At 38.9% G+C, this 61,339-nt stretch overlaps 6 protein-coding genes across 6 annotated transcripts; 1 reads left to right on the top strand and 5 right to left on the bottom strand.

Moving 5' to 3' along the window:
* Window positions 1-30,822: 30,822 nt before the first annotated feature.
* Window positions 30,823-32,038, bottom strand: Aspvir_005832 (uncharacterized protein; the record flags this gene model as incomplete). The annotated part of the gene is made up of 2 exons (XM_043269042.1): window positions 30,823-31,748; window positions 31,801-32,038. The coding sequence occupies 2 exons, from the start codon at window positions 32,036-32,038 to the stop codon at window positions 30,823-30,825; spliced, it is 1,164 nt and encodes a 387-aa protein (XP_043124977.1).
* A 416-nt stretch (window positions 32,039-32,454) lies between these two features.
* Window positions 32,455-38,527, bottom strand: Aspvir_005833 (ion-transporting P-type ATPase SPF1; the record flags this gene model as incomplete). The annotated part of the gene is made up of 9 exons (XM_043269043.1): window positions 32,455-32,914; window positions 32,967-33,103; window positions 33,157-36,469; window positions 36,529-36,605; window positions 37,188-37,573; window positions 37,631-37,695; window positions 37,758-38,149; window positions 38,226-38,324; window positions 38,375-38,527. 9 exons carry the CDS (start codon window positions 38,525-38,527, stop codon window positions 32,455-32,457), a joined length of 5,082 nt encoding a protein of 1,693 aa, XP_043124978.1.
* A 3,529-nt stretch (window positions 38,528-42,056) lies between these two features.
* Window positions 42,057-42,872, bottom strand: Aspvir_005834 (GLTP domain-containing protein; the record flags this gene model as incomplete). The annotated part of the gene is made up of 4 exons (XM_043269044.1): window positions 42,057-42,348; window positions 42,445-42,563; window positions 42,613-42,671; window positions 42,737-42,872. 4 exons carry the CDS (start codon window positions 42,870-42,872, stop codon window positions 42,057-42,059), a joined length of 606 nt encoding a protein of 201 aa, XP_043124979.1.
* A 425-nt stretch (window positions 42,873-43,297) lies between these two features.
* On the top strand, window positions 43,298-46,632 carry Aspvir_005835 (uncharacterized protein; the record flags this gene model as incomplete). The annotated part of the gene is made up of 3 exons (XM_043269045.1): window positions 43,298-43,417; window positions 43,495-46,023; window positions 46,078-46,632. The coding sequence occupies 3 exons, from the start codon at window positions 43,298-43,300 to the stop codon at window positions 46,630-46,632; spliced, it is 3,204 nt and encodes a 1,067-aa protein (XP_043124980.1).
* Window positions 46,633-46,853: 221 nt separating this feature from the next.
* Aspvir_005836 (putative mitochondrial inner membrane protease subunit Imp2) lies at window positions 46,854-47,847 on the bottom strand (the record flags this gene model as incomplete). The annotated part of the gene is made up of 2 exons (XM_043269046.1): window positions 46,854-47,226; window positions 47,309-47,847. The coding sequence occupies 2 exons, from the start codon at window positions 47,845-47,847 to the stop codon at window positions 46,854-46,856; spliced, it is 912 nt and encodes a 303-aa protein (XP_043124981.1).
* A 429-nt stretch (window positions 47,848-48,276) lies between these two features.
* On the bottom strand, window positions 48,277-49,400 carry Aspvir_005837 (macro domain-containing protein; the record flags this gene model as incomplete). Its single annotated transcript, XM_043269047.1, has 2 exons — window positions 48,277-48,706; window positions 48,766-49,400. The coding sequence occupies 2 exons, from the start codon at window positions 49,398-49,400 to the stop codon at window positions 48,277-48,279; spliced, it is 1,065 nt and encodes a 354-aa protein (XP_043124982.1).
* Between the last annotated feature and the right edge of the window lie 11,939 nt (window positions 49,401-61,339).

The raw sequence follows: 61,339 nt of genomic DNA on the forward strand, positions 1-61,339 counted from the left end.
ATAATAATATCTCTTTATATACTGATTATTTTAATTCAAAATATAATTTATATAAGAGTTAAGATGCAAAGGTTTCATCCTGACTTAATAAGTAATAGATTTAAGCTATATTAGGTGAGTTTGTGGTTTACAGCTAGAAATATAATAAAATATATAAATATATATATAAACATCATGAGCATTTATGTATAATAATGACCATACTATATTATATTAGCCCTCTTGTGCCTATTAATATAATCTAAATATAATAAATCTAACCATAGTTAGATTAAGAAAGGACTATATATCATACACTATAAATAGTTTTAATGTAACTAAGTGCGTGCCTAAGAACTATGTAACTAACTGAGTAGTATATAACTAAGTAGTTAGTATGTGACTAAGTAGTTAGTATGTGACTGAGTAGTATGTAACTATGTACTATAAGGTAGAGAATATAGCTATGGTTAGCTTAAGAAAGGAAGAGGCACTATATAATATCCTAAATATATTTAAATAGGTAATATAGCTAAGTATATAATAATATAACTATATAGTAAGTGACTAAGTACTATAAGGTAGAGAATCTAACCATGGTTAGATTTCATAGTAGGTATAGGTCAGCTATGAGTATGTGCTAATGCATGCAACTAGTACTAAGTATGGTATAAGCAGGATTATATAATGAAAACTAACTAATTATATAATATGCCTGAATATTAAAGATATCTATATTATAAACTTAGTTCTTTGATATTCATTACTTCTCAAGTCACGAACGCTATAGTGATTTAAATAAAGAACAGTAACTTAATAGTAAATATAAATAAGTATAAGGGATAGTACTGCATTATAAATACTTATCTACTAATAAATATATAGGCATTTAAATAATCTTCTCTATTTATTCTGGTATTTCATAAAATAGTAGTTTTTCTAAAAGTAGTTAAGCTCCCTACCCCTAACCCTACATCAACCCCTAATCTAACTATAGTTAGATTTAATTATACTAAGGTAATTGCCTCATGCTTTATTTCATACTAAAATTCTCTTAGCCCTATCTACCTGAGGGTAAATCTAACTATAGTGAATCTAACTATGGTAAGATTTACCCAGAGGGCATTCCCTTACACTATTCATCATTCTGAGGTTAAATTCTAACTATGGTTAGATCTATATAGCTATATTATATCTAGCTAACCTAGTGGTGGCGCTGGGCCCTCCACCCCTAATAAAAAATCTAAGTTAACTAAAGTAACTAAAGTAACTAAAGTAGGAGCAGAACCTATTATTACTAAGATAATAATAGATAACCTAGTAAATTAGAAACTAGAGGCAGCCTATCTTAGGTCTTTTACTATTAATATCTAGGAGCTAACACTTAAATAGAAAAAATTAAGGAATAGAGCTATTAATTAAAACCTAATCTAGAAATTAAAAGAATCCTTCTAAGTTGGTGTACAGAGATAGGCTATTAAAGATTAACTCTAGGTAATAATGTAGTCTACTAAGTTTAAGTTAATTCTTATATATATAGCTAAAATTTTATTAAATAATCCTAACCTTAACTTTAAGTCTATAGATAGCTAATATTAACTAAATGCCCTTCATAGTCAGGCGCTTAAGTGAATAAGCTTATAGGTATAGATAAATCTAATCATAGTTAGATCTAGTTACTAATACTCCTTAGGACTAGTTGCTATTTATTTACTCACTGCCTGATTTAGTGGCCCTACTAGTAGTCTATAATAGCTAGCACCAGGTGGTCGCGCTCTATAGTCTCCTTAATAAGTAATATAATTTAGTAGCAAAGTCTGCTATAGATATTAATAGTAATCTAATTACTACATTAATAAATAAGGTATATTCTCCCTATGGTTAGATTATAGGCATATTTACTAACAGAAATAGTAATATTATTAGATAGTTAATATCTATGTAGAGGATCTAATCCTAAATGATATAATAGTAGCCTTAATAGCTAACCAGCAGGCTGTCTAGAAAGTAAATAGCAAGGGGTTTAATATAATATAATTTATTAGTAGATTAGAGGTGCTCTTAGAACTAGAGAGGGAGAAGACCCTTATTTTAGTAATAGTTATAAAGTACTAGATTAATAATATATTTAGAATTAACCTCTAACATATATTAAGGATCCTAATAATCTTAAAATATAAGTAGTTCTACAAAGTTATAAAGAAATATTATCTTATAAGGTATAGTAAGCATAACTTTACTTAGAATATTATAAAATTAATTATTTAGTTAAAACTAGACTTTATAAGTATATATCTATCATTAGTATTTACAGTGCATGGTTACTAATCTAACTATAGTTAGATCTGGTTTAGGGAAATTTCCAAGTTTTTTAACTTTAGAGAAAATATTTTTAGAGACTATATATACTCTATTTCCCTAGCAGATTAGTAATATATTCTAGAACTAGATAAAGACTAATCTAATATCTAATTATGCTTGCTATTCTTCCTAAAGCAGGAGGACTATTAGGATAGTAAGAAGAAAAGAAAAATACTATAGCCTCTCTTATTAAAATACTAGAGTTTAGAGGAACTACCTAAGCTAGATACTCTATATATAATTAAGGAGTATACCTTTAGAAACTACTAGCCTAGTTTCTTATTAGTACTTAATAATAATTAGTATATTACTATCTTTAAGAGCCTGTGCTAAAACCATAACCTTATTTATCCTACTTAGTATATAGACTAAATCTAACCATGGTTAGATCTTTACTAATATATGTCTAGGACTAATTAGAGAAGAATTAATAATAAGGTTATATCTACTATTAAATAGCTTCTTAGGCATATAATAGTCTAGGTAGATCCTATATAGGTCTACCTAAGTGCTGTAAGTAATAATCTAAAGGTATTTATATAAGATATAGAAGTTAAGAATATTCTATTAATAGATTTAACCTTATATAAGGGGGTAAGTAGACTATTTCCTCCTAATATAGATCTTAAAGTAATTATAAAAGACTTTATCCTTAGCCTATAGTCTGAAGTAGAAGAGGAGACTCTCTAGCAGGATTCTACTATAAAGAAGTAGGTAAGTTTTAATCTAACTATAGTTAGATTAATACTAATAAACTCAGGTTATACTTATATCTAGTAAACTCTAATCTAGTAGCCTAGACAGCCCTGAGTATTACCAGTACTTAGACTATTTTAAGGCTCTATATTAGGTAAGACTTATATAATTACTAATTAAGATAGCTAGCCCCTGTCTTAAAGGGGCTATAGAAAAGTTTAATAATTTAGTAGAACTAGTATAGCCTTTATTACTATTCTAACTATAGTTAGATTACTAACTATATACTAGGGCAAGATTTAGATGCCTTATTCCCCCTAGGGTGATATTACTAGTAAGGGTAATTTCTTATAGAATAGGCTCCTCTAGAAAGTCCCTTCCTTAGATATAGCTATAAATTATTCCTCTCTTACTCTTAAGGTGACTATTATAGGCTCCCTCTAGTATTACTAAGAGCTAAAGAAACTTATGCTAGATATACTATTATAGGGATAGAAGGTAAATACCTTAAATAAAAGCTAATAAGCTCTAAAGGTTATAGAGAGTTTAGTAAGTTAAGGGCCCCTACTAATCTAACTATAGTAAGATACTTATCTATAATAAGAGGAGTATAAAATTACTATTATTATACTCTAATAATATATATTTATTTTAGAATATTTTAGCTATAAGCCTAATATAGATAATTTAGCTAAAGACCTTACTATACTTACCTTTAATTAATAAGAGACTACTCCCTAGACTAATCTAACCTCTTAGTATAAATTAGGTTTCTTAAAACAGCACCTAGAGGTGCTTATTACTAATAAGAATAAAGTCTATACTAGTGTAAGAGATATAGTTAATAATATATTAAAAAGTAGCCTTAAAAAGCCACCTAGTAGGAAGCAGAGATGATTATAAGGTAGGGACTATATTCTAACTAAGGTTAGATTAATAAGATAGCTAATTAGGTTATATAGTTAATAATTAGGGTAGGTCTAATAAAGAGCTAGGAGAGAATATAGCCTAATACCTATCTATTACTCTTAACTATCTCTCTAATACTGTAAGGCATATATATATAAGAAAGTTAAAGAAACTCTAGGAGGATAGCTAAGTTACTCTTACTAATAATAAAAATAAGTAAGTATAGGCCTTAATTAATAAGATTAAGGCCCTTAATATAAAGTATAGATATAAAGATGACTTCCTTCTAGGTATGGAGGAATAACTAGTAAATAATATTAAAGGGGGTGAAGAATATGATAAGAATAATAAAAATAGTAGAGCCTAATAGGGATAGTAACTAATTAGGTATAGTTTTATTAATCTAACCATGGTTAGATTAATATAAACTAATTCTGTTTAGGCAATCTATGAGTAGCTAGAAGGGTAGTAAGTTAATAATTTAGGGTCTTCTAGTATTTAGATAGTTTAGTAGAATAGTAGAGTTCCTCTTAGTATATCCCTAATCTAACCTAGGAACTTTTGTTATTTCTAAAACTAACTATAGTTAGATTTAAACTTTATCTTCTAATTCTTCTCTATGTCTTTAGTTATACATTTAGCCCTTTTTAGCTTTAATAGATATATTATAATATTACTAACTTATCTGTTATATTTAGTCCCTAACTTTAAAATATATTATTTCTTACTAGAGTTCCTACAGTGGTAAAATTTTAATTAGGGGGTATAGGTGCTTAGTAGAGTTCTTATAGTTATAAAATCTTTCCTTACTATATAACTAGTTAGGTATAGTTTTCCTAAATCTAACTATAGTTAATTTCTGCTTTAGTTCTATGTATTTATTCTAGACAGTGGTATTAGGATATTTATAGTTATAAAGGATATAGAGTCTTTAAAGAGTATAAGGATAGGAGGTAGGCTAGCAGCTACCCTATATATATCTTACTAACTTTAAGGGATTCTAGTCTTCTTTTATATTTTAACCTAGACTAGGTAGGAATGTAAGGTCTAACTAACTATATAAAGAGTAATAATAATTACTAGATATTATTATATATCTAAAAGACTTCCCTAAAGTTATATATATACTAGTTAATATTATAGTATTATAGTTTAGTACCCTCCTAACTTTAGTTCTAACTTCTCTTAGTATATTAATCCTAATCTAACCATGGTTAGATTAGAACTCTAATATTAATGAGGGTATTATCTACTGAAGTTATTAGTAGAGATTATTAATTTAATTATATATTAGTTAGAGACTTAGAGCTTTAACTATAGAGTAACTATGTAGAGATTATTCATTAAATTAAGCTTTTATAAAGTTATATAATATAAGGTATTTAATTAGCTGGCCCTATATATATAGGTCCTTATATACTAACTTTTTGAATCTTAATATAATAGTAAATATTAAATAAGAATAGATTAGATTGCGCATTCTACCCTGTGTAAGAATATAAATAGTAGTAAATTATGTATATATATATATAGATATATTAATATTTCTTACTTAAATAAACTTAGACCTCTATTCTCCCCACACATTTAAAAAATAGACTATTTTTTAAAAGTATTATTAACTCCTCTATAATCATCTACCTTCCCCCCTAATCTAACCACAGTTAGATTATCCCTCTCTTAATTTTCTAACAAACTAATTAAAACTTTATCTAAGAATTAAATTAACTTTTAGGGTTACTAGTTAGTAGCCTTAATCTAACCTTGGTTAGATTACTACTAATTTAAATTAGTTCTAGTTTTTGACATGGCCCCTAAGAAGAAAAAGGAGTTGAAAACTCTGGTTATAATAGATAATACTATTAACTAAAAGGTTGAGGCCTAATTCCTAGGTTTAGTTACTATTAATATACAGTGCCTTAATACTAATTAGGGGAAAGATAATTATAACTAAGCCCTTAATACTATTTAGGTTACCTAACTAAAAGACTAATTTATATTAGGCATTCATTATTTTTTATAACTAGATATACTTAAGGTAAGCATATCTCTAGAGTTTTTTAATATTATTTTAAAGCACCACCTTTCCCCTAATAGTAGTTTAGATTTTATAAAGGATAATTCAGCTATTAAGTAACTAGCTAGGCTTTATAAAAAGTATAAAATAAAGAGTAGGCTAGAGGTATATTTTATTAGTAATCTAACTATAGTTAGATTCTACTTACTAACTTTCTATAGGCTGAAGTAGTAAAGATTATAGAAATTCTATAAAATAGTAGGACCCTTATATTATATAATAGATAGCACTAGGTATGCACTCTTAAAGAGCTTCTATAGAAATAGGCCCTATAAGCTACTAAGGAGGGGACTAAAATACCTACTACTAAAGTAAGTATAAATAATCTAACTAAAGTTAGATTATATAAGCTTACTTAGAATAGAAGTATGTATAGTTAACAGATATCTATAATAATATAAATATAGATGAAGATACTTAGTAAGCCTTATCTATAAATAGGTAAAATATATAAAAAGTAAATAGTAATAGCTATAGTATATTATAGATTATTAAGTAGTTTTAGAAATTTACTACCTTAGAGTAGTAAGATCTTTTAAATCTAAGCCCTCTTAGTGCTTAGCTATATATTATTTTTAGGATCTTAAGTAATAATCCCTAGAGAATCTTAAATACCCTATATTATAAGAAGATGAGAGACCTTATATGCTAATTTTACTAGACCTATTATAGGGAATAAGTGTTTAAATAGATACTTATTAATAAGATTATTACTATAAAGCTTAATGAAGTAAGTTTATTATTTATTAATTACCTTTAAATATACTAACTATAGTTAGATCTAGATTCTAGAGATTAATAAGTTCCTTAAGTTTGTGGAGAAAATCTTTAGTAATTATATAGTTATTATATTATTTAAAGACTAGTAGTTAATTATAAATATTAAAGCTAGATAGCTAGATTTTCTACTTTACCTCCTCTTCTTCCCTATAAGGAAGGACTATTAATATAATAGTAAGAAATATTAAAGCCCTTAGCTACTAGATCTCTAGTACTAGTCTTAAGTTAAGCTACCTCCCTTAAAATTATATACAGAGCTTAATAGTAAACTTTTCACTATATATTACCCTAGCTTTTTATAGATACTTAGAGATTAAGACTATGTCTAGATCTAGTATAATCTATATATATATAAAAACTTACCATGCCCTAAATAGTAAGCTATAAAATCTAACCATAGTTAGATATTATACTAATATAGCTAATGGTTTAGGCAAGACTAGGTGGATCTAGAGAAGGATATTTCTAATAAAGTTAGGGATATTCTATACTATATAATACTTTAGATAGAGCTAAGTTAGGTCTATCCTAAAAAGATATCTCTAGACCTAAAGGATTTTACTTAGGTATCTTAGATTAAGGAAATATTATTTACCTATATAAAGCTCTAAACCTAAGATGCTAAATATCTATATACTATTAATAATAATAAGTTAGAACTTTTACTTAAATTCCTTAAGTCACTCTAGAAAGAAGTGAAGAATAAGATAATATAGTATAATAAGAGTATTAAGAATTAGGTAAGTACTATAATTTTAACTATAGTTAGAAGATAATTAGCTAATTAATAGTTTAGCTTAAGGCCCTACTAGGAGATTTCTAGATTATAGTAATCTTATCCCTAATAGAAGTATATATAGCCTGCTTTTCTATATCTTATTAGGTAAGGATTATTACCCTTATTTATTAGAGTATTAGGCCTTATTTTTAAGGTCTAATATCCTGCTTTAATATAACTAAAAATCTTATAAGTATAATTAATCTAACCATAGTTAGATTATATACTAATACTAGACTAGGAAGCTATATTTACTCTATATAATTCTTAGGGAGATATCTTTACCTAAGCTAATTTTAAAGAAAATTAATTACTCTATAAGATACCTAGTCTTAATTCTCCTACTGTTAGAAATTACTTTATATTTAAGGTAGATATACTCAGAGCTATACTCTAGTATTAGGAGACTAAAAGAATAATGCTGACTACTTATAAGTATAGATAGAAGAAAGTAGTTTTAAAAAGAAATAGATAAGAAGTAGTCTTTTAATCTAAGGTATAGGAATCTTAATTCTAACTATAGTTAGAGATATACTAACTAGTAAACTTAATTATAGAAAGAATATAATATAGTATTAGACCTAGTTAAGTAAGCTACTGTTATGCTCTAGAAATATAGATATAATATTAATCTAGATAATTAGAATAAGGAGCTAGATATAATTACTCTATTACTTAACCTTAATATACCTCCTACTACTATAAAGAAAAGAAAGAAGGGTTTCCTAAAGGTGCAGCCTCTAGATTATATAGAGTATATTAATTAGGTCTAGTTAAGAATTAAGATAGTAGCTAAGAAGGTAGTAAAGAATACTCTCTATTACCTAGTAATAAGGAAAAGAAAGAGAGGTTTATTAATCTAACTATAATTAGAATAATATTAACTAACTTTTCTTTAGATACTTAGATAGCTCTAATTAAAGTCCCTAAACTTTAACTAATTACTAGTATACTAAGCCTATTAGACTAGTAGATATAATAGTATTACTATAATATTACTAGATTTATTAAATCTTCTAAAGATGCCTTGGAGCAGAGTGATTATATAACTATATAGTTACTATAGAATGAAATAAGGGCTATCCATAAGTAGTATAGGTTTAAGGTTATAGAAGTTAGCCTGGATAACCTTTATAAAGAAGAGGGGGGTATAGATAAATTAGTATTATCTAATACTAAGTACTTATAGTTAGAGGAATTTACTAAGGGCTAAGGGTTAATAGATATAGTAGAGTTTCTACTATAGGAAAATTTTTCTTAGTATATCCATAATCTAACCTTAGTTAGATTAATATTTTTTAGGCTAACTATGAGTAGCTAGAGGGATTTAATTATATATAGGCTAATAATAAGTTAATAGTTTAGAGCCTTTAAGTATTTAGATAGTTTAGTAAAATAGTAGAGTTCCTCTTAGTAAGTCCCTAATCTAACTATAGTTAGATTTAAACTAGGTTATTTCTAAAACTAACTATAATTAGATTTAAACCTTATCTTCTCTAGGTATCTAGTTATACCTTTAGCCCTTTTTAGCTTTAATAAAGTTATAAACCTACTATAATATTATAAACTTCTCTATTACCTTAACTCCCTAACTTTAAATATATTATTTCTTATATCTAAGATAAGTCTACCTAAAGGGTTATCTTCTTATTATCCCTTACCTCTAGTACTTCTATACTAGCAGTCTTTATCTAGTGATATTTTCTTTTCTTTAGCAGATCTCCTAATTAACTCTTCTCTATCTAGTCCTATATCTATTCCTACAGGCCTTAAGATCCTTATAAGGCCTAATAGATAGGACTAAGTCATTAAATTTCCCTCCCTTAAGGATTATACTTTGACTAAGGAGTTCATACATGCAAAGGATATCTTTATTATATAGTGGAATGAAATAAGATAGGGGAAGATATAGGATGACTTAATTAAGAAGAAAAGAATAAAATAGAGAGGTAAGAAATATTTATTAGCCTAGACTTATTTTAATAAAGTAGCTATATAATCATAAGGTAAACCTAAAGTCTATTATAAATATTATTATATACTTCTCTATTATCTATATTTAGATTATTCTAGTACTACAACCATAAAGTTACACCTAATTAGCTAGAAGTATTTATAGAAAGGTAATAGTCTATCTACTATAAGTAAATAGACTATTACTATATACTTATTATAGGTAATAGTATATTTCCATAAATCTAATCTTAGTTAGATTAACTATTAATATTATACTATATTTTACCTAGATTAATATATATACTTTATAATATTTAGTATAGGGATTTAGAGATTAGATTATATAGTTTCTAATTATATATCACCTTCCCTTCTAAACTGTTAAGCATATATAATTTAAGTAAATACTTAATATAATTACTAGGCCAGCATTACATCTTTTAATCCTAAACTATAATAAGATTAAGATATATCTTATAGACCTTACTATAAGTATATATTAAGAACTACTTACTTCTCTTTTACTAGATGTAAAGGTATTAATTATACTTAATTACTAGATAAGTTTAGACTAGAAACCTTTTATAGTAATTACTAGCTACTAGATCTATCTTAAATTCTACTATTATAAGGTTCTTCTTAGTTTCCTACTAGTCTTTAGTAAGTATACTAGGGAGTAACTTACTTTAGTAGTAATAGAAGTTCTAGAAAAGTATAAATTAAGTTAATAAATTCTTAGGATTACTACTAATAATGTAAGTAATAATAGAATAATATTTACTAAGCTTATAATAATACTAAAGGAGTAACTTAAGTAGAGTAACTAAATATTAACTTTCTTCTTTAATCTAGAGTTTTATTAACTTCTTAAATCTTAATACCATTTACCTTACCTTACCTATATAATTTAATTAGTAGTAACTACTTTTCTCTATATACTTTATATCTAGGTATAGAATAATAACCCTATTATAGAGTAGAATAATAAGAACTATAAGATTAAGGAAAAGGGCCTCCTCTAAATAATAGAAAAGGTATATTAAATCTAACTATAGTTAGATTTATACTAACTAGTATATAGATTTAAAAGCTTATATACTTTATTCTTATAAGCCTAAAATAAAGAGAATTCTTTTAATAAATTTAAATATCTTTAAATACTAGTAGTCCACTACTCCTGCTTCTGGATTATAAAATATAATAGAATTTAATATATCTAATATTAAAGTATACTAATTAATTATATAAACCTATATAATATTTTATTAAGACTTAGCTAGAGAATAATATCTCTTCCTTTAGTCTTAGTCTAGAAAAATAATAATATATTAAGTACCTCCTTTAGCTTCTTTATAATTTCTACTTCTATATAACTATACTCTTAGAATATACTAGAGCTATAGTATATTAAGTCTTTAGTATCTATAAATATCTCTTTAATTATCTTAAAGATTTAATAGCACTCCTTTAGGATAAGAGATAGCTCTAGAAAAAATAACTCTATAAGGCTCTATAGGCTATATATACTAAGCTAAAGGACTACTATAAGAAGACCTATAGCTTTTATAGTCTTATTTATACTATTAGTATAATTCTTAATCTATATTAAAAACTTTTATTCTTTAAAAGTACTTCTTAGGTAGATAATAACTATAACTAGATTAAGGAATATTACACTAAGCTTAGGAAGATCTTTAACTATTATAAGAAGAAGTATCTATAGGCTTAAGCTCTATTATCTATCTAAGTACTACTAATTAGCCTAAATTATGCCCTTTATAAGTTAAAATAATACTAGATTTCTCTAGATAAAGTATCTACTAATAATAAACTTTCTAAATATCTTAGAGAAAGTAAGTTCCCCTTTCCTTACTATCCTTCTATTAATCTAACTATAGTGAGATTCTAGGTTATCTTTTATATAATGACTTCTTTAATATTCTTAACTAGTAGAAGAAGAATGCCTCTTAATATCTAATACTTATCTTAATTACTTAAGACTTTCTTGCTATCCTAGTAACTAGTGTTAGGCTAGAGAATCTATTTAGTATAGCTTAGGATATCTACTACTACTAATGCAGCTACCTAAATCCTAAGATAATATAGTCTATTATACTCTTAATATATATAGATTAATTTAAAATTAATTAGGAATTCCAGTTTTTACTTAATGAGGTTGGTAAGATAGATATTAATATAGAGAAGGATAATCAGGTTAATTAAGATATTAAGTAGTATATTAGTAAGGCTAAAGAAGATTAGGGTAGCTTTAATAAAGATAATAAGATAGATATATCTTAGTAAGAGGTATCTATAAGAAATAGGTCTAAGGGAGGGGGTTCTGATAAAGAGGGATCTAATAGAGATAATAATTATCTACCTATAATATAGATTATTATTTCTTAAGCAGCATCTTAGGCTTAACTAAGTTGCCCTCACTATATAGATTATTAACCAGGGTATTTTAAAGAGCTTATAGAGGGGTAAGTTACTTAGTAGATTTTTAATATAATTAAGGAGTTCTACTTTATTATCTTATCTTTATAAAATCTAACTATAGTTAGAGTACTTAATTAACTTAACCTATTTTTTTAATATATAATACTTCTATATTACCTTTAATCAGATTAGGCAGTTTCACCTAATCTGTAAAAACCATAAAAATTAAAACTAATGGTTTTCACCGAACCCAAATTGGGCCCGGGGTAGGGAACTCGAACCTGAAGTAATTCCCTAGGCTAGGCACTGAACCCTCACTGCTGTAGGTTTGGTGAGGGTTGGATTTGATTTTTGCGGTTCAGTTATGCAACTCTAGGCCTACCCCCTACCCTCACACTCTTTGAAGACTCCACGTCCTTAATGATGATGAATATCCCAAAAGGCAGGGCAGGAGCTGTGTAGCAATGAGTTCCACATTATCAGACTAAGTTAGGCTGCCAGAGCTAGGTCAATGCTTAATGGAGAAAAATTCTAAATCACAACTTTTAAGCAGTTTGCAAAGCTCATCAATTCTGTAGTCACTGGCTGACTTGCAGATAGTAAGCACTTTAAGGTTTAAGAACCTATCCTATTAGGGTCAGCATGATTTCAAAGCAAAGGGAAACAACAATCTGAAGACTTATAGTAGGATTAGTTAGTCCCCAGGAATAGCTACTACTAGCCGTCAGGAGCTTACAGTAGTAGTTATCAATAGCTAAAAATTCAACCATTGGAGGGGTAGGAGATCAGAAAGGTGTGACCAATTTTGATCCACAATCTCAAAAGGAGTTAAGAGACTTGCTAGACCTCTTCCTTGCAGTTGCAGGAGGTGCAAACATGCAAGCTGAGTATCCGGGCGTGCAGCGTCATCAACTGCTGGTGACTCTGGACAGAGGAGAAGGTGTTTCACAAGGCTTATATTTTGGACAAAGCACGTCCTTGACGCCACAAAGAGGTAATTAAGCAATCCAATATCAGGTGAGCAGAATCATTCAGGGAGCCTCTGTAGAGCTTCTTTAAGGTAGCTATATTCCATGTACTATTCACACAAGCACAACTTAAAAGATCGGGGACTATATAAATATTGTTAACGATGAGCCCAACAATTTCAGGGATTATAAGTGGATTTAAAGTGTTTTAACAGACTCTGTCAGCCATCATCAATGCGAAAAGGGATCGCCAAGGTTTATTACCAAAACAATGGGTAGAGACTGACAAGATCTCAAGATTATATTAATAATCAGTTAACACTGTAGGAGCACGCTGGAACCTTAGGTTTAACTAATAAAAGGAAGTAGAAGGGGTGGAGACCTAACATACCTATATTAATAGCTGCTGGAAAAGAGAGACATGCAATCCTTTTCTGAGATTAGGACTGTTCAAGGAATCTCTTAATTATATCTAAATTAGGCCAAAGAGTAAACCAATCAGAGTAATTTAAGACTAAAGCACACTGGTGCCCTGAAGGCACTAGTGTTTTAGGAAATCTTTCAGCATTGCCCCAGCCACCCTTGTAAAACCGAGTATTGCGCGGAAGAATGTTGGAAATAAGGTGACCTAAGACCTGCTAGTTAACAGCTGGTTTGTAGGAGATGAATGCTAGCTAAGAGATTACAACTCAGCTAGCTAGGAACTAGAAATCATCAAGAGTAAAGAATAGGACGCTCCTAGTACCTGTAGTTAGAATGATATGAAATAACCAGGTGATGGCTACTGTAGCTAGATAGTTTTATATAGACTATCCTGTCTCTTCGCTGGGATATTTTTAGTACAAGGTTGATTAACTTAAGTGGATAGTAACGGTCTCGCCTCTCTATGTCTATCAGAGCACCAATTGCCTGGCCACGCGATACAGTGTTGGTTCTCTTTGACCAGGGTCAATCAACTCCTTGTAAGGAGGGTGATATGGCTTTACTAGTAAGATAGGGTGGGGTAGGTTCAGCGATTGTTTCTCCTATAAACAACAAGTATAATTCAGTGATTCCTCTCCTAGTTAGCTAGGTCAAGGTCTCAATAAGCCGTCAAGTTGGTGAAGTGAGCATTTAGAAAAGTATGACTTGGGCAAAGGAGTGAAAGAAAAATGCCTATAAGTTATACTCTAGAATAGCTAATATTAACTAACCATATGCTCTGCACTTTCCCACGGGATCCGCCATGGGTATAAAGTATATAGACTGGATTCAGTACATAGTTATTTGGCTGGTTAACCAGGAGTAAAAGTAAGAAATCTATAATTCCTAGCCAACTTGAAGTGCTGGATGCTATGAGCTAGAGCCACTATGAAATAGAAAAGAGAGAGAGTAGATACTAAACCTATCAAACTCTAGGGACTAGTGAAAAAGGTGCCTATCAGACAGCCACCTCATTAGCTAGGTATTGCCAGAGGAATACCTATATAAATTCTGTGATTGTCGATCTTCCATGCTCCTAACTCCTAATGCAGCAAAGATCATGTCACCGGCTAATAAGGGCCTTGTAGAAGCAGTATTACATAGCATGTGTGGAAGGAGGGGACCTAGATCTTTACCAGCCAATAGATCAACAGACCAGTGCATCACCTGTTCAGATTATCCAGGTCCTTGATAGGCTGTTGAACTGAGCCTTAGCAGAGCCAGCGCCCATAGGACAATAGAAGATACTGTTACAGCTAGCATGACAGAATAGCTCCACCTCACCAGTCCATAAGTCCAGATCAAGTCCTTATGATACATGGTAACAGGGCAAAGGTATTTAGCTACAGGCCTGTTTACATGCTCCGCAGCATACGGCCTTGTTTAATGGTGGGAAACATTAGGTTTGGATGCTATGATGGTCAGGTGAGTTTAGCCTTATAGCATGTGAAGTTGTGACTTATTACCCCTCTTCTAACTCAAAATATGGTTATCCTCTTCAGTCAATCAATATAAGGGCTCTTTCCGCACGCTGTTGGCCCTAGCATTGTTTTAACCATCTCTTATCCGTCCGTGACGCGCAGACGATGGCTCCCCACACAGTTGATGATTACATGGTTGCGTGGATCTGTGCCTTGCCTCTCAAGGCGACGGCAGCCTGCCTTATGCTGGACAAAACTCACAGATCATCTCCATGGACCAATGACCCGAACGCCTACGACTTTGGAGAATTGAACGGCCATTGTATAGCCATTGCCTACCTACCAGATGGCGTGTACGGAACCATGTCTGCCGCGACAGTTGCATCTCGCATGCATTTGACTTTTCCCCGCCTTCAGTTTGCACTGATGGTAGGAATTGGAGGCGGTGTCCCAAGCAAAAGTCATGACATTCGACTAGGCGACGTCGTTGTCGGCAAACCCGGCAAGAAGCATGGCGGAGTGGTACAGTGCGATATAAGTAGCTATTATTACTCTAATAATAATAGAAATAGTAAATATTAATAGATATTATATAATAGTAAATAAAATAAAGAAATAGGAATATAAAGAGTTATTAGACAGTAGTAGATAAAAATAGAATATATTATTAATCTAATTCTAGTTTTATAAGAATCTATTTTACTTTAAATTCTTAGATAAGCTACTTTACCTTATTTAGCTAGTCTAGTATTATCTATTAGTTCTATTTATCTCTATATCTCTTCTACTTAATAAGATATTCTATTCTTATCCCTTACACCGATGCCTAGTAATATTATTTTAGCGTGGAATCCGTGCGGCTGATAGAGTTGCATTTAGTGCAAGTTCGGGCAAGTTCAAAACCAGTTGGCACTGAACCACTGTGATTTTGAGTTCAAATTTTAGAACCCGCAGCCAACCTAGATCTGATCTGGGTTAGTGGCGGTTTCACTGCAAAAACCTGTCACTAGGCCTAGCTAGGCCCATACTAACTAACCATGGTTAGATTCAGTTTGATTTCAAGTTGGTTAAACCGCTACCCCTTGGTGAATTTTGATGGTTTTTGAATTTCAATGCCTTATTAAATGCTATATTATCTATCATAATATCACTATGCTAATTAAAAATTATCATTTTTATATGAAATATATTATAATTATCATCATACTAATCTCTATCTAAAATTTTAATTCAATATCTATAGGGCTGAATGGGGGGTGGTTAAAAATAATTTTTTAACCATGGTGGTTATCAACTATTAGTTGCATATATATATATATCTACACCACTTTCATACCACCCCATGACGAAAATGATTATTCCTCTATATCTCAGCAACCACTAGGTATTTTAAATTAATATTTATATCATTAGATAGCCTAGATCTGTCACGGGCTAGAAGCTGTAGAATGAGCAGAGAGAGGTTCAGAATATGAAGATATTTTCGTTAATTTGTTATGTATATAAATCTATGTTTACTATTGCTCAGTGGAAGGAGCTATCTACTAAGCAAGATCACATGATCAGATCTCTGCTATACTAAGTATGGCCACACACCCCTAGATTTAATTAATGAGGTCATAGCTACTTCCTAATTAGGTAGTTAATCCATAATTATAGTGTTAAGATCTGTTATTTATAGTGCTCTGCTAGGCTAAGCCCAGCACCTTAAAGAATTAATTAAACTTCAGATAACTAAGCAGCTTTATTATAAGATCTATAATTATCTTATCTATTAAAAGATGCTATAGGAAGACCTGCTTCTTAACTATTATATCTCTAATCTAATAATAATTAATGTTAATATGCTTGCTGCGCGCATGGAATTAAGCATTATAGGCTAGGTCTATAGCAGGCTAGCTATTAGTGTTAATCTGCATGGGGTGTACATTATTAAAGCTAATATCTTTAAGGAGATAGGTAAGCTAGATAGCTTCTTTTATAGTATAAATAATAGTAATGTATTTAGCCTTATATATAGATAAAGAGATAACTAATTATAGCTTAGAAGCCTATAAGATAGGCCTATTACTAAATATAAAGATATATCTAGTAGTTAAATAGCATGTGTTAATATATCCTATATAATCTATATTAATATAGCTAATAATAATACCTAGCTTACGCATGACATCTTTCGCATTATAAGGCTTATAGATAATTCTGATATCCAGGGTCTAACAGAAGAATTAAATGAGATGAATAAGATGCTTAAGATATAATTTATTAGGATTTATAGTGTATCTAGCTAGCTTCCTAATAGCAAAGGCAGTATCCAGCCTAGTCTATAGTATTAGATATATAACTAAGCTAACTCCCACTCTGTATCTCTCTTTAAGTTTAAGATTATATCTAACAGGCTTATCTAATTTAACTAGCCAAGCACCTTCTTCTATGGGTGTTGCTATGGTTTTAACTAAATATAGATTAAATGTATTAATAAGATATTAAAGGTAAGTATATTAAGATAGCTTAACCTGTCTTTTCTTAATATCTAGGTCTATCTTTATGCCTAGATAATAGGTAGCCAGGCTAATAAGTGAAATATTAAATAGCTTACTAATAGCCTCATACACCCCCTTAGTAATCTGCTTAGAGGGTCTGGTGATCTTTATATTATTAATATATAAGATGAGGAGCACGCTGTAGGCATTAAAGAAGAGGTATTTATTAATCTTAGATAGCTATAATCTAATCTTAGCAACTCTACTACAGAAGATAAGATACCAGGCCTATATGGATTGCTTTAATCTATATAAAGGAAGCAATAGTTGGCATATATAGCTAGACTTATTATTAAAACCTTATAGCTATTTTATATAGATAACTTCACTATTAAAGAATTTACCCTGTAAGAACACAAGCTTGATGTCTGCCTTAATATAATAATAGCCTAAGATAGCTATGAGCACAAAGAATAGGCAGATAGTAGCTGACTTTATAGTAGGTAAAAATATCTAGTTAAAGTCTACTCTAGGTATCTAGGTATAGCCTTTAGCAACCTATCTTGCCTTAAATTAGATAATCTTATTATTAGTACTAATCTTAATTTTATAGACCTAATGCCCCTTAATAGCCTTATAGCTAGTAGGTAGGGCCTTAAGCACCTAGGTACCTTACTTAATAAGATTATCTACTTCTACTTTTATAGCATTCTACTAATCATCTGCTTTAGGAGAGTTGATTACCTCATAGAAGGAAGAAGGCTTAATAATATTAATATAATTATTACTAATATACACGCACCTAATAATAATATAATTCTATATATACTTTTCCATAGCCTTAGTATTAATGTAATGCACCCCCTATTCTATAAGCTAAATTACTTCTAGCTAGGAATACTCTAGAAGGTCTTTTACTAGCTTGCTAAAAAGGCCTCCATGCAGGAAGTTAATATCCTTAGCAATACTAGGACCTGCCTCCACATGTGTTTACAGTATAGGGATGCTGTCCTCTGGTCTAGGTGGATTAGGCATAGTTAGATCCCAGCCTTTAATAATATTTTAATCTGAATCATCATCACTAACAACCTTATTTAGATTGCGGTTAGTAGGTGGAATGGCTAGCAGATTAATAAATTTACTATAATTATTATCTAGATTACTATAGAGATCTGGATTGCTTCCTTCTTTAAAAACAACATCACAGGCATATTTAACTTTGTTAGTTGCTAGTATCTAAATAATATATTACTTATCTAGGCTGGTGTAGCCAACTAAATAGTAGTAAATAGCATATAGATTAATCTTTATAATACCCTGCTTGGATTTGATTTTATTAGTAATGGTAAGATATCCAACCAAACCTAAGATCTGCAGGGAGCTAATATCAGGATGTTTACTAAAGTGTATTTTATATAGAGTTATATTCTTACCTTAAATAGATAAGATATTCTTAATTAGAATGACTCCCTTTATGATTTCTCCCCAGAGTTTGCGCAGAATGGTCTTATTATTAATAATAGTATATACTTTTATTAATATGATGCATATAAGGTGTTCCACAACAGGGTTCTAACTATAAGTATATAGTGCTATAAGTTTCTATTTAATTAATTTAGCCCTAGCCTATACTTAATTCTCTTTCTTAATAAATTCTCCTTTATTATTAGTATAGATAATTTATACCTTAACACCTATACACTCTTCTTCTTTAATAAAGAGCTTGATAAGTGGCATTACTTGGTGCCTATATTTAAGTAATTAGATAGTAACCTAGCTATTAAATTAATCTATAATGATCATCTAGTAGTAAGCTCTAGTAACATAGTTATCTAGTATATTATTATAGCTACTACTAATATTAATAAAGATGCGCTCCCTATATTACTTAATAGGAGATATAGTAATATACCCCTTATAGACTATTATATTAGCTACTATATAAGATTTGCAGGCATGCTTAGGAATCAATAGTTTCTTAATATCTATTCTATTGACTATTTTGGACACACAAATGACATTGGGAATCAATAAATGCGCAAAATAACAGTACTAAGTTATTAAATTAACCTTATCTTTCTTCAACATATGAACACCGGTGTGATTATTATATGGTGGATCTAAAATAAGTATATATTACTTACTCAGGACCTCTTATCTAGTCTAGATATAAGTTTTAATATTAGAATAAGGTTTTACTAATTCTTGCTTAGCTTACTTGCAATCTTCTTATAGCATGTGATCTTGCTAAGAGAATAGTTAATTATTACCTCTCTTAGGGTAGTAAGGGAATGCTATTAGCTGCATCTTAAATAGTATATCTAGCTTAGTTAGTTTAACTAGCTTGTCAGCCTTAATCATAGCGTTGCTTCCCATAAGGCAAAGAATATAGGTATTCTAGATGATATCTCTATATCCAATGATTATTTTATCTAATAAGTAAGTGATAATGATGCCATCTAGCAGAAGATTAACTCCTAGACCCTTATAGCCTAATCTAATAGTGCCTAAAAGGTTAACTGCCACCTTAGGGATATAGAGAATGTTAGTAATAATAATACATCTAGTATATCCACCCAGATGTGCAAGATATAAGATAATATCTCTAATAGAATCAGAATATATGACCTGCCCCATCACTATCTTAATACCCTGTTTACATGGCTTCCTTAAGCCATCTATAAAGTTTGCAGGCATCATAATAAAGTGTTCAGTAGCTCCTGAGTTAATAATCCAGTTGTTAGCACTGGCGTGCAGGCATAGAGCTAGATTAATAGTAATGATTACTATCTATATGTCTTTGACATCTTGTTTATTTAGTTCAGAGGTAAGGATACCATTATTATTAATTAAATTATTATTATTAGTAGGGGTAAGGACTCTGTTATTATCTTTATTAATAGTATAGAAGGTAAGCATTATTTCTTTAAGTATTAAGGTGGTTGAATACTGGCTATTAGGCATCTCATTATCTGTGCCTATTGCATGAGCATAATTGTGATTATTAGATTAATTAGATAAAGACTTCTTATTAGGCTTCTTATCTAGATTTAACTCCCAGCAGTCAGGCTTCTTATGGCCTATTTTGCTATAATAGTGATACTTCCAGTTCTTCCTGGTTTCCTAGGGAACCTTGCCATTAGAATCTTTCTGGTTATTTAAATTGGAATTAGAATTAGATTAATTTAACTAATTTAATTAGTTTAATTTATCCTTGGAGTTACTGTTCTTCTAAGCCAGCTTCTTCCCTTTCTATGCTTTTATGATATTTGTAGATGATATGTTAAACTTCATATGCATCTCCTCTTGGATCAGAATCTGCATAATACCATTAAATATAGTGGTTTTCTTATTATAGTAACTATTAAGATAAGATGTAAGGAATGTCTCCTATATCTTACTAAGATTATAGAGTAAGAATTAGATCTTAATAGATTTAGGAAGCTGCTTACCTTCCTTAAGGCTGTAATTAAATTTATTAAGTGCTTGTAATAGTTTTAATATATAATCTTAGATTCTATTATAGCTATTATATACTATATTTATGGCCGTCTGCAGCCCCTTAAAAGACTGGACATCTGCTGTCACATTGTATTTCATATTAAGATAATCCTAAACAGCTTTAGATAATTCCAAATTAATCACTTCATATCTAATAGTATAAGAAAGAGTGGAATAGATAGTGCTATAAGCCTTATTATCTATCTCCTCCTAATCTTAAATTACCTTTTTAATTCTCTCTTGCTGCTTAGAAAGCTTAGTGTTATTAGATAATCTAGTCTAATAGCCTACTTCTTGTAGCTCTAGCTTCTTATAAGTTCCATTGATGGTCCACTAGACCCCCTGGCTACATAGGTAAGTCTTTATAGCTTTAGACCATATTTGGTAGGAATCTGCACCTGTAAGCAATAGTAGCTTGTTAAGATCTACTTGAGGCATCTTAAAGGAAGGTTTAAATAAAAGAATGAGGTTTTAGACGCGTCCCTCAAGGGAATGAGGTTTTAGACATGTCTAAGGGTAACTGCCGGGCTTCTGCACCTATAAGGATTCTTAAATATAAGAACCTTTTGCAGGGCCCTGTTGTTAAAGGCAATAAAAAGGACAGTTTCTGTTTTAGGCGGAATATACACCAAAAGAGGCTTTTAAAAGCAAAAAGTAGCAAAATAGCTTAAGGAAAGAACTTAGGAATGATTCCCCAGAGCTCTCTAAGAGGCTCCAGACTCATAACCTGTAGAATGAGCAGAGAGAGGTTCAGAATATGAAGATATTTTCATTAATTCATTATGTATGTAAATCTATGTTTACTATTGCTCAGTGGAAGGAGCTATCTACTGAGCAAGATCACGTGATCGGATCTCCGCCATACTGAGTATGGCCACAGAAGCCATATAAATCTATAACCTAGATTTGGATGGTAAGAAATCACTGAAAGGTTCTAACTAGGGCTGTGATAGCTGAACATAAAAAAAAGGGGTATGCAAATAATTAATGAGGTTATATAATAGGGTTGATTATTATATTAATTACTATAAGGTTATATAACTACTAGTGTCCTTACTAGACATGAGTTTATTAGTGCCTAAGATAGATCATAAGTGCCTGATAAGCTTAAGTATTTAGTAGGCCCTGCCTGCTATACTACCCCCCCTCTTATATTAGGGCTAGTGTGCTTCCTAAGTATTAAGTACTACTATATTAATAAAGTTAATAGCTAGCTCCTATATAGGCTATTTATAATCTACCTATTTAATAAGATACTTCTTCTAGTGGCCCCTTCTAACCTATTTCTTATACTCTTATAAGATTTTTTTAACTAGGTACTTAGCTTTGCTTTACTATTAACTAGTATAGCTAGTAGCTAGTAGTTACTATTTAACTAACTTAGGAATAGATTATTAGTAGTGGGGCATAGGAGGCTGATATAGAATATATTATAGATGCTAGAAGGTATATCTAATTAGTATATATATAATCTAATAGCCTTAAGTACTATAAATTTTATATACTATATATTAAGCTTCTAGCTTAGGTAGTCTATTTAGATATTCTATAAGTCTAACTAGATCTTTAATTTTATAGTATACTATAGGGCTACTATATAGAAGTAGTTTAAATACTCTTTCTAGTATTACTAGATAGTAGCTAGTTCTAACTAGGCTATCTCTATAACCTCTCTTATCTTTATTATAATTACTTTAGCTCTATCTTTTAGTAAATAAGCTATACTAGTAGTAGTAGCTTTATAATCTAGTTCCTCTATCTCTAGTAGCTTAATATTATATCTATAATCTAAAAAGAATAGGCTAACTCCTATACTTATAATATCCCTGCTATTAATAGTAAGTTAGGCTATTAGTAATAATAATTTCTAGTTACTTTAAGTATAGTTATAGAAGTTCTATAGGTAAGCCTTTAATATTATATTTATCTATTTAATCTAACTATCTATCTATAGATAGAATACTATTAAGAGTTATTATTAAATACTTAGCCTCTTATAAAAGTACTTCTAAAACTAGCTAATAAACTATAGGCTATAATCTAATATAATTATACTAGGAATGCTATAGTATCTAATAAACTAGTTAATTAATAACTAAGCTACTATCTTAGTATCTATTTATTTATAAGATACTAAAATAATACCTTTCTCTAGCCTATTACTAATAACTATAATGTCTTTGTAGCTATTAGAAGTAGGTAGTTTTATAATAAAGTTAATAGTAATCTTATGCTATTTATAATCTAGGATTAGTAGGGGTTTTAATAATTCCTATTATTATTTATACTAGACTTAGTTAGTGCTATACTTATTATAGTTCTATATAAATTATTTAATATCTATAGATAGCTCTAACTAATAAAAGTTCTAAGTAATTATAGTATATAGTATATTCTTTCTAGGGTAGCTAGTAAATACTAAGTTATAGGTCTTCTATAGTATTCTTATTTATAATAGTTCTAAGTTAGGGACCTATTTATAGCCTTAGTAAAGTAGATAGCTATCTAGTAATATTAAGTATTTAGTAATTAATATCTATATATATAACTTACTAAGAAACTATATAGCTCCCTCTTCTATAGCCTATTATATTTTACTTAGTATAGTATTATCTAGTTAAGCCTCCTACTAGTATTCTTCTAGTAATAAGGGTGTTTTACCTATAGGTGCTATATATAAGGTTATATAATAAATTTAATTATTATATTAATTACTATATTTACTTAGTAACCTTATATCTAGATTAGATATTACTTTATAGTTATAGAATACTTAAATATATACCTAGCTAGTAATAACCTTAAGTAGTACTAAGTAATAATTATATACCTTAAGTCTATTATTATCTATACCCTATAGTATGTCTTACTCTCTATATAAAAGGATATCTAGGTAGGTAGCTAATTTCCCTAGCTAATAGTATATTTTATAGTTAAATCTATTTAGTATATATGATTAGTATATCTATTATTTATTAAGCCTTTAGATAGTCTTAAAGTATTTAAGATTATAATAATCTATAATAAGCTTAAATTATAGTAAACTAATTAATTTTAATTTCTATTCTTTAAGGATATTAATAATAGCTAGTAGCTTCTTATTATAGATCTTATAATTATATTCTACTAGTATATTCTTCTTAGAGATATAGATAACTAGTCTTAGTATACTATTATTATTATACTATAATATAGTAGCTCTAGTTACCTAGTTAGATATATCTATCTCTACTACTATTATCCTATTAGAGTTAAATTATATAAGAATTAGGGCTATAGTAAATATCTTCTTTAATAATTTAAAAGTCTTTACTTATTTATCTTTCTATATAAAGAAGGCACCCTTATAGGTTAGAGCTATTAATAATTATATTATCTTTAAGAAATCCTATATAAATTATTAGTAAAAGTTTATAAAGCTAAGGAATAATTATATACTATAGGCTAATATAGGGGCTTATTATTCTAATATAGCTTTTACTTTACCTAGATTTATTTATACTCTCTTACTAGCTTTAATAATAAAACTAAGGTATTTTATACTCTTTACTTTAAACTTATACTTATTAATATCTAATTATAACCTAGTATTCTTTAGATATTTAAGTACCTAGTGAATATATTACTAGTACTTTATTAATAATCTATTAGTAAAGATTAGTATATTATTAATATATATAGAGGTAAACTTATCTAGGAAGTCCTAGAGTATCTAGTTAATATATCTTTAGAAGGTACTTAGTATATTTACTATATTAAAGAGGGTAACTAGTTATTTAAATAGGCTAAAGTATATATAGAATACTATTAATTACTTATCTCTAGGGGTGATATAGATCTTATAGAATACTATAATTATATCTAACTTAGTAAACTACTTTACCTTAGAGATATACTCTAGAGTCTTATTAATTAATAGAAGTAGGTAATAGTTCTTCTTAGTAATTATATTTAATATATAGTAATTAATATAGAATTATAGTCTATCTCCTAACTTATAGATAAATAGTATAGATATAGTAGTAGCTAAGCTACTTATATAGATAAAATCTTTCTTTAGTAGCTCTATTAATATCTTCTATAGTACTAGTAGTTCTCTATAAAATATATTATATAATAGCCCCTATAGAGGCTCTATTATCTTCCTTTTCTTATTCTTAACTAGCTTAATTTAGTAGTCTACCCCTAGGTAGTATAGTAATAGCTTATTAGCCTTTTTCTAATTAAATATATCTAGAAAGTTATAGTAGTATATTAGTAGCTTTATAGCTAGATTAATATACTTTTTAACCTATAGGGCCTTCTTAATATCCTTAATATTAGTAATAAAGATCTATATTATCTTATCCTTCTTTTACTATTAATTATAAACTATAAACCCTTAGATACTAATTTACTTTACTATTAGCTTTAACTTATTCTCTATACTTTTAACTATAGTCTTATTTATAAATCTTAATTAAGGCTCTTTAGCCTTTACTATAGCCCCTTAATCTCTTATCTATAAGGTCCCTAGAATTAAATTAGTCCTATTACCTAGCTTTAGTATTATATATATATAGACTAAATATTAGTAGTTATTACTAATATCTAGAGTAAAATAAGTAATTATTAAAATAATATTTCCTATTATACTAGTATAATTTTCTAGATTAATAGACTTAATCTTAATCTACTCTAGTTATAGCTTCTAAATAAAGTATTTAGCTATAATTATATAAGATATATATCCTATATTAGATAGGATTCTATAATTATATTCCTTATTAATTATACTAGATATAATAAATTTAGGAATATTAAATCTAATAATCTTTTAAAATTATCTATAATTAATAAGTATATCTTCTTTCTTAAGATATAGGTAATACTAGCTTTTTAGTTATATTAACTATTTAACTAGCCCTTATAAGAGTCTCTTTATAGAAGTAGCTAGTTTTCTAACTTACTAGCTTTACCTATAGATTCTAGGGTCTATAGATTTATTTTATTATCTTTAAGTATAGATCTAATAGTTTATAAGATATATAATAGCTTTATTTCTCTACTTAGAGGAGAGATAGTACCTAGGTATTAGTAGCTTTTAATTATATAGTCTAAAGCTTTATATTATAGGTATCTTCCTTCTATATAGTAATAAGATTATTTAGCTTTATTAATCTATTTTATATATTAGTACTAATAGGCTAGAGTTATAGAGAAAGACTCCTAGTCTATAGTATTACTAGGACTTAGTATACTTAGGGCTAGATTTATTAGGAGTATAGAAATATAGATAATATAATTATAGTTTATAGCCTGTATATTTCTTCTATATTATTTAGTTTAAGCTATTCCCTATATATAAAAGGCTTTAATTTAGTCTATAATTATCTATAGTTACTAGTAATACTCTTTAAAGCTAGCTTCCTTAGCTATACTAAAGAGTTATATTTATATCTTTATATTTAAGGTACTATTAATAAAGATTTATTTTATATTATTAATCTAATTATAACTACTAGCTTTTATTAGTAGCTAGTTAAAGTCTACTAGTATATTATAGAAGGGGTAATTACCTTATTATAGATAGTATAGTTCTTCTATAGTTTTTTCTATATAATTCCTATCCTAGAATATAAGATTAAGCTAGCTAACTATATAATTTAAGTTAGCCCTTATTATAGTATAATTCTAAGTATATTAATCTATCTAAGGGCTTATTATAGTAGTAGCTTAATCCTTAAGTCTAGTAAAGATATACTATATATAATTATAGTAATTATTAAATATAAAGTAGTTAACTTCTAGCTTCTATAATAGATTAGAATAGAAAATATTATATATAGCTTTATTAATATTATTATATTAATTAGGGTCTAGTAGGATTAGTTTAGGTATTCTTACTAATTTATTAATAGAGGTAATAGTAGGGGTGGGTACTGCAGGCATTACCTAAGGGGTAGATACTACTATTATAAGAGTAGTATCTATCTAAGGGATAGTAGTAGCTTATTATACTTTAATTTAGGCTATTTAATCTATAATCTTCTATAACTACTAGGCTATTTAGACTATAAGGTCTGCTTATATAGCATCTTATTATAGTAGGTATTTATTAGATCCCTCTAGGGATGTTAACATCTATAATAATATATTATTATAATTTATACTATCTATATTATCTAGCTAGTTTAGCTATCTCTTACTAGTTTATCTAGTTTATCTAGTTTATCTAGTTTATCTAGTTCATCTAATTAATCTAACTTATTTATAAGTAAGTAATTTCTAATATCATAGGCTAGAAGCTATATAAATCTATAACCTAGATTTAGATAGTAAGAAATTACTAAAAGGTTCTAACTAGGGCTGTAATAGCTAAATATAAAAAAAAAAGGGGTGTATAAATAGTTAATAAGGTTATATAATAGGGTTAATTATTATATTAATTACTATAAGGTCACATAACTACTGGTGTCCTTGCTGGACATAAGTTTATTGGTGCCTAAGGCAGATCATGAGTGCCTGACAAGCTCAAGCATTCAGCGGGCCCTGCCCGCTACAACTATAGTTTAGATTAATCCTTTATAAGGGGTTTTAAACCTTCCTAGAAATTAAGTATTATATATTTACGGAGGTGTGGTGCAGAACTATTTTACCACTAGTAAGCTTGGTAAGAGTAACTTAGGTAATTATATATAGGAGCACTAGTAAAATTACTAGAGAAGCTATTAATCTATCTAAATACTAACCTCTAGGTACTTTATCTTAGGGAAAAAAGTAATTTAAAGCTATTTAAACCTCTTTTTATTATATTAATATAGATTTAATATAACTTCCTTATATAAATTACTATACTACCTACCTACCTACCTACCTGCCTATCTACCTTCCTACCTTATATTTAAAATTACTAAAACACACACCTAAGATACCTTATTTAATTAGTATATATATTTAAGCTTTAACTATAGTTTCTCTTAGTATTAATATTAAGATAGTTACTATAAATCTTAGCCTGTTGCATTAGATCATCTAATACTAGGTTAAAAAAGCTATAGATTAAGGCTATAATCTAGCTATTAATCTATATATTCTACTAGAATATATAGAAGATAGTAAGCATCCTAGCTGCCTAAAGAAGATTACTAAAGCTATTAAAGAAGGTATTCTTAAATCTATTTATAAAGATTAAAATAGGTGTAAGAAATTATTAGAAATTCTAGTATATAAAGCTAGTATCTCTTATTCTTTTATTTTATATATTCTTAAGTAGCATAGCTTAAAAGTAATTAAATAAATAATTAAACTAGGCCTTACTAATAAGATAAAGTAGAAATAATTATAGTTTTACCTTATTTACTAAGATTAGACCCTTAAAGACTAGAAAAATATAATATAGACTAATAAAATATCTATTTCTCTTAAATACTAGTATAGAGTAGTTTATATTTAGCATATAAAAGATAAGAGAAATAAGCCTATAGTTATATAGTAGTATTAGAAGGGGACTTCTAATTTTATAGTTTAGAGAGTATTTTCTTATAATAAGAAAGATCCTCTTTATATCTAGGCTCTAGAAATAGCTTAAGATAAGAGGCTTATAGAGTAGGAGATTATTCTTCTAAATTAATAGCTTAAGCCTATCTAAAAGGCTAAATAGAAGCTTAATACTAATATAATATATCTAAAGCTTTAGAATAGAAGAGCACCTAGCTATATATCTATCTAGAAGTAGAATAAGAAGAATAGCCTACTCTCTTAGGATTCTAAAAGAGGTATTAACTAGTATAGATACTATAAGATAGTATTCTCTTTCTCTATAGTTTCTACTTAGAATTTAAGAACTAATAGCTTCTTTTACTATCTTTATAGGAAGTCCTTATCCCTAAGTTAATTCCCTTTACTTAAGAATATATAATTAAATAACTAAATATAATTATCCTTAAAGATGGCACTCTAGCTCACTATTATTAATTCTAGCAGACTATATATAATATTAAGGGGGTCTAGAAGATTATAGATTAGCTAGGGAACTCCCCTAATCTTAATACTATTAAGCTAGCCTAGCTATAGCTTAAATAGTATATAACTTCTTAAGGTGCCCCCCGCGATAAGAAGATAGGGAAGGAGGTATAGATAAAGATATAAAATAATCTTCTATAGAAGTATATTCAGCAGTGGATTAAGCATCTTATACACTATATTTAGGAGGTCATTAATCTAGAAGGTAGTAATAAATATCAGGAGGGCTGAATAAGCAAGGATAATTATGATTAGAAGGGTCATTAAGTAAAGGGTACTATCTCTTATAGGTAAGATATCAGGGACCTAGCCTAGGAAGATATCTAGTCTGAATAGCTTTAATATTTAATTCTTAGGAGGTAAAATCAATTAAGTAAGCTACTATATAAATTACTATATAAAGGTGCTTAGTATTATTACCCTGCCAAGCTTACTAGTGGCAAAATAGTTCTGCACCACACCTCCATACTTAATCTAGATATACTACTAGATAGGATATTTATAATTATTAAGGATATAGAGTCTTTAAAGAGTATAAGGATAGGGGGTAGGCTAGTAGCTGCCCTATATATACCTCCTTTACTTTAAGGGATTCCAGCTATCTTTTATATTTTAATCTAAGCTAAGAATGAATGTAAGGTCTAACTAACTATATAAATAGTAATATTAGTCACTAGATATCATTGCACACCTAATATGGCTTCCCTGAGGCCATATGCCCGCTGTCGATATCACAATATATATATCACCACCACTTTCATACTAACCCATAACAGAAATGATTATTCCATTATATCTCAACAACCACTAGATATTTTGAATCGATATTTTATATTTAGATAGGCTAGATACTAGGCTATCTAGTGATATTAATATTTATAGTGAAATCCTAGAAATTAGTGATTACTAAGCAAAATAGTTTCTAGTAGTTTAACCAGTGCTTCTTATAGCCTATTTTATATTGACAGCGATGATCCTGCCGACAGTGACTATACGGATGGGGACGATTCTGGTGTTGGTGATATCGCCAGGTCGCCACCTCTAACAAAGAGGCAGAGACGAACTGCTGCAATGAAGACCCAACCCGCTCAGGCCCGACGTGAAAGCCCGCATCGCGTGTTCTCCTCGCCAGCCCCGGAAGAGGAAATTGCAAATCCAACAAGTTTGCAGGATATACAAACCATTCCCGTCAGAGGCTTTCTCACACGGCAAAAATTTCTATCGAGAGTTATCTACTCGTGCACCTTTGAGGAAGATAGGCAACCTTCTTGTCCGCATGGGCCAACTAAAGCTCCTGCGTACGACAAAAACCTAGACAACATGAGGCACGCCACGAGGTCCAGCAGCAAAAAAAAACCAGCGCGTGCGACTCGTTTCCTGCCCGATGAGGACGAACAGTTGATTGAACTGAAGGAAAAACGAGGCCTCCCGTGGAGTAGGATTGTGAAACATTTTCCAGGGAGGACGAAGGGTTCTCTCCAGGTTCGGTATAGTACGAAGCTCAAGGACCGAGGGACTGGAAGTCCCAGACAAGGTCGGAATGGAAGGGTTACCTATCCTGCAGCTGTGGCCATGACTCCATAAGAGACATGTGACCTACCCTCTAAGTCTCGTAGGACTGGAAAGCACAGGTCTTGAATTATGTATATAGCAGTGTTGCGATAAGCTCCCCACATCAAAGCTTGTTGCTAAGTTGACTAGAAGGCAGGTCAGTCATCAAATCCCGGAAAGACCGCTTCTCAAGTCTACGAAGAGGAACATTGAATATCCTGTTGATATTCTGTACCTAGACGTGGTCACTGCTCTTCGGCGTCGGGCGCTTTCATTTACGTCTTCAAAATAAGACATTTATTGTTTTCCCAACCAAGACCAGTCGCAACTTCGTCTCTGTGCACAAGTTTTCATTTTACTTTACTAATCTTCATGGTGATATGCTTTACCACCTTGCTGATTGTTAGTCAACGCTTTGGATTTCTCCAGGGTCGAAATCTGCAGCTGAGCATTTGCTTCAACTTGTGGAATGTCTATACCACTCGATACTGAATCCAAGTTGCTCTGGCTCTCCCAAAGAAAGCATATGAAGAAGTCCGCACTTCTCCAGGTTCTGACAGAATGTTTTTTTCGAAGAGAAATCCTCTGCTGAGCCGTGTGGTCCGGTACCACCCCTATAGCCATCCGATTCTCCACCATTGGCTTCTTCAGGCTTGGTTGCCTCTCTGGTGCGACAAAGCACGAAAACCCACCAAGATCTGAAACTTTTCCATAAACCGCGAATGACGCGGCCTATAACCGTACGCCATTGCGGGGTGGATATTTTTTCGGCTTCGGTGTGTCTCCCATTGTTTCTTCCAGGAAGGAGCGTCTCTGTGTATGCGGCCAATTCCGCAATCGTGGCATATTTGTTGTGCCAACATTTGATGATGATGTCGTCAATTAACGGATCACCATCTAACTTCGGAAATTCCATGTTCTGCAGTAACTCCACAACTTTGCGTCCATGCTCTTTAGGATCCTCGGTGAGACGTCGATCTCCGTAAACTTCAAAGCCGTAGTTTATGAGGTAGTACAAGGAGCCCAAGGCGAATTGTTCGGTTCGAGGACCTAGGAAACCGGAACTTCCACGTCGTCCTTGATCCTGCTCGTCGCTGTTGAGTATTCGTCCATACGGGGCCATGCAAGCTTCAAAATCCGACCCAATTTCAGCCGTACAATCAAAATCTGACAGTTTTAATCGATTGCGATCGAGTAAAATGTTTTCGGGTCGTAGGTCGCCATGTGCGAGATTGAGCGATTCTAGAAAAGCAACGGCTTGAGCGAGGTCGTTCATCCATTCCCTTCGCAGGGATAGAGGTTCCAGTTTCTCCACTTTAGTAACCACAGCTGTTTGCTGGTCACGAGTATGGTTATTTTGTATTCTCGACCAGAGATTTACATCTAATGAGCGCTGTTAGTAGACACAATTGTCAAACACCAATAAGGGTCGCACCTCGCATGTACTCCATGAAGATACCGTTGTCCGCGTAGAGGAAACACTGGACTATGGAAGGGCAGGGTGGATGTTGAGATAAGATCTCATAGATCTTGAGTTCCTTCCGAAATTGCTCTCTCTCAAAGTCGCCAGATTTGGGGACCTTTACCACGATACGAGGATGGACCTCATAGACAAAGGAGATGCCTCCCTTCCAGACCCAGTGCACATCAGGGAACTGCTGCCGGATATCCATAATAGGGATAAAATATAACAGGTTCGAAGAGGACGTGCAGAAAAGAGTGTTGCTGAGCGAATGAGGGAGATGAGCAGAGGTCGATTATGTATGTATGCCGAAACAGACGAGGCTGACACGAGAAATAGCCAATGAGCGCTACGGCTGGAGAGAGACAAGTAATATTGCGGGTTATTTTGCTGGACTCTGAGACTGCGGATAGGTAAATATACATGTATCAAGGAATTGTGGCTTATTCTACAAGAATAAACATGATTGTATTCTTCTATCCACAAGCATCAAAATATAGGGTGCATTTATACACAAGCGAACGACGCGCTTTGCGTATGTTCGACGACGAAGAGATAGTCTAGACGTCTACCTACTCCCACATCATATTAACGCAAAAGAATCAATAGAAAATCAAAACTCTAGCTCTAGACCTTCCTCTGTTGTTCCTTCTCTGCCTGAGTCTCCAACTCCTCCTGCTTCTTGCGCTCCATCTCGCGCTGCAGTTGATCGGGTCGGCGCACAGCGATGTCCTTGGGCCGGAAGTCACTGAACAGGTTCTTCAGCACGTTTTCAATGATCCAGCAACCGGCGTAGTCAATGGCCATCAACACAGTCAGTGTGACTTTGAATTCGGTGCTGAATGGAACAAGGCGCATCTTCTCATTCAATTCCGGAATGAACTCGGTGGCACAGGAGAAGGCAACGCCAGATGCGGCAACCAAGCCCCAGTACATCGCCTTGTTCTCGCGAATCGACTCTCTGAAGGGTCGGCCTTGGTAGTTGATGGAGAAAGTGGAGATCTGCTGGATGAGCTGGAGGAGGTAGATGGCGCTGTTGAGAAGCGATGGCTCGAATTCACCCTCCAGATCGATATCGGATTTTCTCCTGGTCAACTGTGAGCAATATGAACTGACCATTACTGGCACAGGGTACTTACGGTTCAATGGAATAGACATAGTTCGACACGTAGATCAGAGTAGCGATATGGATGGCAAACTGGCCGAGGACGGAGCCGATGATATACATGTTGAAAATGTTCGGCTGGGGTCGCTCTTTGGACAAACCCTCCACAGACTGAAACGAGAGTTAGCACGCAAAGTAATATATGTCGCACGATGTAAACTTACCTTGGCTCGGGAAATCGAAAGGAAGCAAACACTCATGAGCATGCCGCTGATGGTGACCTGGCCATCACCAAACTTGATACCGTCAAGGTAGATGACACTCAAACTGTATGCGCTGATCAGGCAGTTCAGGGCAAGGATCTTGTACATCTGAATAGTCGCTACCAGGGTACAACGACCTTGACGCAGGATGTTGGGGATCGCGATAACATTAGCCAGCTTGCTGGTGAACGGCGCAGCAACGGAAGCGTCTCCCAGCTTGATTGTAGGGGGCTCGCTGTCATCCAATTCCTGTTCCAACATGGAAGACGTGAGTTTGTCAGCGAAGCCGGCAGCTGCAATGGAAGCTTGCTGCTGTCGCTGTTGCTGAGGAGTCAGGTTGGCATTGGATTGCTGCAGAGCTTGCGCGCCAGGCGAGGTGATAGTGGGGATATGCTCTTCCTTGTTTCCTGCCGTGGCCAGTGTGGCCAGCGTGGCGGCACCCTTGCGTTGAGCCTCCCTTTCCATAGCCTTCTGATAGTGCGGGTTGCGCGGTCCCGGGGGATAAAGATGCGCAATCTGGACAGGAACAGGCGGGGCTGGCTGATTGAAACGTTGCATCATGCCTACCTGCTTCTCATAGATTTCCTTCATCTTCGTCGTGCGGTAGTGTTCCGCGATCTTCGCAAGGTCCTCGGGAGATCCGTTCAGCAGCGCAACACCGACGTGGGCCTGCTTCAAAGCTCCGACGTCGTTGGTTCCGTCACCACACATCAGAGTAGTGTAACCAGCATCCTTGAGTCCAACAAGAATATCTTCCTTCTGCTTGGGAGACACGCGAGCGTAAACCCAGGTGTGACGCAAAAGGGTTGAGAAAGCCTTCTGACCCTTGAATTTAGCCAAAGCGTAACCGGTGATACAGATGTCCTTTGTTTCGATAATCTCAGGGTCCAAGTCCTGCGTTGGATCCACGTTGCGGTTGAACTTGTCATCGATGGATCTCCACACTAGTCTTGTACCGGACATGTCATTCTCAGGAGCATCGAGGATAAGGACTTCGCGGTCCACAATCTCAACTTGGCGCGCGACGTGAACGGCCGTCAAGGGGTTGTCGCCGGTGATCATGACCACACGATGGCTGCTCTCATTCAGCATACGCACCGACTTGATAGCGTCTTCCTTCAAAGGACATTGGAGGACAAGGAAGCCGGCAAAAACCAGGTCAGCTTCGATTTCTTCACGAACATAACCGTTAATGCGTCCCTGAGACAGCTCGGATTCGGCAGAGAGATACTTGTATGCGAGGGCAAGAACTCGACCACCATTCCGAGTAAAGTACTTGAAGGTCTCTTCATAGTGCGGGGGCGTGTTGACCAACATAGTTCTGATAGTTTCAGGAGCACCCTTAACACCCACGAAGGTTGCCTTGGCCTTCTTAGACGTCTTACGATCAGTCGTCACCACTGTAGCAATTGTGCTTTGACGCTTGAGGGCAGAAGAGAACTGGAACCGTCTCTTAATCTGCACAGATTCAAGTGCGCGGGGGCCTGCGGGCTGAGCAGCCTTGCTCATGAGAGTGTCATTTCGGCCCAGAGTCCAGCCAAGCCACTGGAGTGTCGCCTTTTCCATGGGGTCACCAACAACTTCGCCTTCATCCAATTTCACCAGAGCGTGAGCGCTCGCAAGCACAAGGGTTGTGTCGAAGGGGATATTAGCAGACTTGGCAAGTTCCGTGTGAGCGCCATCCTTTCCAACATTGGCACTCTCATGGCCCAGGGTGAGACCAGCAATACCGTCGACAACCAGATCCTCGCCGGTCAATGTGCCAGTCTTGTCAAAACAAGCGATATCGACACGTCCTGCGAAGGGAATACGGAAAGGCTCAGTGCAGAAAATTGCAAACTTGCTCAGTGCAGCCAGACTCGTGTTGACCGCAAGACTGAGTTCCATAGGTAGTTCGGGAGGAACGACGCTAGTGACGATAAGGACGCAATCAAGAAGCAACTTGGATCTCTTGCGATCCTTCAATACACCCTCCTGCCACACATACCATGCCGCGGCGATGGCGAAAATGAGGAGGAAAAGAATGAACAGCAGGGCTTCGACGTTGTTGGCGGAGACGCGCTCGGTGGAATAAATCATGGTACGAACAAGGCTTCCCTGGCTGGTCTCGAACCCGGTCTTCACGACCACACCAACAGCGCCACTGTCTGGAGGAAGGGGAACCCCTGACGAAAGTTTCCGCGCACTCCCGGAATCCTCCCCATTCAAGTTGTGATGGGTGATCTGCAATACCTTGGTACCTCCGTGAACGAAGGCGTTCTTGTCCAAACCATCCGGCTCAATCAAGTCGTCTCCGGGTCTAAGCTGGATCGACTCCTTCAGAAGCGGCGTACTCTCACCCGACAGCATGGCCTCGTTGACAATGACACTACCTTCGATCAAGAGAATGTCACAGGCAACGCCGCTATCTTCCTTGGTGCGATTAACGGACATCAGATCTCCAGGCAGAAGCTTGTCACTAGTCAACTCTTGCCACTTCCTCTGCCGGTACACCCATACATCGTAAGGCTTGATGTTCATGCCGCGGAACTCGTTGAGGGTTCTCTGACGTTGCCACACGACTGTGCTCTCGAACACAACCAGCATGAAAAGGGTGAACAAAGAATAGTACCAGTATTCGTCCAGCATCCACAAGCCAACGCAGAAGACCTGGAAAACAAAGAAGGGCGCCACCGCATGCTCCTTGAATAGCTCCACGAATGTCGGAACAGGAATATCGAATGTGTTGTCTCCATAGTGATGCTGGATGCGATCGATCTCCTCCTTGGAGGTCAAGCCCTGGGTTTGCTGAAAGAGCTTGACGGGGGGCTTGGGCTCCGCGTCGAGGACGTAAGACAAGGGCGCGAAACATTGACGCTCCGGGTAATAGAGAAAGCGGCGCTTCTGGAAGAGGAACGAGAATGTCTTTTTCCCACCCATTGTGTCGCAATGCAGAGGGCAAATCTCGGCGGAGCCAGCGTTGGCTACGGGAATCACTTTAATAAGCTGCGCAGAGTCAAGTGATCGGGCCTTGGTCGCGGTGAACAGGGTTTGAATGTTGATATTCCATTTTGTCATCAACCAAAGGAGGGACTGCGCTGTGATGATCGATCCAGACCAGACGAATGTCCATTCTTGTCCTTGAATGTATGTATCATAGCGCTCAGGGGAGAGGTAGACGGCAAAGAAGGCGGGCCAGACAATCAGGAAAGGCCACACATAGGTGTGAAGTTGAGTAGGGAGGGGATTATGCAGCGACGCATACTTGATTTGAGGATCGTCCACGAGTTTAGCCCTAAGCACTGGTCAGTAAAATGGTCATTGCGCGCGACAGATTGATGATGTGGGACTAACATGGTGACACTCGAATGACCACGACGGTCAAACGACGCAGAATTATGATTAAGTCCCTCGTTTAGTAAATCATAGGACTAGGGCTCAGGAGAGATAACCTGACAGAGTCTCAAAACCTCCGGAGATGTCCAGGAACGAGAGATAGGAAACTATTGCGAAGAAGCCACCTTTGGATTCCTTTTTGAGGTTGCGCCGCTTGAGCCTGAAATAAGTTGGTTAGTTTCTTGCCACCGATTGGCCGACGCCACGTGCCGGGGCTTTCGGAACAAAGATATTTCCGGATGCTTGAATGAATCAGTTTGTTGACCAATCACTATGCAGTTATGCTTTCTCTTCCATGGCTTCAGGGACAGCCGGACGAGGAATGAACTGTGCTTGGAACCAAGCAGAAGGGCATGTACTTTGCTTATGTGCAACCTAGCTGACGCGCGCAGCACAACATAAAGCCTCGTGCCACTATATAACTTGCTCCTAATAGCCTACTCCCCACTAACTGGTGGCGTCGTAGAGATTTTCCATAACAGTCAATGCTAACAGTTGCAAAAGGCAATTGCTTATCTTATTACAAACTAGCGCGACTGATGTCGCCGTTGGAACACAAAGGAAGTCCATGGATTGATTGTTTATAGCAAGATCGGGGATCTGCCTATGCATCATACTTCATCCGAACTCACAAGGAAAGATTTGTGCACATTCACACCATGCAAGGGCTCCTGCTTGGGATTCAAGTCCTCCTGGCTGCTACTCTTGCTTCCGCGGGGGGAAGTCTGAACAGTCGTGACGACGGCCCGTGAGTCATGGGGATATACGTCAGGTCGCCAGTACTGCGTCGCGTCTCGCTCATGCTTCGATTGGTGTGTCCCATTGCCGTTCCCGTTCATGCTCGAGAGGGGCACGCTGCCGAATGTCTTCTTCGTAGTTTTGCTCCTTCCGTAACTGCTGCCACGGAACCAACGGAAGAGTGGACGGAGAGTCACGAGACTACCGGCCATTATACCCAGCGATGCCTCCACGTTAGACCAGATACTGATGTCCGTTGTTTCGTCTGTGTGAAATCAGTTGATGTTAGCGCGCGATAGAATCATTCGCCGGGGAGACTTACAAAGGAACTCGCGGGCTTTGTATAAGTGAAGGTAGGGGATACGAACGATGACAGCAGCGCTGGCTCTGAGCAGGGGTTAGAAAACAATCTCGAGGAAAACGAGAAGCAACATGGAGATGAAACGTACATGCATCCCATACTCAGAATACCAGCCAATGCAATCTTTGTCTTCCGCGTCATTTGAAGCTTCCAGACCAGCGAGATGGGCAGAAGACCCAGAACAAAGTCGCAAAGTGTGGCAGTTACGCTGTAAAGATAGGCGACGTTGATGATAGTGTCCGTACTCAGGCAGGTTCCTTTCGCTCCAGGTGACAATCGGTTCCAGAAATACGATACCGGTTTGCATTGCAAAGTCAGGACGAACCAGAACACAAGACCAACAACGATGGTCACTCCAATGACAGTCCACAGAAGGATTGCATGCATCTTTGTCACGGTGAGGCGGAGGAGTGCTACCGCGATCGAGATTTTGGCGACCACAACCGTAACTACATAGCTTGTCTGACCAAGCCACCACCACTATGAAAAGACGAGCGTAAGCATGATAAATCCAGTGGCGCACAGGACAGGAGTCAAGGTAGTTTGAAACACATACAAATAGTGCTGTCGAGAAATGCTCCACATGCTCCAATTTCCGGCCCATTCCATATAGGGAGCCTGTTATACCGCATAAGGCGAACAAGATGTTCAAGGCCTGTGAGGGAATGAGTTCGAAGTTCTCACAGGGCATGGAGACATGCATACCATCGCGGCCACCATGATAGTGTCATCCCACCCAAAGGCCTTGACCAACCTCAACCGGACAAAGCATCGCAAGCAGACAGCGATGAAAGACAGACCCAAAAAGACGATAGTGACGATAAAGATCGACGCGCTGCGATCTGGAAAATGCAGCATGATGACAGGCAGTTGACAAGTTGTCTATGGATACTTCCTCATGACTGTAAACCTGATCGCATGATCTCAATGACGGGGCAACAATATGAGCATGAGGGTCCAACCTGGAAGTTGGAGTCAGTCTCGAAGTCCCAGAAGCTCTCAATAATTAGATGTGGATCATGGTCGTTCTTAAAGGAAAAGAGAACCCAAGTTACTAGTTACTAACACAACGTTACTGCAAACACCCTACACCAATAATTATAGCCGCATAGCACAGGGCAAAGTCAATAAAGTTTAGCTGTCAGAGTGGCGATTAGCATTTGCCATTAACTTTGGTTCCGACTCGCGAAATGCCAAATTGAGCAAACTATGGTTGACTAGGTTTGAGAGCAGTGGAGTTTAATGACCACTCAGTAGTAGTCATGTAGCAGCTAATAATGGTAACCTATACAATAGTGCATACCAAAGGGGCGAAGCCTATTTGGGATTGGACGAACAGCAGAGCAAGACACAGCATAACTTGTACCCCAAGGACATAGACTTCTTTTCTTCTTTTTCACATGGCAAAATCCTCCTGGCTTGGGGGTAACTATCGCTGTCGTCAGGGCCAAAGCTAATCTAAGCCTAGGTTGCTACGCACTACCTAGGTTTAGAGGGCTGCCAAGGATTATAAGCGAGATCGAGCCTGGAACGAACCTGCCAGGAACAGCATAGACACGCACTCTGCTGTCTCTGCAGACTGAAGCTGGGGGTTGTTGATGTGGACCTTGTCCCGTAAGTAGTCCCGCCAGAGCATCAACACGTGCAGGGGTGGCAGTTTCGAAAAGCAATTACGAATTTGCGATGGGTGAAGGAGATTAGCGACGGATTATCTATCCTCTACTGGTAAGGTCGCGAAGCCGAAACTGGTATCTACATAATGGAATTATGGAGCACGGCTGGTGAGCGGCAGAGGTAACATAGCCATTATAGCCACCACCATTATTTGTCAAGCCTGGACATATGACCGAGGCTAGACGAGGAAAGTGGGCATTCGCCGTCGGGGATCTCGATTGCGGGGATTCTCGTTCGTCAATTCTTGAGAGACTTGAGAGACGGGGCACACACAATCCAGCGCCAGCGGACCAGCCAGTTCAGGTCTTCAGAAATTGCGCGGGATTTCACTGGATGGCAGTCCGCGGGGACGGAGACCGCCGGGAAGTACTGAAACTCAAACGTGAGCATTATTACTGACAGGTTGGAGTTGACAGATGACAGGATGTCGATCTGATCCAGACAAAAGGTTCTGAAGGCAGTTGAAGTTGAACCATTTCACACTCTGTCATCCCTGGCTGAACCCTGCTTCTATATAGCAATATCGACGAAAATTCAGTCAATATGTATCCTGGTTCACTTACCCATGGAAGTCGAGTTTCTAGCAAACCTAAGCAAAAATCGCACACATTGGCCGACGAGGATCTTTGCCATCATGGGCAAAAGAAGGACATGGTTGCGAGTTGTACCAGCCCACATCTCATGCGCCTAAGTCGCGCTAACGATGGCTACTAGTGGTGCATAACAATAGTTATTAATAATAAGATTCTGCTCTCTTCTCCGTGCGTAAGCGTGGAAGCATGAAATCTTTGACAAGGAATGCTACCATGGCGTTGGGTTGAACGGTTGAACCTACATTAGCCCGCTTGAGGATTAACTATACAATCAATCTAATATAATTGTGTGGCGCGTCAAGTCTGCAGAAGCAGAAAGTCTTGTGTAGTGTAAACGGAGTAGAGTTCGGCTAGGCTAAACTCAGGCTTGTCTTCAGCAAGGGTGAACTGCCGAACAAGATTCAGAATCGGGAACAGACGCTTCCAGACAATCGATATTCAAGCATCTTGTCAGTCTCGGCGATCGACAATTGCAACATTTTGATCGTCCTTATGCAGCCGAAGTTAACTCATAATGGCTACGATCTGCGAAACTTACTCTGTTCTGTATTGCACAGAAAGAGCTAGTGTTCTAGATATTCTCCCCGACGCTTATTACAAGGGTACTCCTGGATCTCTAGATAATCAACCTTTCGATCAGCAATGCTGTGTACGAAATGATGTCCAGTCCAGACCCGAGACTCTGAACTCGAGGCCTTCTGGAGGTGACACGGCTTGTTTCAAAGCACGTTGGCTAGCGCCTACATGTTGTCGATCAGCTAGTACAGAAGGGTAGAACAAAATCAACTTTCGAAGTCAGTATCTTAGGTTTTATCTCAGTTAGCCAGCTTGCCACGGGACAAACCTATTGATCCTTCACCCTAAATGCGTTCTCTGCAAGTCTGGAACGGGCCAAGGTATGATCCTGGAGCTTGGTATCGGCGGTCCAGATTCAATACACCCACGTGGGTTTATCCTGCTCAGTTGATAAGCTACTTCCAACGGATGGCTTTGGAGCTTAGATACTTCTCAACTTACTCACCCTCTGGCCGAGAACATTGCCGGACGTTGACTCATTGACGGCTTGAAGCAACTGAGACTTTCTGAATAGGGCAATCTTGTCTCCTGTCAAGCCAACTTGTCAGCTCGCTTAACGGACGTTAGAATCCTAAACAAAGTGGATCCTCATCAGAAATGGAAAGTCATGTCCTTTCGTCTCCGCCGGACTGATCCATCTTCTGCAGTCTGACTATTACAGCGCTGTATCGTCTCCTTAGCAGAGATTTAAAGCACTGAGGCATGCGTCCTGCCTTTTAACATCCGTATAGAGTATTCACGTTGGACTTTGTCTATCATGCTCGGCACCACAACGCGAGACCAGAAAATTTACGGAATACGATCATAGTAGACTGCATCATTGTCGTAAGAGATGGATGAGCTGATGCTATTGACCTTGTCAACGGTGAATGATGATCTGGCGCAGTATCTTACTCGAACAGAACCTGCATATGAGTACAGGTTCTGTTCCGCGTGTAAGGATTGCCCCTGTCAGGTATCTTGATAGCAGGGTGACATCGTATCATTCTGCTTGACTCGCAAACGTTCTCCTGAAATAGCAGCTTATCAATGTTTCATCAGTCTCAAATTGTCTCGGTTTATATCTACTCTAGTACTAGCTGAGTTCAAGTTCTTGTTCTCAAGACCAATCGGCAAACTATTTATCATCTGCTGGCACGGTTCTGGAGGTGATAGGCCGAAGTATGATGATGAAGTCGGTGGGGTGGGTTCATAGCTTCCAGTTCTTCTCTTGTCGAGTAAGTGATTCTATAGAATAGAGTGCCCTTATATACAAATGCTAGAGCCTCTTCACATCTAAGAGAAATCTCATCTATTATGGTTAATACAGCCAGGCTCGAGCATCTTGATACTGCGTGTCTTGAAATATACCCAAGGTTCGGTTGCTTTCAAAGCAAATGGCTGCCTGGCCTGCTATATCCTATTAAGCTGGATCACAGCTTATCATCTCACAGATGCTATATATGTACACACTGACAATCCTTAACGCTTGGTAACACATACAGTGAAAGCGGTTCGGTGGCAGAAGCCTAGGAACTTCTATGCTGTACTCCTGCAGCATGTGATTACCACTTCGCCTCCTTGCTACTCAGGAACGCGTTCAGAATTGCGACGATCTTCTCCAAAGCCTCAACCTCCCGCTTCAAGGCAGCATTGACCTTGCCGGAGTCGCTACCGAGTTTCTCGTAGAAATCCTTCCTGTAGGGCGTGGCAGACATTGCGGCGGAGAAGATGGGCTTGACAACGAACGAGTGGTGGGGCTTGAGTGTGTTGCCGTAGGCTTCGCGGAAGGAAACCGACAGTTCAGTCTCCTTGTCGAGGTTGTGACGGAGGGCTTGAACGGTGAAATCAAGGCCACTGTCGAGAACATAAAATGTTAGTTTCACTGTCATCTCGCCAAACGTACTCTCGACTTATTTTATGTCCACCTGCTGGTGCATGCGGAGAACGTACCGGACCAGCCACAACAATCCCTCGGTGGCAACGTGCTTTCCAGTCTTCAATTCGTTCACGACAAGTGCCTGGAGAGTCTCAGACTCAGCAGGGGCAGCCAGCTGCCTGTCTCTAACTTTCTATACCGACGTTAGTATTGCTACAGTGGACACGTAAAATGGATGATACCTTAATGTTCCCAAGGAGGTCGTTCTTGACGGGGGCAAAGCACTTGCTACCGAGGAGATCTAGAACAGGCATTGGGTCAGAACCAGCCTTCACAGTAGCTCATAGAAATTCATTAGGCACATACCGAACAGGGTCACCAAGGACTCAGCTGCCTCAAGGAACTCAGTGGTCGAAATGCCATTGTCATTAACAGGAACATCGGCGAAAGATCTCTTGAGAGTATCGAACCAAGTACCACCAGGGGGAATAGCAGCAGCCATTGTGAAGAATGTATTTGAACACACAAAAATGTACAATTAAAACCAGCGAGAAGATAGAAATGAATAATGATGATGGAAATTGAGGGGAAGAGACAGCTATCAACAACAGCTGAGCTGTCACTCACCGCCAGTACACGCAAGCCACAATGGGCGCGACCCCTGAGCATAACTGCAAACAGTAAAAACACAGCAAACTAAACAAATGGTGCAAACGGTGCAACTGCACATGCGCCATGACATCATGGCCCTTGACATCAACGATCCTCTGGTGCCTGAGGAAGCTGTTTCCCTGCTGTTTCAGAATGTCCTCCACTTTTGAATATCAATCCCTTGAAAAATGCCTCGATTACACAACGTAGACTAATCCACCGATGGTTTGCATGCAATTTTTCTTCTGCTAAATACGGGGGTTGCGGTGAAGTCCGATGAGTACTCAGAGCCCTGCTGATCAGAATGTCAGCGCTGGGAGAATGGAGACAGCCCAAAGCGTGTTCCACGAACATCAGCATGGGCTTGAGCCAGGGTCTTTTACGGCCGAAAGATTAGTAAGTATCCTGTCAATAGGTTCACTGGGAAGATGCAACTTGTATGAGATACCACGAAGCTGACTGACGGCTTCAAGCGATATGCCTCCGGCTATCACCTGCACATGACAAGTAGGAGATTTTTCATCGGACCAATTCCCGAGGGCTGGCTGCAGCACCACCGCAAGCACTGGTACAAAACCAGACTCGAGTTTCGGAACTATACTTCGAGAGCTGTTACGTTCACCGCAGACACAACCACTCCTGCCGCAGATCAGTCGGAACCAGAAGCAGCCTCATCATCTGCTCGAAAGCTTGATACCTCACTGGCTGATACTACGATTCAGGTGGAGATTGAAGACAGGTCAGAAGAGGAAGGTGATGATCGGGAGACGGATGAGCAGCCTGAAGACCTCCAGTCCATACCGTATCCTTTGACAGAGGCTGAAGCTCCCCCAGGGGGTATAACTGTCCTAGATTCGTCCCAGGAACAGAGCCAACCGCAGCTCAACCATGAACCATCTAAGAAGAAAAAAGGTGCACCGACAGCATATTATACAGCTAGAGAAAGCAATCCAGGAACAGCTGAGCAAGGTTACCGCACAGCCGAAGCAGAAAGCAACCGGACGTTGAGTATCCCTAGCCAAGAAGATGCTAGTCAGTCATCTCCCGTGGCACCCGTTAGCGAATCTGGCTCTACAACGGCATTGCTAAGGCCTAGTTTGCGTTCTAAAGGGAAAGGGAAACTCAAAGCCTTGTCTTCTGCCAGCCTTGGGCGACAGGAGCCGCAGAGTGAAAGAGACGACGATGTGGTTGATCCTCGACTGAATAGATATTCTATAACTTCACTCGGCGGGAAAGTGAAAAGCTACAAATTCGATGACAAGCTCATGGACAGACAGCAACGGCTAATGTCCCGTATAGCCTACACATATGATGTGCTCTCAGGAAATCGTCGACAACGGCGCAAGCTGCGTGAGGGCGAGATTATCCGAGCGGAGAGGATGCTTGTTCGCGTCGAGGTGACAGTGCAGAAAGAGCTCCCGAATGACTACACTGAAAATGATAGCTTGAGGTTGGAAACGAAGGTTGCAGAGAGTTGGAGGGAGTTTCTTGTCGTCTGTCGGCTAACATCCGACGTGGAGTCACCTGTTGCGCTTCAGATGTATAAGACGCGCGTCGTTCCGGAGATACAAAAGTCAAATTCTAGGGTCAAACCCTACTACGAAATTGCCTTGAATCGCAAGAATACCAAGGTAAACCTATACTCTTGCTTGGATAAGACCATTGTGATTTGGAAACCCTGCAAGCGTGGTACAAAGATATACATAATTCGGCCCAAATCCGCAGTGCATGCCACTGAGTGGTTCACGTTTATATATCAAGTATTGGGGCGGCACCGTCCAAGTTCATTAGCCATTAATGTTCCTGATTTGGGCGTTTCTCTTGTCTTCCAAAATCCTTTTGAGCAGTTGGAGTCCAAGTGGGAGACCCGGGAGGGGGACAATAGCGATGGCACACACGGTCAATCGAAAGATCGCGTAACCGATGTTGCTGCGGCTATCCTTCGCGGTTGTATGGACCTACTGGAAAACCGCACCGAATGGGCAGAAGTGCTACGCGAGTGGTCGAAAACCGAGAAGATGGGCTTGGCCTGGAAGCGCTACGACAGACTGGAGTGGGTGGTTGGCCTGGGTGAAGAGAAGATGTACGGATCTCTTGCAATGCAGACCACCCACCAGCTTCAGCTGCGACCAAGGCAACACTATCAGACATTCGTCAAGAATGGTGATGCGAAACTCGAAGAGCCGCAACCCGTGGAAGGCTTCCTGGTCCGTTTGACATCTCAGAGAGGTGTGCATCAACGGATGAACAGGATGTTTTTTAAGCGCCTCTATTTTTTCACACAAGATCATTATCTTTTGTTTTGCAGACCAGCGAAAGCCCTGCCTCCTACTCCCCCGAAACTCTGCTCGGACGAGGCTGGCATACCCTCAGCGCAGCAGATATTGAACGAGATGCCTCTCTCATATGACGTTGATCCCTTTCCAATCCATAACGGTGAGATCACATGGATGTCTAGCGGGAATGAGGCCCACCTGAAGGAGCATGATCAAAACGCCTATGCACATGCAAAAAGGTCCATGCACAATCTCACCCATGCGGATGGTTTCATCGATCTTTGTAAAGTTCGGGAGGTACGTCAAGTGTGGCGTGGCAGCTCCCCTGCCGATCCAAACATTCGTGAAGGTCCCGATGTCGAATTCAACCCTGAGACGCAAGACACCCATCGGGATGATGGTGCAACAAAGCAATTTGACGATGATCGAACTTTTGAAATGGTACTTGACAATGATCTTGTTGTTCGATTGCAAGCGTATGACATGACCACCAGGAACGAATGGATGAAGAGAATGGACGCACTGGTCAAATATTGGAGAGCCCGCGTTGCGGCCGACTCGGTCGAGCTCAAGGCGATTCGGCAGCGCAATCTAAAGATCTTGGGCATCGATGAAGGAATTGAGTCTGTGGTAGGACAGTTCTCCAAGGAATGGGAAACAAAGAAGTCAGAAGCATCACCCTTGTTGCACAACATATGTACTCTATCGGGTTGCCGGACAATAAAGGTACGCCGTGCGAAGCTAGTGCAATTGAATCACATACTGACCATAAGGTTGCAGATGTCCGGTCAGCTCTTTCGAAAGCCTCGCCGCCACTCTACCTTCAAGAGGTGCGATGTCATTTTGGCTGCCGGGAAGCTTCTGATCTTCCGTAGCTCAGTGCGGAAGCGTACTGGTGTCGAGATTCCTCATATTCATCAGAGTCTCGAAACCACATTGGATTTGGAAGACTGCTACATCTACTCGGGTCTAATGACCGAGTCAGATCTGCTCTACGCAAACCGGACTTTCGACAGCAACCATCCGGGTCACCATGCCTTACCTCGCATTTATCTTTCATCCGATGTCTACACCACCTGTGACGAGGATACAGCTATCTCGTTCGTCGTCTGGCAGCCTCTACGAAAAAATTATTTTAGGGCACAGGAGCTCGGTAAGAGAGGGAAAACGAAGCAGAAGCTCAGGCAGGTGTCTACGCTCGGCGTCCCTGGACGGACTGTGGTATTCAAGGCACGGAGCCGGATAGAGAGGGATCGTTGGGTTATGAGTATTTCATCCGAGATAGATCGATTGCAGGAGGAGAAGCCGGAAGACATCCGCCTAATCAAAACTTAGAGATAATTGATTGGCTTTGTCGTTTCCGGCACTGGCGAGGACAATAGAGGTAGTTCTTCGGGGCTGCTTGAGCCAGACTGTTTCGTTTGAGGCCCTTGGCATATCAATGTTCATGATCACGTTCACGTATCTTACACTCTAATATCAATATACAAATACACACACTATATACAGTGCATCTAGAGAACATATTTGCAAGGAACCGAGGCATAGGACCTTACCTATTCTATTTGAGGTCTTTCCAACTTGACAGCCTCCTTCAACACCCGTTGCCGTACATCTTGACGATAATTCTCCCCAAACCTATGATCTCCATCACCTTCAACAACCCCCTTCTCCCAATCTCGCCAGTTGAGCCACCTAAACTGCGGCCTCAACACAGCAATCACTCGCCCCGTGATAAGACTAATGCTCACAGGCCCATACGTATTACTATCAAGCGACTTCTTCGGGTCCTCCGCATCACCCTCCAACCAGACATGATTGAACGGCACAATCTGCGACGCCTTCATACACGGTTCACGAGTCATGATCCGATCACCGGGGAGGCCGATAACTCGTTTGATGGCGGTGTGTTTAGGATTAGCAGGCGACCTAGTACGACGCACCAGTCAGCATATTCCTTCCATCGATCGCAATCGCATAAACAGAAGTAGAGGTAGCGCAAACCACCCACCGAAACGTAACAAGCATCCCCCGTTCCAACCTCCGTTTCCGCTCCCAGGGCCACCCCGCCCCGCCGAACGGCCACATATTCACCAGCACCATATCGCTCTTCGTATGCATGGCTTCGTAGTCCTCGTTCAGGAAGGGCGTCATTGACGGCCCGCGCACCCACATTACCTGGAGGACATGTTCGGAGAAGAAGATCCCGATTGGGACGATGGGTGCTAGTATGCGGAGGACGCGGAATGTTCGGCGGATGGGTGTTGGGAGGGTCGCGTAGCGTTGGCGGAAGAGGGAGGAGAGAGACGGTCGGTTCGGACGAGGTGATGACTGCGTTGGTGTTTGTGTTTGTGTTTGTGTTTGTGTTTGGGGGAATGAGGGCGAGGGATTTGCGGCGGCGCTGGCGGGTGCGGAGGTGGAGGGTGGTGTGGTCGGCGGGACAGGTAATTTGGATGATCGTATTTTGGCCATTTCCGGCGCGAGGACTCTGAATCTTGAGGTCGTTTTGCCTGTAGGTGGCCCCTCTGGTGTGGGCTGAGGCGGAGGCATGTTTGTGGTTGGTGTGCTCGTGCAGAATGTTATCGGTGCATGTAGCCTCAATTGAGACGATCGGCTTGTTGGGATATTGAGGAAAAGAGAGTGAGCTCTAGGCAAACCAAGATAAGAAAGATATATATTGATCTAGAAGTAAGAATAGGAATTTCTCATTTTGTAGGAAATATCTACTGTCGCATGCGATTGATAAAGATATTGGTAGCGTGACTGGTCTAGAAGCTTGTTTGCAGCGTTTGCATTTTACGTCCAAAGAAAAGCTTCAAAGTTTTGACGAATCAATAATTAACTAGAAGTGAAAAAACGCCATCCATCCGTGCCAGAAACACATGCAACGCCATCATGTCCAATTCAGATCATCGTAGCTGCATCAAGTCGTATTAAGTAGCCCTGAGCTTCCTTTCTGATCAACCTGCCACGTGCAGACTACCAGTCCTTTGCTAGATAGTTTTCTGCTGGGTGAAACGCATCCTTCTCGATAATACCACTGGATTGGACACTCTGTACGTCTGCTGCAGAAGGAGCCCTTTCGATCTCGACAGGTTCATCGTCAAGCCTTTCCGCTGGTCCGCCCTCCGACTTGTCGACTTCCTCCCAATCATCCTCACTTTTATCGTCAATCTTGGACTGGACGCCTTCAGTCTTAGCGTCGACACTTGGTTTGATCTCGTCCGCATTAAGTTTTTGCTTTTTATTTTCGGGCTGGCCTTCCAGGGCAGGGTCTGCAGTGGGTGGGTCAGGGAGTTTGGCTGCGAGAATCTCTGGCGTCGGCGAAGATTCAGCGGTCGCCTCTGCCGGGACTTCGGAATGGGTACTATGGCGAGGAAGGTCTTGCTCAACTGGGGGAAATATCAAGCTATCAACAATCAGTCTCGGGCCGCCAAAAAGGTAAAGAACTCAAGCAACGTCACTTACGGGATGGCTTCCTCATAGGCCACTTCATCCTTTCGCTCGAAGTTGCAGAAAATGATCCTCTCCAGCTTCTCGATATTGCCAGGGCCCTCCAAAAACTTCCGAACCTCATCAAGAACCGCAAAGGCAGCCTCGTTGCTTGGATATCCATAGACACCGGTGCTTATTGCAGCAAAAGCAATGCTCTTCATGTCGTTTTCGACAGCTAACTCCAAGCTTCGACGGTAGCAGCTCCGCAGTAACATCTCAGGTCTGTCGTCGCCCTTTGGCAACTCAAAATGGTAGATTGGTCCAACGGTATGAATAACCTTCTTGCATGGAAGCTCATATGCAGATGTTATTTTGGCATCGCCAGTCCTGCAGAACTTCAGGGTCCGACATTCCGTCAGCAGGTCTGGTCCTGCAGCGCGGTGGATAGCTCCGTCCACACCGCCCCCTCCAAGAAGCGATTCATTGGCCGCATTGACAATGCAGTCGACGTTCTCCAATTTCGTGATGTCGTTTCGAATGAGTGAGATGATGTTATTGAATGAGATTGACGGCTGGGCAAGTGGTGCAGAGGAGGGGACTAGACGACCCAGTTTGTACAACAGCGAGACAGTCGGGATCTCTGCTAGGGGTACAAGCGGAGGTGACATTATGGTAAGAAGTTTGACCCTTCTGATGGGTTGGAAGGCTATTCGATAGGTGTAGGTAGCTCGAAGAGTTGATATGCTGAAAGAAACCCAGTGGACAAGTCAACAGAGAACCGAACCCCGCAGTCCGAAATGGGATCACAAAGAAGGAACCACCAGACAGCTGTATCGTTTCTCGCTTGTAGCGTCGAAGATGAGCTTTAGCAATCGACCTCGGGTGAAGAAATGGAGCTCATGGGGATGCACCAAGCGATTGTTGATGCCATCTCAGTTGTGAAGGTGACAGTTTCCCCGCACGTGATGACACATGATGTGCATGCTTATCGATAAGAGAGCTTTATCTTATCACCTGCCATCATACATCAACAGCTCAGGAGTATTCATTGTTTAAGTCAAAGAGGGGTCATCATCATTGAAGCGACTGTCTGTATCAAACTAGAAGGTAGCCTCAAAGGACATCCTCTCTTCAGAGTTCAAGACTTATGATACGTGCCCACCACAGATTTGTCATATGGACCATAGGGGCTCGGCTGTTTACTGAAAATGGACACTTTGTACGGACTACAGATACAAGCAAGTGGGAAACCATCAAACCAGCAGTTTAGATGGCAAGTAATCTGATCCGACATCTCCTCAGTTTGGATCCGAGATTACGCCGTCCAAATCCGTCATAGAGAAATTCGATGATCCTTTCTTACTGCGCGCTAGCCGAGTGACTTTCCACGATGGTCGTCGGGGTTTGCTGTCCATCCCCAAAGCGAAGCAAACACCGATGCCGTTAGTCCCGGACAATACTTGCCCTCAAAAATGACAACAATGATAGTGACATTATTAATCCCGATTGTGATCCATACGAAAAAGCAATATGATTCCATGACAGGGATTCAATTCCTTTCCACTAAAAGGAACTGGGCCGATTCGCCCAGCAGGGAGCTTGCAAGTGCAACATTCCTTTTGTGGATTGGGATTGGTCCCTGAACAGCGTTGCTTTTCGCTCACTAAGTGGGCTCGTTATGGACCCAATGGAGATAAAAAGGGATAAAATATAGGAACCCCTGTGGACTTGTACAGGATACCATGGCCCTGAGTTGTAATTTGAGAGTCGCAATGATAGTTGCCTTGTACGCTGACATCCAAATATACTTCCCCTAAACTACTTTGTTCTCGATTGCTCCATTTGAAGTCACAATCCCGAAGCCCATCTATTGCAGTGGGTCTAAGAGGTGCACTATGCATTGCGTGGCGCCTACTCGATGAAAGTCATCTTCAAGTCGCAGAGGCAGGGTTATTCAAACATTGATTGCCGCAATTGCATGCGGAGCTTCAGAGTCTTTGGTCATGGCGATACCAGGATGATTCCTGCGTAGGCCTTACCTACTGTGCGCCAGACTGATCATGCTAGTCAGAGTTTTCATGTATCCTTCTTCCTTGGTTTCCTCCCTGGAATTCCCAGCTCCTCGACATCTTCAATTTCGCTGCCGTCTGTGCAACCCCAGGTTGCTCGTCGGAATCCTATTCTTGAGTACTCGACCTATATCAAAAGCCGCTCTTGAGCTCTGAAGAGACATCGTGCTCCTTCCTTGGATTGCCATCGTCTGCAACAGATAGCATTTAAATGGCTATTCTGCAAGGCGTTACCGGACGCTTGGGTCCTTGAGGGTTGACAGTACGCAAGGCCTTGTGAGAAAGGTCCTGAGCCTTGTGCCGCTTTGCCTGCCCACAATTCCGATGCAGTTGCTCAGGTCATGTCATCGCCCTGTCTTTGCTAGGACGAAGCTTTGATTCTTTCCCCCTTTTTCGATTTCTAGAATGCCAGTACACGGTGAAATCTCTCGTTTCTGAAGAAGAACAAGCTATTTATGTGACTGCTTCTGCTTCTTCAGGTTTGACGGACTTTTCAGTCCGCAAACCACAAGTTTTCTGCGATTGATAGTCCCGATATGCAGTCCAGACTCCATCCTCTGTAAGCTCCTCTCTGGGTGTGAGCCCGTCTATGAGACGAAGTTTTCACCCGTTGAGAAGTGCTATGAACAATGATATAAACTTATCAGAGTCATAGTACAATACCCCATCTCTCCCTTCCATCTTGGAGTATTGTCTGTCATGCTGTGTTCAGAATGATAGGGATAATTGAGATAGGTGAGCAACTGAGGGACTTGAGCTGCGATCCGTACCAAAGCCTGAGAGATGCTTAGTTAAGAGTTCATGTAATCAGTATTGCCGTGCATATACTCGTACAGAGTGTGATAAATCATTTCAATTTGTGTACAATCCCAATATGATATCGAGGTTAGCCTGGCCCACAGCAACGCAGTTCTACATGCGAAAGCGTCCTTGAGAGGCCAGCTACTCGCAATTGAATTATGCTATCTTTTCTGCTGGAATATCTAGGCAGCATCTCATGTTAGTCGACACGGTAAATAGTGAATATTGTATCCAAATCGAAGGTGACTCCAGATGGTCGAGACACGCATTGCGCAATATATATTTCCCATCACTATGACTGTCTGTGACAAACACGTCAAAGCAGAACGGTTTGCCTGATGCCTACAAGGCTTCACTGCAATGATAACTTGGCCTCAGCCCTCGTAATCCCAATTATGATCTTCATACTCGTTGAAAGTCCTGTATCATTTGGACCGTATTTCTGGATCTTTGAATTTCGCAAGGCCCTGGTGCTCAATTTCGCGATAGATTAGAATAAAGCACGGAGGAAAACCCCACCAGTGGCCTCATCCCGTTGCCTGTAAACTGCTAGTCTCTCCGTGCCGCCTGAATCCTCGATTACTCCGTAGATAGGGGGATCGGAAATAGCAAGTTTCTATTAATTTGATAGATGTACGGAGTACTATGTAAATCCCAATACCAAGGGACCCGTCTTCGGGGATTAAATTAAATTTCACCCAACCACCGGAATCTGGTACCGTCGAAGTGTCAAAGTAATTTGGTACCGAGTCAGTCAGCCGTTAGTCAGGATTCGAGAAGCATTTAACAGAAGCTAGCGTCTAGAAGAGAGTTGATCGCAATCGCGCTTAGTATTCGTGGGGGAGGTAAACTGTTATTCTTTCGACGGTTATGGGTTAATGCGAGGATCTTATTGATTGATTATTGACCTTGGCGATCCTGTCAAATTAAAATATTTATAGTAAATGGAGTGGGGGTTCAGAGCAACAGAAGCAGACGAATCACGCGAGAAGAGAATCATTACTGTTGCAATATTTGGTTAACTATGGAGAAGATACCTACCGTTCGGGGACCTCCTCTGCTGATTCCACGTGTGTTGCCCGTTAATTTTCCATGAGTCCTCCATCCATGGTACTTTGTATAATGGTACTGATTTTGGATGATGGCTTTGGGCCAGACCTTCCTGCATATTGCGACGATTCCATATTTCAATAATTGCAGTCAAAAATGAAATGATTGATTGGTGAAGGTGAATCCAGGGAAGTTCACCTCAAAGTCATTCCGCTACTGCGTTAGAGAGCTGACCTTTTTCAGGTTGAATATCCATTCTCAGAGATAGACAAATTGATAACACAATGCCAGTCAAGATTTTCTCCGCCACATCGCTGTGCTATCAGGGAACATCCGAGAGGAAGGAAGCAGGCCTGTGAGCATCCCATCCTCAGATGTGCAGAGGACCGAATATGGTACGAATTAAGATTGGAACATCCCTGCTGGCAAAAGTGGGGACGGAAAATCTTCGCCCGCGCAGTAGAAAAGGAAGCACGTTGAGTGGCTGGGATGCTCCCCTGGGGCCCTGGGTGCATCTCCATCGGCCCAGGCAGTCTGTGCTACGATGATGGCGCAGGGAAGCTGGTCTCCTGCAGGTACTGGTAACCTGTCTGGTTCGTCTAGGTATGGAATAATACGGTAGTACTCCGTAAGACCAAGGAGTAAGGACACAATATTCTTGGTTTTTTTCGGCTCCGAAGCAGCAAACTCGGTTATCCACTGCTGGTACTAATTGGGACAGGTGCAGCTGTCCTGTATGAAAGAGGTAATAGCCAAGAGCGCTACTCCGATATGGGAAGTGACACATAGATCGTCCCGACGTCGACGATAGAGATCCAAATCCAATAACCCAGCTTCTGGATTCGTGGTAAAATGCATATCAACTTACATCGATACTCGTAAATGAATGACGACGAGCCAGATATAGCTTGGAAGTGGTAGCAGATGTGACACCTCCTAGTGATCCCTCCGGCCCTCCATATACAATCAACGTACAGTAGGATCCATAATTGTTTATTTGTAAGTCAACATTCAAGTCTGACGACGTCATTTATCTACTTGATACCTTCTGGACATCGTCTCCTGTAACTTTGTGACACTCACGCCGCACTCCAGGTCTCCAATCAAAAATCAAAATAAAGCGTCTGAACGACAATGCCATGTCTGAAAGACAGACTCATATCCATGGTTTACTAATGATCAACCGTCAACCACTTTCTGGAAGAGACGATCAAGATAGCGCTCCTCTGTCCTCTTCTAGAAAGAACTGGGGCTATTCCTAGCCTATCTACTAGTGCTAGACGTTTGACTAGATACCCACCAGACCAAGCAGATTTTTTCCCCCTCTAATTTATATTAAAAGGCTCCATCGCAAACATATAACTCGCCTTATTATAGCCGCTTTCGGCTCGATCGATGAGCACCCTGCCAGACTATTAATTCGTGGCAACACTACGTAATTAATCCTCCATTCAAAATCTAAGTAGCGGTGTGTTTAAGGAATGGACAGATTTTGATGCAAAATCCGGCACAGCTACCTGGCTCCAGTATACTTTGACAGGAGGCGATGTATCTGATCCAACTCCTACAAGTTAGTCACACCCCAGGCGCAGCAAATGCAAGTTTAGGATGAGAAACTGCACAGGTCATCTCTGGTTTCTTTACTCTAGTCGTACAGACGTAAAATAATGATAATAATGAAGTGCTTGACGCATATGTGATGCCACCATTAATCTGCGATAGGCCGACAACAGCACCAAAAACCACGCGCGAGTGGATCAGGAGCCACATTGCGGAAAAGATGCTGTGGGGACAAGGTTCAACGGCCTGTCAAGGAGTCCGTCAGACTCAGGCCTCATTCCTTACTACTAGTCTGCTCTACGCAGTGTGGCGCCACGCATTGCATCGCCTATCGACGCCTTGGCTTACTCTACAGTGTACACTGTGGAAGGGTACATACTACATACCTCGGAATCACGAGCACAGAACGAGGTGCATGATTCATGGTACCACACTGCTTGTGGGAAAGAGGGCTGGAACTTGTTTTCTTTCGATTGGTATCACATGACTTACTACATAGTATTTCTACTGTAACTAGTATTATTTTCTCCTGCTATTAATGCAGCTCTTTGTAACGGCAGTATCGTTGAGACTTGCCGATTCTCCAATTACTGTGGAGTCGATGATGGGGAATAGTCTGAGTCTCTGAGATAAAGCTAAGCGAGATTGATTGATTGATTGTCTCAGAGGGATTCGATGGGCAAGACATCCCCCTGCGACTATCGGTCCTAGTTGCCCCCTGTACAGGCTACGGGGTACATGAATTAATTGATGTCTTACGTAGTAGACAGATAGTGCGTTAGTTGCCCATATTAAGACCTAGCATCAGCACAAACGTCATTAGGGATTAGGATCCCGGAAAGAATAAACTCTAGTAGATGGGTGCGCTTATAATATATCGGATTATAGCTCTAAATGAGCAAATCCTCCGATCTACTTCTTAATACCATGCAATGGCACGACGGTTCCTGACTCGAACTCTCGTACTAGACAGTCAAATCTTGGTGCGCCCGAGACGAAAAATACTGTCTCGTGGGCTACTTCGTATGTCTGTCGCATATCCTCTTCTAAGAAGGTGAACGTCCATGGAGCAAGGACTCCAAAAACGAAAAATATTAGCTGGCGGTGGACTATTGTCTGTGCGATTGATAACTGCTCTATTTGGAGATTGCTGAGTGTCTCCTTATGGTCCTTCTTCAACTACCCGTCTCACCGAAGAAGGGTCATGGGCCTCATGACCAAATGGAGACCAAGGTTCGTGTTTCTATAAGATGAGGGTTAGGGTCAGTGGGGACAGGGTCAATGCTCAATGTTCAGCGAAGACAACCTCTTCTCTGACAAGTGCAAGGGACGACAGCTGTACAGTACGTCCATGAAGGCTGAAATCAAACATGGATGAGAATCGGAGACAGAGAGTTAGCAATGAGCACTAGTCAAGTAATATCGTTCGAGTCCGAACAGGCGGCAGGTAAATTGAATAAAAGCCGTTACAGAAACGAGAAACCAAGGCTCAAGACGGGTCGGTCGAAGGGGCGCATGGCCAGGCGATTCCGGATCGGTCGAGGTGCAGCAGTCCCAAATCTAGTTTGTCCAGTAACCGCCGACGAGGCGTCGGCTCAATCTTGCTTACTGTGACGAAACCCCAGCTGTCATCCTGCCCTTTTGGGACAAGCCATCGGAGAGTTTCCCGGGATGGGCCCACCTGTGGCTTGTGTAAGCCTTGTTTGTATACGTAGTGTGACAAAACTGTAAGCAGTGTAAGGACACAGCGTACCTAAGGTCGTCATACAGTTGCCCAGGTCGTAATGTTGTGAAATTTTACTGTTGCCTTGTACTCCAAATGCAACGTGCTGAAATCCTGTTAGAACTCCATTGGGTTTGTTGCACCAATTGTACACAGTCACTGCATGGGGACTATCTCTCGATGTGTGGCGCCAGGAGGCTTATGGACCACGTAGTGATATGATTTAGGACAGCGGCTTGCGGCATGCTGTCCAAAAGAACACATAAAAGCAGGCTCACTCGGGAGTCGGTCTCGAAGCTGTCATGGTACGGTACCCGAGAGCATGGTGGAACCCCCATGATACCTTGTAGAAGTGCTCTGTGACTTGTCAAGATGTCATGTCTCAATTCGGCAAGTGTTCTGTTCAATTTTCTCCTAGGAACCTGCAATAACCAGATCCAGGAGACGATCAGCTCACAACTAGAATGAGAAAGTGAGCGCGGGAATCTTGATCCCTTTCCTTGGAAGAAAAAGAACGGACAGTGGATAGCCAGTTAGCCACCGTCCCCTGTACCTTAGTCAGAGGGCCAAGTGATGAAAACCAGACCAATCATGGAACGTCACTTCAATTAGGCGCTCTGACGGCGTGCTGCAAATTGCGATCGCATTTAGACTCTTTCCACATGGAGCCAAGTGACGCCGCTCTTTTCCTCTCCCGGAGTACTATCTGATCCTTTCCTAAAGTAGCAGAACGAGAGAGTTCGGTTCCATAGCTTGGTACTCTGTAAGTTGCGTGCGGTTTTGTGAACTGTCCTGGACATGACCAATCTCCACCTAAGTCAGCATTCGAGCGACGCCAATTCTCAACGGTTGTGGCTAACGGTGCGTGGTCTGTCATATCTGGCGCTGTCGATCTCCTCGCTTCTCGTTCAACACCATCTTCAACTCCGTGATCGATCATCAAAGACGGGATACTACCGTCTGCAATCTGCATGTCAAGGGGTATTTCAACAGCAACGGCTATTCCAGTTATGTCACACTTGAAGCTATTATTGTTCAAGTTTTCAGAAAGCCAGCTGCAATTGTTATACCTTGGTTGACTGAAAGATAGAGTAAAACTAGTCACGAAGAGGACCTTGAGTGTGCCACAAAACAAAAATCTTCTTGCAGTTTCTGAGAAATTCTGCTATGGACATAGGCAGCTGGGGTGAATGAACGGATGGGATTGTTGTAGACAAGTCAGTACACTGCTCAGCGCTCCCTAGTCGACTGGATCCACTGTGATTGCTCCCAGACTTCAAGGTTGCTAGTTTAGCTAACAAACCAAGGACACCGTAATAGTACGCTCTTTGATCAAGGGCTCGGCTTCTGTACTCCGTACCATGACGCAGAATCACACAAACGGTTACTTGCAGCAGTAACCATTTACCGCAATGGCATTATACCCAATGGCTAAGCACAGCTTTCAATTGCTTCTCCGGAAACTGAATGACTCGATAATATGGGCATCTGTTTCTGACTTGAGACAGGAGCCGTGCAGCGGTCGCTGAATCTCCTGCAAAGATCCATGTTATTCTGCGCAGGAAGCATGCAAGACCACTCAATGATAGCTTGCATTCACAATGATCTTCGGTGTATATTCATGCTGATATCAGGATGCAGTCGGTCTCAGTTGCAGAAATCAGGATGTCGTTATTCAAGCAGATCTTCTTCAACGTTCATCAGCTCTCGCTCTTACCGTCCATGATCCACGAGTGCTAGTGCCAATGATCGAGCATCAGCCATTCCTTACTCGGGCAAAGTAGAACAGCTCGTCAGGTCTATGGAGACATCGGAACAGTCACTCCGACGACGATCAAGCGATATTCTAGTTCGATGGCATCGGTCGCATACAGCATGCAAGCGACCATCCTGCATGCTTGTATTACTGGCTGACTGGCTCTGATCATCGGCCTGAGCTTTGCAACCCCCCCCAAATCCTGAATCAGGTCCAATTTTCGGTAAGTTATTGGGGTTTGCCAATATCTTCTAGCTCGTCGGACTTGTGGTAATTATTAAACCCGACTTTACTCAATACATGCACCACGGCGCACCTCCCTGCGACCGTCAGTCAAGACCGGGTCCTCAGCAGTGCTAACGCCCATTACTCACCACGTAGGCGTACTGGGAAAAATGGTTGGAGAAAATACTGACTCGAATGTTTCACGAGTTAAGATACGGAATAGCACTGGCAGCAGAACTTAGTTTAAAGGATCGTTAGTCCAAGCTGGACAATACTCGGTGTCTCATAATCAAACCTCCATCGGGGCACCAAGGAATATCATAAACTTGGGGTCGATGGAGGAGAAATCATGAGTATTGATCCAGCATGCGAGTTGCCTTGCCAATGGTGTTCTGTTATTCTTCCTTCCCATCATAATGCTGTCCTGGTGACTCCTTCTCTTCCTTTTTTCAATGCCTTGTTCTCTCTTCCGGGGCTTGCTTCCACTTCGGGAACGCATTGACCAAGAGAAACGCTCGGTGCAGGAGCTCTCGTATCTACCTGCATAAATTCAATATAGATCCTACCGCCACATGCCACTAAGCCGTTAGTGTTTTATCAATCTCCATGTGACAAGTAGATGGCGATGCAATTCGTCCCTAGTTGACGATATCAGTGCATTACCAATGAACTATCGCCTTCACATCTTGCCGTCTCGGGGAAAAGATAGTTTTATCTTCGAAACACGATGGATAGCGCCATCTGCTGGCGAGTAGTTTAGCTGTTTAGCTGTTCAGGCTTTCAGCACGGCTAGCGTGCTCGTAGAAGGCAACGCAGCAGGACTTTGCAAAGCCGAGGCTTTATGTTTTGTGACTCTCCGTAAGATTGCAGGTTGATATCGTTACTGTAGTACTAGACTACTCTCTGTACTCCGTACTCGGCCATAGACATCGGTTGAAACTGATAGTGTGGTACGCTAACCTAAATCGCCTGGTACAGATCTTGCATGTCTAGTAAATAACTAAATAATGAGCATCTATTATTAGGAAGATAAGGCCGGCCACGCATAGCACAGGCGGCAGGACCGTGTGAGTTGTGATCTGGTCTGACAAGCCAATCCCGTGATGACAGGAGAAACAGGGGCTGGGGCAAAATAGAAAGATAAATCAAAACACAAGACTGAAAATAAACTAGACCAGAAATTTCCAGGATTCATGAGAAGGTTGGTAATCACGGAGAGGAGGAAAGTCAAAACAGGAGGATAGTTAGCAGATTGAGTTTATCTTCATGGGTCGCTGGCTCGTGAGCATGGGCCCAGCTGCTGCTGAGGAGCGCCCCCAAGGAGCGCTATTTTATCCCTTCAAACCTTAGCTGTCAAACAGGGACACCTCAAAAACTTCGTCGGCACAACTTGAAGAAGAGCACAAGTAATGCCAGAAGAAAAATGGATGTCCATTATGCTGGTTCAGTTGAGCTTTTCTCACTGTGTTCGTGCGTCTGGATTTAGACATCGATAGAGACAAATCATATGTGGACAGAATGCAAAGTACCGCACTAGGCAATACTTGGCAGCGATCTAAGCCTCATATTGATCGAAGCATGCACGATAAACTCGAGGGGCAAGGACGATGGTACTCAGTTGCAGACTCGCAGGTGGCACGGAGTACATATCTAGTACGAAGATGTTACAGATTTAGAGCGCAGTGGGCAACCACTACTACCTCAGATGCCAGTAGGACGGCAAACTCTCATCACAACCGTTGACAAGACGGATCACATCTGTTTTCCCCTAATCCCTGACCTATCATTATTATTTCCCCATCAGCCATGCTGGATGAGACCTAAAGTGTCCGGTAACTATTTGTCTTCTTTCAGCTTCCTGTTGTACTCGGCGTTCTGTAGGAAGGCGAGGTTGCATTAATACCCCCTTCCATTTTTCCTTGTAAATTGGACAAGTGACTGTGTTGGGCTGCTTGTAATAAGTACCTTGGAATGAAAATAAAGATAGCATACCGTAGGAAGTACCACTACTACGTACTACCAACAGATGCATGCATATGGGGATCTGTGCATGCGGCCAGAAAGGGAAAGAGCCCGAGTCTGACAGAAAACCGTTACTGTATCAACGAGTTCAATCTCAAGTCAACACTGCGTACTCCATGGCTAGCCAACGACCATGGAGACAAGGTTGGAGGGAAAAACGGCATTAATACTTAAGAACTTAAAAAGAACTTAAAATCTTGAACCGTACCATTTGAATGGGTGCGAGTCAAGGTTAACCGCAGAAAATGACCTAATCAGAGTCCACAAGTTACGTCAATCCGCCATGCCCATGTGGGATGACATGGACCAATTTATCAGGTCGTAAGATTCATGCGCTCATCAATCATTCTACCTCCAATAGGATGGCCCAGATCGGTTGGACGGCGGAGCAGGTACCTTTACAATCAAACGGACCAAGCCAACGTGTGTGTCACAGGCCCATGTACGTTGTTGTGTCTCGGTAATTGAGAGCGATTGCGGGAGGTTGGTGCTGTGGAGCGTGATATTGGGAAATGCTGCCTGCGCGACCGTCAAACGAAGAGTCGAGGATTTCCCGTTTCTTGACCACTTCAAGGCCAGCTGCGATGTATGCTACATTGATTGATAGGGCAGACATGAGACAGACATGCGATTCGTTATCTGTTTCGGGGAATTGGCCCGACACTGGCTGTTGAGAATAGTAACAAGGTCCAGCTCAAAGATAGACATCCTCCGCCTCACCAACCGATCGGCCGTTGTCCGCCCTCCCCTAGACCAGGGAGATGCTTGATCATTTATATCGACGTCATAGGGTCCTTCTCATAACAACAGATCGCTATCCTGTAATAATAATAAAATATTAGTAGAAATTGGGAACTCATCCTGGAAATGTTTACTGTACTGGCACGGTACCTTACGGAGCACTCAAACCTCATGATGACGATAATTATGTCACTTGGTGAGCGGCTATGCCCGAGATCTCAAGCAAGGGAAAGCGGGGAGCAGTCCTGCGTACCATGGAACGAACTCCTACCACGCCAGCCAGGAACAAGGGGTTTCTCTCTGAGAATTACCGTAATATTCTGATTTCAGTACTCCCATGTTATTCAATACATTTTGCATTCTTTTCCCCTCCAATCACTGCTCGTGGTGTAACCAATGACGATCGAGAATTCGAGAGAGTGGGGAGCGTGAAAAAGCCTTCATGCAGGAAGAGATCTAGTCATCCATACAGAGACTTACCCTCAGTAGAGTCCCAGTTGCTTGTGTTGCGCCAGCGAACGAGCGGTCAGATCTCTACCAGTTGCGATTTCAATGGTGCGACTTTTGCCTTTGGGCTAGCTGCAGGCGGAGATGAGTGTAAGCGCGTGTCTTGCTGATGTGCGATCAAATTTCCCCACTTTGAGTTCGATCGTTCCCAGA

This window comes from Aspergillus viridinutans, assembly GCF_018404265.1.
Source record: "Aspergillus viridinutans IFM 47045 DNA, scaffold_3, whole genome shotgun sequence".
NCBI lineage: Eukaryota > Fungi > Ascomycota > Eurotiomycetes > Eurotiales > Aspergillaceae > Aspergillus > Aspergillus viridinutans.